The sequence below is a fragment of the Aegilops tauschii genome, chromosome 6, assembly GCF_002575655.3.
Source record: "Aegilops tauschii subsp. strangulata cultivar AL8/78 chromosome 6, Aet v6.0, whole genome shotgun sequence".
Lineage (NCBI taxonomy): Eukaryota > Viridiplantae > Streptophyta > Magnoliopsida > Poales > Poaceae > Aegilops > Aegilops tauschii.
This window is the reverse complement of record NC_053040.3, coordinates 69,230,276-69,302,364: the sequence shown is the minus strand read 5'-3', so window position 1 is coordinate 69,302,364 and position 72,089 is coordinate 69,230,276. Positions and strand designations below refer to the sequence as shown.

General features: G+C 46.9%; 1 protein-coding gene across 4 annotated transcripts; it reads right to left on the bottom strand.

The window, feature by feature from the left end:
- Positions 1–38,296: 38,296 nt before the first annotated feature.
- LOC109737702 (xanthine dehydrogenase) lies at positions 38,297–52,988 on the bottom strand. Of its 4 annotated transcripts, none has more exons than XM_020296831.4 (15): positions 52,747–52,988; positions 51,949–52,048; positions 49,135–49,243; positions 46,757–48,256; positions 45,467–45,742; positions 45,037–45,351; positions 43,987–44,226; positions 43,021–43,305; positions 42,725–42,946; positions 42,325–42,486; positions 42,055–42,189; positions 40,676–40,912; positions 40,429–40,602; positions 39,528–39,786; positions 38,297–38,610 (listed from the first exon to the last, which is right to left on the bottom strand). In XM_020296831.4, the coding sequence occupies exons 1-14, from the start codon at positions 52,865–52,867 to the stop codon at positions 39,544–39,546; spliced, it is 4,119 nt and encodes a 1,372-aa protein (XP_020152420.1). In that variant the 5' UTR covers positions 52,868–52,988; the 3' UTR covers positions 38,297–38,610; positions 39,528–39,543. The 4 variants fall into 4 exon arrangements, with proteins under 4 accessions (XP_020152420.1, XP_020152421.1, XP_045085614.1 ...); XM_020296832.4 differs by having other exon boundaries at positions 51,949–52,061; positions 52,747–52,939; XM_045229679.2 differs by lacking the exons at positions 51,949–52,048; positions 52,747–52,988 and adding an exon at positions 51,695–51,789.
- Positions 52,989–72,089: the final 19,101 nt, after the last annotated feature.

Sequence of the window (72,089 nt, the reverse complement as noted above, 5' to 3'; positions counted from 1 at the left end):
GTGTCCTGATATATCAGATGAAGACTACTGCCGCCGTCCATGAGGACTTGGGTGAGATGGTATCCATCGATAATTGGGTCTAGCACCAAGGCAGCCAATCCTCCGTACTGGATACTTGTCAGGTGATCCCTGCGATCAAAGGTGATTGGGCGGGCTGACCAAGGGTTGAACTTAGGGGTGACGAGCTCTACGGCGCATGTGTCTCAGAGTGCATGTTTGCTCCTTCTTTTTGTTACGTGAATCATGTTCACTGTTTTGACCTCTGGTGGGAATTTTTTCTGTCACCCAGTGCTTTGCTGGCGAGGCTCATCCTCGTCTTCACTTAGTGTCTCCCTCCCCTTGTGTTCGGCGTTTAGCTTGCCGGCCTGCTTGAAGACGCAACATTCTCTGTAGGTGTGATTTGCAGGTTTATCGGAGGTGCCGTGAATCTGACATAATTTGTCTAGAATCTTGTTGAGGCTGGACGGTCCATCTCGGTTGCCTTTGAAAGGCTTTTTCCGTTGACCGGGTCGAGAGCTCCTGAATCCGGCGTTTACCGCCGTGTTGTCTGGGATGTCTTCATTATTTCGACGCTTGCTTTTATTGCGTCGTGGTTTTCCATTACCATCCCTGACTTCAGATGTGCCTGGGTCGCTGGTGCTACTACGGGCCAGCCAGCTATCTTCGCCCGCGCAAAAGCAGGTCATAAGGCTTGTTAGGGCTGCCATTGTCCTTGGTTTTTCTTGGCCGAGGTGTCTGGCGAGCCATTCGTCGCGGACGCTGTGTTTGAAAGCTGCTAAGGCTTCGGCGTCCAGGCAGTCGACGATTTGGTTCTTCTTAGTGAGAAATCTGTTCCAAAGCTTTCGGGCTGACTCTCCGGGCTGTTGAATTATATGACTTAAATCGTCTGCATCCGGAGGTCGGACATAGGTCCCTTGAAAGTTGGCCCTAAAAGCATCCTCAAGCTCCTCCCAACTTCCAATTGAATTTTCGGGGAGGCTCTTCAGCCAGTGCCGAGCTGGTCCTTTTAGCTTGAGGGGCAAGTATTTGATGGCGTGGAGATCGTCTCCGCGAGCCATATGGATGTGGAGGATGAAGTCCTCAATCCAGACCCCAGGGTCCGTCGTTCCGTCGTACGCCTCTATGTTCACGGATTTGAATCCTTCTGGAAATTCGTGATCCAGCAACTCATCGGTGAAACATAGGGGGTGCGCGGCACCCCTGTATTTGGATTTGGCATGGCGTTCTAACGGTTGTAGTGTTCGGTTTTGATTATGCGCTGGAGCGCACTTCCTAGATCCGTAGATGGATCTGGTCACGCCGGCCTTTTGATGCAAGTCCTTGCTTGGATCGTGTGCTAACTTATGTGCGGCCTCGTCAGCCGCCCTATCGCGGCCACGAGGTGGTCGATCCGACCGGTCGGTCGTTTTATTTTTCGGCTGTGTGGGCTCTAAGGCCTCATCATCGAATTCAGGCAACAGCTTGCGCTTTGGATAGCTCTTTGTGTGGCGACTGCCACCATACTTTTCTTCAGTGTCAAGCACTTTATTCCGTTTACTGTTGAGCGTATTCTGTTCGGCCTTAAGCCTTTGCTTCTGCTTCTTCAGGCTCCTCGCGGTGGCAATAAGCCTTCTACGGAGGTTCTCTTGTTCCAAGTGCCTTTCAGGGATGATGTGTGCATCGTCGTCCGGACTGTTTTCCTCTCCGGAGAGAGGTTGATGAGCTTTATCCTCGGCGTCGCCGTGATCGGACAGCGGCTCCGTACTATGTTCGCCGTCCGCTGGTTCATCCTGTTCTGTTGCTGGGTCAATGTGGTCGTCATTTCCTCTGGAGTCGACTGGGGTGTTATTTTTTCTTACGCTGTTATCGCTGTTTTTGCCGAGGCGGGATTTGGTGCTGTGCCTACGCCATCGCTTTGGTTGCTTCTCGAGGGAGCTATCCTTCGCTGTCTCCTTCCGTTCCTCGTCATTGTTTTCTTTGGGTGTATCCACCATATATATATATCGTGTGATGAAGTGGTTGTCCAACGCCCTGTGGGCGGTGGTTCCTGTTCCTCTCCTGCATCGTCGTCCATACCGTCGATGTCTTCGAAGTCGAAATCGAGCACGTCGGTTAAATCGTTGACAGTGGCTATTAAGTGGGTGGTGGGTGGGGAATGAATTTCTTCGTCGTCCGCTTCCCATTCTAGCCGGACATAGTTCGGCCAAGGGTCTCCTGACAAGGAGAGAGACCTCAATGAGTCTAGCACATCGCCAAAGGGCGAGTGCTGAAAGACATCCGCGGAGGTAAACTCCATGATCGGTGCCCAATCGGATTTGCTAGGCACGGACGCAGGCGGCTCGGATCCCATGGCCGGGGACGAATTCAATGGTCCGGCAACACGGGTCTCGTGGGAGGTGAAGTCAGTATTCGGCTCTATCGCCACTGAGAGTGCGGCCTCCGTGGCGGGTTCCATCCACCCGTCCTCAGATGGCGCAATTTGTTCTAGATTAAGGGCCGGAGTTGATGCATGTGTGATCTCCCGAACACTGTCTGACGGTAGAGCTAAGTCATGCTCGTCGTGATTGTGCAGCGCACCTGACATGGGCTCGAATCCGTCGAAGATCAAGTCTCCGTGAATGTCGGCAGTGTAGTTCAAGTTTCCAAACCTGACCTGATGGCCAGGGGCGTAGCTCTCGATTGCTCCAGATGGCCAAGCGAGTTGGCCCGCAGTACGAAGCCACCGAATACGAAGATCTGTCCGGGGAGGAAAACCTCACCCCGGATCGCATCATTGCCGATGATCGAAGGAGCCATCTAGCCTTACAGTGACGGCACAGTGGAACTCTCAATGAAAGCACCAATGTCGGTGTCAAAACCGGCGGATCTCGGGTAGGGGGTCCCGAACTGTGCGTATAAGGCGGATGGTAACAGGAGGCGGGCGACACGATGTTTACCCAGGTTCGGGCCCTCTTGATGGAGGTAATACCCTACTTCCTGCTTGATTGATCTTGATGATATGAGTATTACAAGAGTTGATCTACCACGAGATCGTAGAGGCTAAACCCTAGAAGCTAGCCTATGGTATGATTGTTCTTGTCCTACGGACTAAACCCTCCGGTTTATATAGACACCGGAGGGGGCTAGGGTTACACAGAGTCGGTTACAAAGGAGGAGATCTAGATATCCGTATTGCCAAGCTTACCTTCCACGCCAAGGAGAGTCCCATCCGGACACGGGTCGAAGTCTTCAATCTTGTATCTTCATAGTCCAACAGTCCGGCCAAAGGATATAGTCCGGCTGTCCGAGGACCTCCTAATCCAGGACTCCCTCACCCCCGGCGGCTCTTGTAGTGATAGGGAGTGTGTTGCTGCGCTCAGCGCCTATGTATCCTGCCTTGGGTGTGTGTGCGTATGTTGTGGGTGAATGCGGTTGTACCAGGCACTGTTGGTCGATGCTTTATATATAAAGCAGGGCGAAAGCCTTTTTTGGTAAAAAGTGTAGTTTATTGTGCAAAAAAGAATCATCTATTCACAATTTATTCTTCACACATGTCCATTCATCGCTATTGAGACCTCGCTGCTACTCCCGCAACTCCAGTCTCCGTGACTCCACCTGCAATAGTGCTCCCTTGCAACTTGTAAAGATGCGAAGCTGTCCTCTCTTCAACAATCACGATTACCTCATCTTTCATGATTCTCATGGTCTTCTTATCCCAATGACAACGGAATACCATACCACCCTCATGAAGAACTCCAAGCGAAATTAGATTCCTCCTTGCCCCCGGCACATGTTTGACTCCTGAAGCATCCGCTTGACACATCTTGATTTTGATATCACCTATTCTAGCAACACGATAACATGTGTCATCGCCCACATAGGCTAAACCAAACTCGCCACACTTGTATGAAGATAACCACTCTCTGTTGGGTGCCGCATGGAAAGAGCAAGCTGAATCCAACATCCACACTTCACCTTTGGTTGACCGCCTGCCTGATACTACGAGGACATCACTACTGCTGTCTGAGTCATCACCATGAGTTGCCACATTAGCACTTGCCACACCATTGAGATCTCGACAGTCCTTTCTCATATGTCCCCACTGCTTACACTTGTGACACTGTATTTTTTTTCTTTTTCTTGTTCTTCCAGCCCCATATCCCTTCCCCACTCCTCACCCTTGACTAGCAAATCTTCACCATGAGAGACTTTCACCGCGTTCATCTTTCTCATATTATAAGATAGCAATGCCGCGGTAATATCCTCATTCTTGGCGGTCTCCTTGCCGTGCGTCAAAGTAGTGATCAAATGATCATAGAACGGTGGCAATGAACAAAGAAGCAGAATTGTCCTATCCTCGCCGTCAATGTCGCACTCAAGCGTGCTAGATCCGTCATGACTTGATAAAGGCGTTCATCTACTCCACATGATCGGATCCCTCCTGCATCTTCAGCCCATACAACTTTTGCTTCAGATAAACCTTGGTCATTGCAGTTTTGGACATAAACTGACTTTCCAGCTTCTCCTAGATCTTTTTTGGCGAATACTCATCCATCACATGATAAATAACTTGGTCCGACAAACACAACCGTATAGTCCCGGCTGCTTTCAACTATAACTCCTCCCAGTCCTCAGCCTCCATCTTATCTGGCTTGGCTTCCTGCAAAACGCCTTCAAGCATTCCTCGACACTGGCCACCCCGACTCGACATCGACATCGACCACGACGTTCTTCGCACGGCTACCTCGACCATAGCTACACCACCCACGCTCTTGGCTACCTCGACAATGGTACAAAGGGCTATCACCTCGCATGAGCAACTCGTCGGCTTCCTCTACAGTCAACGCGTCCATGCATGACATGACATCGTCCACGATACTCCCGCTACGACTACGCGCGGGAGGGGGGTCATCCCGTTGGTTTCTATTCTCTCCAGTCTGACCGTCCGCGACGCTTCTGTTGTTCGCAACGCTACCCGCTACGACTGCAGGGGGATATTAGAGATATATTTGGATTACATGTATTTGGTAGTCTACGATTTGTAATCGGTCTTCTACCTTATCTCTAGGAGAGGCGTCTTGCCTTACAAGTCTTGTACTCCATATATGCTCGCCCTCGAGACTCAAAAATATATCCATCATATTCCGCCAATCTTCCTCTCTATTCCCTTCTAACAGTATGTGTGGCATTTATCCTTTTCACCATGTTGGAATATCTCGAATATGTTTGGAAACTACTCCCTTCGTTCCATAATGTAAGACGTTTTTTGACACTACATTATGGAACGGAGGGAGTAGCTCTCAGGGCTTACGTGTCAAATTCTTATGCAAGTGTGTACTAAACAGTTGGGAGTTTGCAAAAAATGTATAGGTTATCCATATCACTAAACATTGGATATGAAAATGGTTCTTACTGCAACATGCAAAATCATGAGATACTTTGGATTCTGAGGGCAACCAGTAATAGGTGGTAGCACGACAATATAGTCATTCTGGATGGCAGTTTATACTAGTGATATAATATAAGATACATGAATTATTGCTTTTTTCTTGAAAGGAGGATCACCCCAGCCTCTGTATCATTGTTCTTGGGTTTTCTTCTTCTGAATAGTTCCATTTGATACTAATATAAGAGGCCAGCGATTCACAGCCACTGCACCCTTAACTCATCGGGTTCTGTAGAGTTAGAGCGGCCAAACTTTTGTGTTTCTTTAATTATCAAAAAAGATTTTCTCCCTGCTTTATATATAAAGCAACGACCAGAATACTAACCCGGATACAACATGCCATCAACACACACAACACACACCAAGACAAGATATAAGTGTGTCGATGCACCGCAACACTACCCAATCGACCACCAACACACTAGAGAAGAGCCAAAAAGAACCACTTGGGCTGACGAGGACCTCCCGAGAACTAGCCATCGAGAAGAAGTGAAGTGGGACAATGACGGAGTATGGACTCCAAGGCGGTGCGTTCAAGAAGGGCACGACACCGAATTGTCACCACTGCCTGATTCAGACAAGTTTTTACCCGGAGCAACGTGAAGAGAAGGGACCACCACGATAGAGCCATCATGAAGGAAACAACGCCCGCGGCCGCCGTCACCGTCGACCGGGAAAAAAGGGCAAGTTATGCACTCCGGTGTTAACCCTCCCTCCGCCAAAGCCCCGCGCTACGTCAGACATCACCAACCATGCCATTTGGGTGACCATGGCTGCCCGACCGCACCCAAGACGCGTGCTCTAACCCACGAACACCGTGTTTCCCGCCGTCGGGGCCGCCGCCCTGCATTCAAGCAACTCCTTGAACACCCAAAGGCATTGGCTTTGGCATGACTGGCAGGCCCCAACTGATGGAGCAGCCAGCAACCGCCCTGCCTCAAACATCGCCAGAACCTCGCCATAAGGCACACGACCCAAGAAAGGGGGAGGCGGAGCAGACGCATCTGGACCGGTGCACCCCCGCACCAGCGACGGGTGGCCGGACATCGGAGCCTCCCATGCCTCCTGAGAACTCCCCGTCAGATACACCCCTTGTTGCCTCACCGTGGACCCAATGCAGCTCGACGCGAGGCCACCAATGACTGCCCGCCCATCGACAAGGAGAGCCAAGCCACCCCTCGCCCGTAGCCAAGAGAGCTCCACCGGAGGGCCACCCTGTGTCGCGAGTGTCGTACAGAGCCGAACCAGGGAGGTCCTCACTAGTAGAAAACAGGGCTTTGGTTGGGGCCTGGCCAGCCCATTAGTCCCGGTTCTTACATGAACCGGGACCCATGGCGGCATACGTCCCGGTTCGTGCGCCCAGGGGGGCGGCCGGGCCTCGGCAGGCATTTGTCCCGGTTCATGTGGACCCATTTGTCCCGGTTCTAGGTACGAACCAGGACCAATGGTCCTCGCTCCTGGCCCACAGCCATTGGTCCCGGTTCGTGTCTAGAACCAGGACAGAAGGGTAGCCTTTAGACCCGGTTCGAGCCACGAACCGGGACCAATGAGGTGGCTATATATACCCCCTCGCCGGCGAGCAGAACACTCCACACTGCTCTGTTTTTTGTGGCCGGCGAGGGGAGAGCTTTGTGGTGCTCTAGCTCACCTCCTATGCACATGAGGTGTTCGATGAAATGCCCTAGCCACTAGTTAAGCTCTCTCCTCTCGAAACTCGACCTCCGAGCTCCATTTTCCCCGAGATTTGTCTAGGTTTAGCGGTCCGTCACGTCCCGTCCCCGTCTTCACTGCCGTCGATCGCCCGCGCCGATCTCGTCGCCGGCACCACCGTGGTGAGCCTCTTGTTCTTATCTTCTTTCTGAAAGAAAAAATATTCATACTTTAGATAGATACTTGTCTAATTTTCTTACTTTTATTATTGCTTGTTATTATATAGTGCGATGGTTTTGGTATCCGCCCCCGTCGGCCCTCGTCCTGTCTATGATTCGGATGTGGTATATATTATCTTTTTATAACTATTTGGTTCATTTATTGTTTATGACAATTATGCCGACCAATGTGACATAGATTTTATTTATGTAGGAGGTAGTTGGACCGGAAATTCCAACCGACCCTATTGTCGAGAGGTTAAATTTAGTTGAAGAAGAAAACAATTACTTGAAGGAAAAATTAAAAAATTGAGGAGGAGAAGATGATATTGGAGTTGCATGTTGCGGATGTCGTCGATAATCACGAGATCAAGATGGATGCAATGCGGTTGAAGATTATAAAGATTAGAAAATATGCCATTCATACCGAGGCTTGGTATCATTATGCCGTTGGATCAATTGTTACCTTGGTTGTGATTATGATCGTATTTTTTGTTGCATTGAAAGGTTTTACATAGTTTCAAATGTATGGTTTAACTAGATGCTCTGGAGAGCTATATGTTGTTCAATGAGAACTATGTATGTACTTTGTTTTTAATGTGATGATGAACTTCTATTAATTTGGTCACTTATCTATCCATGTGAATCTGTAATGGTTTTTGACACACATAATTATATATAACGCATGCAGTGCATCAAGTTTTTTCCGTAACCCTCTTAACTTTTTACCACATGCTATGTGGGTGAAATGATGATACCATGCCAACTTTCAACCTTTTCAGAGTTCATTTGTAGTGCTTTTCAATTTCAGGGTCGTTTAGCTCAAAAAAATCAGTAAATGCATGAAAAATAACAAATGAAGTCAGAAAGGGTTGAAAATTGATGATGTGGCTTTGAATGGTGCATTTTGAACACACAAAAAGTCTGGAGTTCAAATAAGTTCAAAAAAATGAAATCCCTTTGTAACAGACGAGTTTCCGTACGAAACCGTGATACTTCGAAAGAGATTGTCCATTTTGTACACCAAGTGCATCCAGTTTTTTCCGTAACTCTCTCAACTTTTTTGCACATGCTATGTGAGTGAAATGATGATACCATGCCAACTTTCAACCTTTTCAGAGTTCATTTGAAATGCTTTTGAATTTCAGGGTCTTATAGCTCAAAAAAATCAGTAAATGCATGAAAGATAACAAATGAAGTCAGAAATGGTTGAAAATTGATGATGTGGCTTTGAATGGTGCATTTTGAACACACACAAAGTCTGGAGTTCAAATAAGTTCAAAAAAATGAAATCCCTTTGTAACATATGAGTTTCCGTATGAAACCCTGATACTTCGAAAGAGATTGTCCGTTTTGTACACGAAGTGCATCTAGTTTTTGCCGTAACCCTTTCAACTTTTTTGCACATGCTATGTGGGTGAAATGATGATACCATGCCGACTTTGAACCTTTTCAGAGTTCATTCTCATAAAATAATTATCAAAGTATTTTCTGTTCAAAACATTAAAAGCAAAAAGAACTTTTAGAAAAGAGCTTTTTTTGTTAGAACTTTAATAGCAAAAAGAATTGTCATGAAATAAAATAAATAAGTAGAAACAAAAAAACTTTAATAAATAAGTAGAAATAAAATAAAATAAACTTTAATCAAATAAGTAGGTAGAAACAAAATAAAACAAAATAAACTTTAATAAAATAAATAAGTAGAAACAAAATAAAATAAAATAAAATAAGTAAACTTTAATAAAATAAATAAAAATAGCAACAGTAAGTATTTTGTTGTAAGTAGAAACAAAATAAAAAATAAAGCAACAAAGAAAACAAAAAACTGGAATAAAATAAAAAAAATGCCACCTACTGGGCCACCACGACCTGAATACGACTAGAAACCCAGCTAGTTGGGCCAGGATTCAGGCCCGCGGAAGGCCCAGTAGGCCCACAGGCATAGCAGTGTCATATTAGGCCCATAGGCCTGCAGTTCAGAGGAGTTCGAGAGGGAAGAGGCAGCGGGCTTATAAACAGGTGCGGGGCGCTCTTAACAAGCAAGGTGGGACTAAACTCCCACCACCACGCCGCTGTGCAAGGCCATTGATCCCGGTTGGTGGCACGAACCGGGACCAATGCCACCCTTTGGTCCCTGTTGGTGGCACCAACTGGGACCAATGCCCACCTTCAGTCCCGGTTGGTGCCACCAACCGGGACCAAAGGCCTCTGCTTCCCGCCCTTTGCGCTGCTGAAAAGAGACCTTTGGTCCCGGTTGGTGGCACCAACCGGGACTAAAGGGGGGCAATGGTCCCAGTTGCTGCCACGAACCGGGACTAAAGCCTTTGTTATATAAGCCAACACTTGTGAAAATTTCGTTTTAGTTCTTCGATCCCTCCGACGACGACGCCAGGCTGCCCGAGCTCGCCCCGTCGACGCCGTCGCCGCCCTCTGCCCCGTCGACGACGCCGCCCCTGCCCGACCACGCCGCCGTCGGCCCGCCCCGACCACGCCGCCGTTGCCCCGCCCCGACCACGCCGTCGTCGCCCCTGCCCCCCGACCACTCCACGCGCCCTCGCCGTGCCTCTGCCTCGCCCTGCCCGGCCTGATCGACCACGCCGCCGTCGCCCCTGTCCCGACCACACCGCCGTCGCCACCCTCTACACCAATGACGTGCCTCTGCCCCTACCCCGACCACGCCGCACCTCTCCTTGGTCAGGTCGGCGCCGCCCCCTTCCCCTATCCTCTCCTCCCTGTTTTTTCCCACATATATATGATTTTTTTTCCAGATTATATGTATATGTGTGAGTATATGTATGTGTGTATATCTGATTATATGTCCATTTTTTAGATTTTTTGTTCATATATATGATGATTTGTTTTTTGCATTTTTATAAAACTGTATATATGTATGTATGTTCTCTGTGTATATATGTTCATGTATGCAAAAGATAGATTTTTAGAAAAGTTTTATCTATGTATGTTCTCTGATTTAGTGCATTTTAGGTTAGTTTCATTTTTATAAAAGTTATATATATTTAGGAAGAAGGAAGAGAAGGAAGGAAGAAGAAGAAAAGGTTTTATAAATGCAAAAGTTACATTTTTAGAAAAAAAAATTATATATCTAGCTAGGAAGAAAGAAGAAGGAAGAAAAAGAAAAACTTTTATATATGCAAAAGTTACATTTTTAGAAAAGTTTTATCTAGGAAGAATGAAGAAGGAAGAAGAAGAAAAAGAAGAGGAGAGGAAAAAGGAAAATTAGAAGAGGAAGAAAGAGAAGAAGAAGAAGAAGGCGAAGAAGAGGAGAGGAAGAAGAGGAGAAAAAAATAAGAAGAGGAAAAAAGAAGAAAAAAAAGAGGAGAAGAAGAAAGGAATAGAGGAGGAAAAGAAAAAATAGAATAATTCTATTTTTTCTTCTCCTCCTCTATTCCTTTCTTCTTCTCCTCTTTTTTTTTGTTCGATCTCCTCCTCTATTCCTTTCTTCTTCTCTTTTTTTTCTTCTTCTTCCCCTCCCCGATAACTTCGACATGAGGGGGGAGTCGATATACCCCCTCCTCGATAACTTCGACATGAGGGGGGGGGGCTTGAGGGTCGCCGAGGGTTCGAGGGGCGAGGGTCGGGAACTAGGGTAGAGGTCACCGAGGGTCGAGGGCGAGGGCTCGAGGGGCCGAGGGTTCGAGGGTCGTCGAGGGGTCGAGGATCGCCGAGCGGTCTAGGGTCGAGGGTCGAGGATCGCCGAGCGGTCTAGGGTCGAGGGTCGTCCAGGGGTCACCCGGTCCAAACCCTAGAAGCGCTGCCAAGGCCACCCAAATTTACCAAGTTGAACGAGCGTTGTCGTCGAGGCCACCCCGAACCCTTGAAGCGTTGCCGAGGCCACTCCAAACCCTAGAGAAGCGTCGAGGCCACTAATATGATTCCTTGTTGTAATTACCTAGCAAGGTCTACGTTTGCCACTAATATATCCACCTGCTGTCATGTTTGTATAATAATTGCCATGTTGTAATATTTGCAGAAACAATGGAGCACGGACGAGACGAGGCAGCAGAAGAGGTGTTGGGGGACATAATCTTAGCCGGAGCTGATGTCTTGTCGTATCTTAACGACAATGATGGTCTGGAAGGACAGGGTGAAGAAGCAGGCTACGGTGATCGAACAATGGAGGAGGAAAGACATGACTATGATGGCTCCGGCGTCCGAATGCCGATGCAAGAAGGAGACCGTGATAACGCCTCCGGTGACCGAATAGAGTCTGGCCAGGTATATATATTAATTAAGCATGTGCTGACTAGCTAATTGATGCATTCATTGTTTTGGTATGTACACATATTAATTAACTCTCGTCTTTCTTCTTTTTCTAGCCCTCCGGATCGAGCACAACTTCGGTAAAGAAACGAGGCCCGAAGAAAAAGTTGCGCTCGGATGAAAGGTTTGAGATCACAGCAATCGCGCGCGATGGCCAACCGATTGAACCCATCCGGACCAAGGAAGCATTTTCTGCTCAGTGCGGGGTTCTTGTTAGGGACAAGATCCCGATCAGCATCCACCAATGCACTAGTAGGAAAAGGGGCTTTTACCCCGGTTGGTAAGGGCCTTTTGTCCCAGTTTTCGAACCGGGACTAAAGGGTCGTTACTAAAGCCCTAACCCTTTAGTCCCGGTTCTTACACGAACCGGGACAGAAGGTCCTCCACGTGGCCGCTGCTGCCAGCCCAGGCAGGGGGCCTTTGGTCCTAGTTGGTGCCACCAACCGGGACCAATAGGCAGGGCCTTTTGTCCCGGTTGGTGTCACCAACCGGGACCAATAGGCATCCACGCGTCAGCATTTCAGGGGCTGGGGTTTTTGTTTTTTTTAAGGGGGGAGGGGTTGGGGGGTTTTGGGGGGTTAATTTAGGTGTTTCATATATTGTGTTAGCTAGCTAATTAATAGAGAGAAGTGTCCTCTCTTATCTCCGTGCTTGGTCGACGCTATGTACTATATACGTATGGAGAGGACTAGACACGCTAGCTAGTAAGCAAATGAAGGAAACAGAAGATCGTCATGAACATATGCATACAAAGAGAAGTGATATCGACCACCTCTCCTTCTCCGAGAGATTGGTCGAACAACAAGTTCTCGTATATCTATCTGACACTACCGGCTACATATATACAATAATTATATCTTACAATATAATCTCCTAATTAAATTGTAAGAACACAGGGTCCACATAGTATTCTCCGTTTTCAGCGATCACATGGTCAAGGAAGAATGCCGCCAATTCCTCTTGAATTGCTCGCATACGATCTTCTGCTAGGAGTTCATCCCGCATCCGAAACATCTAATTTGAAGAAGGGGGTCAATACATATATATATGAATAAATGAAACTCGACACAAATGATGGTAATAAAATAAAATTGTGAATATTATTGCTTATGCACTTCATATTGTTCGTCAGAGTAGCCCCGCTCACAGGTCGTGTGGCGAATAGACTCGCAAACGTAGTATCCACAGAAATCATTCCCTTGTTCCTGCCACAACCACTTTACAAGAAATAGAGGTCAATCTAACTGATAAGCAAGCATGCTAAATGGTATTGATGAAACTAGTGCTTGAATCACTAGGAGATGTGCGGAACATGCTACTATAGTACTTACTTTCGGGTGTCTAAATTGCAGCTTCTTCGGCAGTCCCGGAGCTTTTGTGGTGAATTTTCTCCAAACCCTGCCAGACAAACAAAACAATTACTTGATATCAGGAAATGAACAAAGTTGCTGATATGGTGGATAATGATCGATTTAACTTACTTCTCGAGCATTTGAGTCATGTCCGCATAGTCCTGGGGATCTTTTCATCTCGAGTCTAAGACGGTTACTACTCCCCGCTCAAGCTTAATCTCTAGGAGAATATAGTGGAAGCTGCGCATGCATGCATAAGTCATCAATTACATTACCATAACCTGGACTAATAAGGGAAACCGAATATGCACAAGACAGTAACACTCACTTGAAGTTGTAAGGAAAGAGTATTATATCTTTGTTTTGATTTAATACCAACGATCGTAGAAGGTTGGCCTCGGCTTCTTTGGCATGTTTTTCAACCATATATGCATCTATGAGATTTGTGTTAATGAACCCAATATCACCGATTTGTCTTTTCTTCAATTCGGCGATCTTCAATCTGCATAATATAGTGAGGATAATTATAAATACATGCAATGAAAGAGCTGACCTATATAGAGAGACTTAATGACAGAAGTAGTACTACTTACAGACAGTAGCAAGTGATCGTTGATTTATCGAGGGCCTTTTGATTCAAAAACTGGAAGAACTCAAATGGAACATTCAGCAGTTCAATTCCAACGAGTTCATGCTCCGGTTTAACTCTCAGCGTCAAAGTATTCATCCCATCAGACTCTCTGCAGGTTTTCATGTACCAATCATGTAATCTTCGCATCATCGTTATTAGAGATCTTTCATCTTTGATGAGAGGCTTCCCATAATGGTATTTGTGTTCGTCCACCTCCATGATTGTACCATGGTGCCACCGACCGGGACCAAAGGCCGCCGCTTCCCGCCCTTTGGGCTGCTGAAAAGAGGCCTTTGGTCCCGGTTGGTGGCACCAAGCGGGACTAAAGGGGGGGCATTGGTCCCGATTGGTGCCACGAACCGAGACCAAAGGGGGGCATTGGTCCCGGTTCGTGCCACCAACCGGGACCAATGGCCTTGCACAGCGGCGTGGTGGTGGGAGTTTAGTCCCACCTCGCTAGCTGAGAGAGAGCCGCACCTGTTTATAAGGTGCGGTGCGCCTGAGCTGTCGTGCTCCTCTCTAAAGCAGGCTTACGGGCCTAACCTCTCTGTACATGCCTGTGGGCCTACTGGGCCTTCTGCGGGCCTGAATCCTGGCCCATGGATGGGTTTCTAGTCGTATTCAGGCCGTGGTGGCCCAGTAGGTGGCATAATTTTTATTTTTTGCCTGTTTTTCTGTTTTCTTTTTTGCTTTATTTTTTCTACTTACAACAAAAAACTTATTTATTTTATTTTATTTTGTTTCTAATTACTTATTTATTTTACTTTATGATAATTCTTTTTGCTATTAAAGTTTCTAACAAAAAAGTTCTTTATGAAAATTATTTTTGCTTTCAATGATTTTGAACAGAAAATACTTCGATAATTTTAGTTGCATCAATTTTATATAATTTTAGTTTCAATAATATTAGAGGTTGCTTATAATGTTTTGAACAGAAAATACTTTGATAATTTTAGCTTCATAAATTTTGTTTATGTTATTAAAGTTTATTTTATTTTGTTTCTACTTATATATTTTATTAAAGTTTATATTATTTTGTTTCTAATTACTTATTTATTTTATTTGTTATTTTTCATGCACCATTTTTCATGCATTTACTGATTATTTTGAGCTATAAGACCCTAAAATTGAAAAGCATTTCAAATGAACTCTGAAAAGGTTGAAAGTTGGCATGGTATCATCATTTCATCCACATAGCATGTGCAAGAAAGTTGAGAGGGTTACGGCAAAAACTGGATGCACTTCGTGTACAAAACAGACAATCTCTTTCGAAGTATCAGGATTTCGTACGAAAACTCGTCTGTTACAAAGGGATTTCATTTTTTAAACTTATTTGAACTCCTGACTTTTTGTGTGTTCAAAATGCACCATTCAAAGCCACATCATCAATTTTCAACCCTTTCTGACTTCATTTGTTATTTTTCATGCATTTACTAATTATTTTGAGCTATAAGACCCTAAAATTGAAAAGCATTTCAAATGAACTCTGAAAAGGTTGAAAGTTGGCATGGTATCATCATTTCAGCCACATAGCATGTGCAATAAAGTTGAGAGGGTTACGGCAAAAACTAGATGCACTTCGTGTACAAAACGGACAATGGTATCATACTCGTCTGTTACAAAGTTGGCATGGTATCATCATAATAGTTGCGGGAGAAAGTCTTCACTTTTTCTTCGCTTGTGTCATTTGCTTATTGCGCCGTAACCATGGATAATCTTCATCGTTTATCAGGATGCTTGGGTCAGCCTTGACTTTGAAGGGAGGAATTTCATGAAACTTTTCATAATCTTCAGACATGTCTGTCTTGCCCTCCACTCCCACAATGTCCCTTTTTCCTGAAAGAACTATGTGGCACTTTGGCTCATCGTATGATGTATTCGCTTCCTTATCTTTTCTTTTTCTCGGTCTGGTAGACATGTCCTTCACATAGATAACCTGTGCCACATCATTGGCTAGGACGAACGGTTCGTCAGTGTACCCAAGATTGTTCAGATCCACTGTTGTCATTCCGTACTGTGGGTCTACCTGTACCCCGCCTCCTGACAGATTGACCCATTTGCACTTAAACAAAGGGACCTTAAAATCATGTCCATAGTCAAGTTCCCATATGTCCATTATGTAACCATAATATGTGTCCTTTCCCCTCTCGGTTGCTGCATCAAAGCGGACACCGCTGTTTTGGTTGGTGCTCTTTTGATCTTGGGCGATCGTGTAAAATGTATTCCCATTTATCTCGTATCCTTTGTAAGTCAATACAGTCGAAGATGGTCCCCTGGACAACGAGTACAACTCATCACAAACAGTGGTGTCACCTCTGAGACGTGTTTCCAACCAACTGCTGAAAGTCCTGATGTGTTCTCATGTAATCCAGTCATCACACTACTCCGGGTGTTTGGAGCGCAGACTGTTCTTGTGTTCATCAACATACGGGGTCACCAAGGTAGAATTCTGTAGAACTGTGTAGTGTGCTTGAGACCAAGAATATCCGTCCCTGCATATTATTGAGTCCCCTCCAAGCGTGCCTTTTCCAGTCAGTCTCCCCTCATACTGCGATTTAGGGAGACCTATCTTCTTAAGGCCAGGAATGAAGTCAACACAAAACCCAATGACATCCTCTGTTTGATGGCCCATGGAGATGCTTCCTTCTGGCCTAGCGCGGTTACGGACATATTTCTTCAGGACTCCCATGAACCTCTCAAAGGGGAACATATTGTGTAGAAATATGGGCCCCAGAATGACAATCTCGTCGACTAGATGAACTAGGACGTGCGTCATGATATTGAAGAAGGATGGTGGGAACACCAGCTCGAAACTGACAAGACATTGCGCCACATCACTCCTTAGCCTTGGTATGATTTCTGGATCGATCACCTTCTGAGAGATTGCATTGAGGAATGCACATAGCTTCAAAATGGCTAATCGGACGGTTTCCGGTAGAAGCCCCCTCAATGCAACCGGAAGCAGTTGCGTCATAATCACGTGGTAGTCATGAGACTTTAGGTTCTGGAACTTTTTCTCTGGCATATTTATTATTCCCTTTATATTCAACGAGAAGCCAGTCGGGACCTTCATACTGAGCAGGCATTCAAAGAAGATTTCTTTCTCTTCTTTCGTAAGAGCGTAGCTGGCAGGACCTTCATACTGCTTCGGAGGCATGCCGTCTTTTTCGTGCAAACGTTGCAGGTCCTCCCATGCCTCAGGTGTATCTTTTGTCTTCCCATACATGCCCAAGAAGCCTAGCAGGTTCACGCAAAGGTTCTTCGTCACGTGCATCATGTCGATTGAAGAGCGGACCTCTAGCTCTTTCCAGTAGGGTAGGTCCCAAAATATAGATTTCTTCTTCCACATGGGTGCATGTCCCTCAGCGTCATTCGGAACAGCTAGTCCGCCAGGACCCTTTCCAAAGATTACGTGTAAATCATTGACCATAGCAAGTACGTGATCACCGGTACGCATGGCGGGCTTCTTCCGGTGATCTGCCTCGCCTTTGAAATGCTTGCCTTTCTTTCGACATTGATGGTTGGTCGGAAGAAATCGACGATGGCCCAGGTACACATTCTTCCTGCATTTGTCCAGTTATATACTTTCAGTGTCATCTAAACAGTGTGTGCATGCGTGGTATCCCTTGTTTGTCTGTCCTGAAAGGTTACTGAGAGCGGGCCAATCGTTGATGGTTACAAACAGCAACGCGTGCAGGTTAAATTCCTCCTGTTTGTGCTCATCCCACGTACGTACACCGTTTCCATTCCACAGCTGTAAAATTTCTTCAACTAATGGCCTTAGGTACACATCAATGTCGTTGTCGGGTTGCTTAGGGCCTTGGATGAGAACTGGCATCATAATGAACTTCCGCTTCATGCACATCCAAGGAGGAAGGTTATACATACATAGAGTCACGGGCCAGGTGATGTGATTGCTGCTCTGCTCCCCGAAAGGATTAATGCCATCCGTGCTTAAACCAACCCATACGTTCCTTGGGTCAGCTGCAAACTCAGCCCAGTACTTTCCCTCGATTTTTCTCCACTGCGACCCGTCAGCGGGTGCTCTCAACTTCCCGTCTTTCTTACGGTCCTCACTGTGCCATCGCATCAACTTGGCATGCTCTTCATTTCTGAACAGACGTTTCAACCGTGGTATTATAAGAGCATACCACATCACCTTCGCAGGAACCCTCTTCCTGGGGGGCTCGCCGTCAACATCACCAGGGTCATCTCGTCTGATCTTATACCGCAATGCACCGCATACCGGGCATGCGTTCAGATCCTTGTACGCACCGCGGTAGAGGATGCAGTCATTAGGGCATGCATGTATCTTCTGCACCTCCAATCCTAGAGGGCATACGACCTTCTTTGCTGCGTATGTACTGTCGGGCAATTCGTTATCCTTTGGAAGCTTCTTCTTCAATATTTTCAATAGCTTCTCAAATCCTTTGTCAGGCACAGCATTCTCTGCCTTCCACTGCAGCAATTCCAGTACGGTACCGAGCTTTGTGTTGCCATCTTCGCAATTGGGGTACAACCCTTTTTTGTGATCCTCTAACATGCGATCGAACTTCAGCTTCTCCTTTTGACTTTCGCATTGCGTCCTTGCATCAACAATGACCCGGCGGAGATCATCATCATCGGGCACTGGTTCCTCTTGATGTTCAGCAGCTTCCCCCCTTGCAGCATCATTGGGCACATCGTCTGGTTCCTCTTGATCTTCAGCAGCTTCCCCCATTGCAGCATCACCGTATTCAGGGGGCACATAGTTGTCATCGTCCTCTTCTTCTTCGCCGTCTTCCATCATAACCCCTATTTCTCCGTGCCTCGTCCAAACATTATAGTGTGGCATGAAACCCTTGTAAAGCAGGTGGGTGTGAAGGATTTTCCGGTCAGAGTAAGACTTCGTATTCCCACATATAGGGCATGGACAACACATAAAACCATTATGCTTGTTTGCCTCAGCCACTTCGAGAAAATCATGCACGCCCTTAATGTACTCGGAGGTGTGTCTGTCACCGTACATCCATTGCCGGTTCATCTGCGTGCATTATATATAATTAAGTGTGTCAAAAACCATTACAGAACATCATGAATAGATAATTAAGTGACCAAATTAATAGAAGTTCATCATCACATTAAAACCAAAGTACATACATAGTTCTCATCTAACAACATATATATAGCTCTCCAGAGCATCTAATTAATTAAACCATACATTGAAACTATGTAAAACATTTCAATGCGAAAACAAATGCGATCATAATCGCAACCAAGGTAACAATTGATCCAACGGCATAATGATACCAAGCCTCGGTATGAATGACATATTTTCTAATCTTTCTAATCTTCAAGCGCATTGCATCCATCTTGATCTTGTGATCATCGACGACATCCGCAACATGCAACTCCAATATCATCTTCTCCTCCTCAATTGTTTTTATTTTTTCCTTCAAGTAATTGTTTTCTTCTTCAATTAAATTTAACCTCTCGACAATAGGGTCGGTTGGAATTTCCGGTTCAACCACCTCCTAGATAAATAAAATCTATGTCACGTTGGTCGGCATATTTGTCATAAACAATAAATGAACCAAATAGTTATAAAAAGATAATATATACCACATCCGAATCATAGACAGGACGAGGGCCGACGGGGGCGGATACCAAAACCATCGCACTATGTAATAAGAAGGAATAATAAAAGTAACAAAATTAGACAAGTATCTATCTAAAGTAAGAATTTTTTTTCTTTCAGAAAGAAGATAAGAACAAGAGGCTCACCATGGTGGTGCTGGCGACGAGATCGGCGCGGGCGATCGACGGCGGTGAAGACGGGGACGGGACGTGACTGACCGCTAAACCTAGACAAATCTCGGGGAAAATGGAGCTCGGAGGTCGAGTTTCGAGAGGAGAAAGATTAACTAGTGTGGCTCAGACATTTCATCGAACACCTCATGTGCATAGGAGGTGAGCTAGAGCACCCAAATGCCCTCCCCTTGCCGGCCAGAAAAAACAGAGCACTATGGAGTGCTCTGCTGTGGCGATGGGGTATATATAGGCAACTCATTGGTCCCGGTTCGTGGCACCAACCGGGACTAAAGGCCTTTGGTCCCGGTTGGTGCCACGAACCGGAACCAATGCCCCCATTTAGTCCCGGTGGTGGCACCAACCGGGACCAAAGGCCTTGTGCTGCCCCGCGTCAAAAGTTTAGTCCCACCTCGCTAGTTGAGAGAGCTCGAGAGTGGTTTATAAGCGCTGCTGCGCCCACCCTCTCGAGCTCCTCTCAACTGCAGGCTTTCGGGCCTAACCGTTCTCTTTGCCTGTGGGGCCTACTGGGCCTTTTGCGGGTCTGAATCCTGGCCCATGGATGGGTTTCAAGTCGTATTCAGGCCGTGGTGGCCCAGTAGGTGGCACAATTTTTTTCCCTGTTTTTGTTTTCTCTTTTGCTTTATTTATTTTGTTTTGTTTCTACTTACAAACAAAAAACTTATTTATTTTATTCCATTTTGTTTCTAATTACTTATGTATTTTACTTTATTTATTTTACTGCTGCTATTTTTATTTATTTTACTGCTGCTATTTTTATTTATTTTATTAAGGTTTATTTAATTTATTTACTATAGTTTATTTTATTTTATTTTATTAAGGTTTATTTATTTTTATTTATTTTATTAAGGTTTATTTATTTTATTTACTATAAAAAAATGAACATAGATGCGCCTATAGAGAAAATTCAACCTAAATTCATAATAAATTTCTATGAAATTCAAAGAAATTTACTGTGAATTTAGGTCAAATTCCCTGTATAAGGGCATCTATTTTCACTTTGAGAGGAGCTCAACAAGGCGGAGAGGGACGGGCTTATAAACCGGTGTGAGCGCCCTTCGGTTGGCGAGGTGGGACTAAACTCTAACCGCTACTAGGACCAACCCTTTAGTCCTGGTTTGTGGTATGAACCGGGACTAAAGGGTGAGCCTCTGGTCCCGGTTCAAGCCACCAACCGGGACCAATGGTGGTGGGCCAGGAGCGAGGCCCATTGGTCCCGGTTTGTCCCACCAACCGGGACCAAAGGGGCCGGACGAACCGGGACCAATGCCCCCACGAGGCCCGGCAGGCCCCTGGCCGCACGAACCGGGACCAATGCTCACATTAGTCCCGGTTCGTGACTGAACCGGGACTAATGTGAATATTGCCCTGTGACCAAAGCCCAGTTTTCTACTAGTGATGGTTTAAGCCTAAGAAGGAAGACCTTGAGGTGTCTTATGTCAACGATATGCAGAAAGATGATCTTTGGACCGCGCTGAAGGCAAATTTCATCCTACCGCCAGAGGAGGATCCGGAGAAGTCAGTTAAAGAGCAATTGATCAAGTCTCATGCTCTTAAGAAGATGGCAGATCTGTTCAGGAGATGGAAGAATGAGCTGAAAACAACGTTTGTCGACAACGAAAAGACACCAGAATTCACCGGCCGGTATGAGAAGATCAGAGATCACTGGCCCGCATTTGTGGCCCACAATACATCGGACAAGAGTAAGAAGATGTCAGCGAGAAACAAGAAAAATGCTGCGAAGAAGGAGCATCACCATCGCACGGGGTCAGGTGGCTACCTCAAAGCCCGGCCGTTGTGGGCCAAGGCTGAGAATGACCTGCTTGATAAAGGGGTCGAACCAGAGACATTGAACTGGTTAGATCGTTGCCGGACTTGGTTCTTCCGGGTTGGCGGAACCTTGGACCCTGTATCAAGGAAGTGCGTTTGGACGAACGAGCAAATGCGAATACTCGTCATGAAGCTTCAGGACTATATCGCCGCAGCGCAGCAAGGGACGTTCGTTCCAGACAGAGAGAACGACGAGCTCACAATGGCCCTCGGGAATCCTGAGCACCCTAGACGGACACGAGGCATGCCAGGCTCCGTTCCGTGGAAGGCTGGGTTTCCGAACGCAGGCGGTTACAAATGCCAGGAGAGGAGGAAGAAAGTGGAGCAGACCCAACTTCAGGCGCTACACGCAAGGGTACAAGCAATAGAGGAACGAGAAGCAGTTCGCAGCAAGCGACCTGCCGAAGCTACCCCGCCATCTCAGCGGAGAAGCAGCGTGGCTTCCACCGAGCTGCTTCAGCTGGAGCCTGTATTCACGGCTCCTGCTAGCTACCCCGTGGGTGCTATCACAGAGTCTCAACATTGCCACCTTATGACGCAATGGCAGAACTTCAAAGTCAAGGCGGCTGTCGGCTCTGTTCGACCTCCTGAACCCGACGCAACTTTTCACTGTCGTCCAATTCCAGAAGGATATGGTAGGGTGACGGTGGACGAAATAACGGAGGGATTTGAGGACCTCGAGCTTGACCACCCTACCGGTGAAGGGGAGACTCAGCTGGGTTCTGCTCTGAAGACTCCATGCCTATGCACTACTAGAAAAAGGGCTATAGATGGGATTGACACTAATAGCGCACCAGACAAGTGGTGCGCCATTAGTATATACTAATGGCGCACCACCTTCTGATACGCCATTAGAGTTGAAACTACTAATGGCGCACCTGGCGCAGGGTGCGCCATTAGTATCAAAAAAATAATTTAACTAGTGCGCCTGTCCAAACATACTAATGGCGCATCCAGACACAGTGCGCCATTACTAGTTGTAACTAGTAATGGCGCACCTGGCCCAGGGTGCGCCATTAGTATAAAAAAAATTTAACTCGTGCGCCTGTCCAAACATACTAATGGCGCATCCAGACACAGTGCGCCATTACTAGTTGTAACTAGTAATGGCGCACCTGCCGGAAAGTGCGCCACTAATGTTGTTTTTTCTATTATATTTTTTATTCCGTTTTTTGCAAAACTACTAATGGCGCACTTTTCCACCGTGCGCCATTACTAGTTTAAACTAGTAATGGCGCACTGTGGAACAGTGCGCCATTAGTATGTTTTTTTTTTGCAAAACTACTAATGGCGCACCACCAGAAGGTGCGCCATTAGTAACCTGGATTACTAATGGCGCATTTAGAGTTGGTGCACCATTAGTAAGTGGGCAGCAACAAGATATTTTGGACAGCCTCTCCTACCCACACTCACTTTCTCCCCACTTCATTCTCTCCACCTCCTCATTGTCTCGGGTGCCTCCTCTTTTTCACCTCATTTCCACCATAGATTCATTCAATTTAAGTGGTTAAATTACCTTGTTTTGATAGGTAAGTAAGGGGGGAAGCTATATTTATGTTGTTCTCCCTACAACAATGTGCACATGCACTTTTTATGGCCTAGCTAGATCTATGTATGTTCGTGGTGTTGCATATGTTTGTGGTGTTGCATATGTGTTTGTGTTTGGAGGTGTACCGGTATTTGAAATGCGATAGTTGCCAATATTTTGCCGGAATGTTGATTCATTTCCGTTTCGGCGAGAATTTTGGCATTAAGCATTCTTTTTGGTCCTATTTTTAGGGAAAGTCATGCCAAATTTTTTCTTGGTTCTAAAATATCGTTTTGCTCTACCCCGCAGGCGACCATGGTCCGCATGATGACCGAAGGCATCGTGAATAGGTTTTTGAGGTCCGCGAAGGCCGAGATGCTTCAAAAGAACGAGACGGAGATAAGATCTCCGTGTCGAAGATGCAAGCTGAAGAGCCTTATTGCGGACCCGGAATCCGGGCAGGTGCGGGACCACCTGCTCTTGCGTGGTTTCATGGATGGCTATCGGTGGCAAGGTGATGAAGATGACTACGAAGTCGTCCATGGGGGCCGGGCAAGAAATGAGGAAGGGCAGCAAGACAACCACCGCGGCTCGGGCGGGCGAGAAGACGAAGAATCCCCAGGAGATGATCACGACGGTGATGCTGTACACAGTCATCATGTAGAAGATGCAGGACATGATGATGAGGAAGATGCCAGAGCAGACGACGGGCATGATCATGAAGATGATGATGTCGGCGGAGCAGACGACGCTGGACCATCGATGGGCTGGGTGCAGGACCCTCATATTCAAGAGCTGCTTCTCAAGCAGACGGATAACACAAGAGCTGCCGCCCGAGAGAAAGCCAAGATGGATCAACTTGAGTTAGACGCGGTTACTCCATTGTATGAAGGATGCAGGCCCGAGGATACCCGCCTGAAAGTAACGTTCATGGCTCTGGAGATGAAGGTAAAACACAAAATGACCGACGCATGCTTCGACGAGAACATGTCATTCTGGAACGAACGTCTTCCCAAGGGGAACAAGTGCCCGACCAGTTTGGAGGAGGCGAAGAAAATCGTGTGTCCTCTGGATTTACCGCACGTGAAATACCATGTGTGCATGAACAATTGCATCATTTATCGGGACGAGCACGCGGAGTCTACCATATGTCCGGTGTGCGGCGTCACTCGATACAAGAAGAGGAAGAAAGCTCCTCGAAAAGTGGTGTGGTACTTTCCGATCACTCCTCGTCTGCAGCGGTATTTCGCGGACCCTAAGGTAGCAAAGCTCCTGCGTTGGCACACGGATAGGGAGGAGAAGAAGCGAGAAGATGACGCAAATGATCTGGAGATAGATAAAAAAGACAAGATGCTGAGTCACCCTAAGGATGCGAGCCAGTGGCAAGCGTTGAACTTCGAAGACCTAGAATTTGGGAACGATCCAAGGAACATCGTGCTGGGCGCGAGCACCGATGGAGTCAATCCGTTTGGCAGCCAGAGAAGCACACATAGCACCTGGCCTGTGTTTGTGTGGATGTACAACCTTCCCCCTGGTTGTGCATGAAGAGGAAGTACATTCACATGAGTATGCTAATTGAAGGACCGAAACAACCAGGGAACGACATCAATCTGTATCTGGGGCTGCTGAAAGAGGAGCTTGACACGCTGTGGAAAACGCCAGCCAATACGTGGGACGCCGCAGAGAAAGAATATTTCCCTATGAGAGCCGCGCTGCTCACGACGGTGCACGACTATCTCGGTTACGGATATGTCGCGGGGCAGGTGGTCCACGGATTTTCTGGATGCGTCAGGTGCATGGATGACACAACGTATCGCCAGCTAGATAGAGATCCCGGGTCTTCGAAAACCGTGTTCATGGGACATCGAAGGTGGCTTCGCGACGATGACCCGTGGAGAAAACGCAAGGATCTATTCGATGGTGAAACCGAACCCCGAGGATGCCCGCGTACGAGGAGCGGCGAGGAAATAGACGAGCTGTTGAAAAATTGGAAAGACTGCCCACTGCCGGGAAAGAAGCAAAAGGCGCCAGAGCCGGGAAAGAAGCGAAAGGCGCCAGAGCAGCTGCTGAAGGTATGGAAAACGAGGTCTGTTTTCTGGGACTTGCCGTACTGGAAGATCCACCGTGTGCCTCACAGCCTTGATGTCATGCATATCATGAAGAACGTGTGCGAGAGTCTGCTTGGTACCCTGCTCAACATGCCAGAGAGGACCAAAGATGGGCCGAAAGCAAGGGCAGACTTGAAATCAATGGGCATCAGGCAGGAGCTTCACGCTATATATGATGATGATGATGATGATGATGATGATGATGATGATGATGATGATGATGAGGCGAAGCAGGACACGGAAAGTCGTCGCAGAGGCAAAAAGGCCAAGAAGACCGGAAATTACTACCCTCCCGCGTGCTTCACTCTAAGTCAGGAGGAGATCGAGCAGTTTTTCACCTGCCTCGTAGGAGTAAAACTTCCTTACGGTTACGCGGGGAAGATAAGCAGATACCTAGACCTAGCGAAGCTGAAGTTCAGCGGGATGAAGTCTCACGACTGTCATGTGCTGATGACGCAGATACTTCCAGTTGCAATCCGTGGGATCATGGACGCGCACGTCCGTGAAACGCTATTTGGCCTATGCAACTTTTTCGACGTCATCTCTCGGAAGTCTGTTGGCGTGAGGCAACTCAGAAGGCTACAGGAAGAGATCATGGTGATACTATGCGAGCTTGAGATGTACTTCCCGCCCGCATTCTTCGACGTTATGGTGCATCTGCTGGTCCATATCGTGGACGATATCATCCAACTCGGGCCGACGTTCCTGGACAGCATGATGCCGTTCGAAAGGATGAATGGTGTCATCAAAGGATACGTTCGCAACATGTCACATCCAGAGGGAAGCATAGCCAGGGGCTTTCTGACCGAAGAGTGCATCTCCTACTGCACGAATTATCTAGGCATCGAGAACCCCGTTGGTCTGCCCGTCAACAGGCACCTCGGCAGGCTCGCTGGATGGGGTCACCGTGAGGGTCGCCACGAAATGCATGTCGACTTCGAGGGTCGACTCGCCGACTTTGAAAGAGCAAACCTAGTCGCGCTACAACACATAGACGTGGTCGATCCTTGGGTGGTAGAGCACAAAACCTTTATTAAGAAGACGTACAATGACCGAGGCCAACAGAGGACGGACGGAGATATACTCAAAGAGCACAACTCATGTTTCACGCGTTGGTTCAAGCAGAAGCTTCTGTCGTACCCTTTACATGAGGATTCTTCCGCGGAAGAACAACTCATATTCGCCTTGTCACAGGGCGCCGAGCACAACCTGATGACCTATGAGGCGTACGATATCAACGGCTACACATTCTACACCGAGGCCAAGGACATGAAGAGCGATGGTTATCAGAACTCCGGGGTAACGATGGAATCCTACACCGGTAACGACAAGGACAGATACTACGGAAGGATCGAGGAGATCTGGGAGCTGAGCTACGCTGGAGAGAAGGTCCCGATGTTCCGTGTCAGATGGGCCAAGAGCGTCCTAAAAGAAGACCGGTATTTCACCACCATGGTTATACCCGAAGCCAAATCCAAGACCGCAGGCGCAAACGTCACCGCGAAAAATGAGCCATGGGTACTGGCTTCCCAAGTGGACCAATGCTTCTTCATTACCGACCCGTCAAAGCCTAGTCGTGTTGTCGTGAGGAGAGGCAAAAGGAAGATCATCGGAATGGATGGAGTAGCCAATGAGCAAGACTTCGACAAGTACGGCGGCCCGAGAATCGAACATGACGACGATGATGAAGTAGCAGCATACACCACAAGAAGAAGCAGGACCACCCTACCTAAAGGACGTCCGTTCCACAGAAGAACTCCATTTGCGAAAAAGAAGGGCAAGAAGATTGTGAACAGATAGCTAGCTAAGATCGATTGTATTTAAATCGTAGCCTTCATTTCTCGATTGTATTTCATGGGCACTTTTTGAACTATCATGAATATTTTTAAATTTCATGGACACTCGATCTCGATCCCCCTCCATCTCGATCGCTATCCCACCTCGCCAGATCCGGTCCCCCTCGCCGCCGAGCACCCCCCGGTCCACCGGCCCCCCGCACCCCGCGCACCCTCCCCCGCTCCACCGGCATTACTGTTTGATGATATTTTTTAAAAAAATATTACTGTCTTATAAAAAAAATATTACTGTTATGATTTAAACAAGTTTGAACATATTTAAACACAAATAAATATCAAACAGCATTTTAAATGCATAAAAAAAATTGTGGAGCCTGGGAATCGAACCCAGGACCTCCTGGTGTGAGAACTGGCTGCTGACCAGTCGAGCTAGTAGAGGGAACTTGGTGTGGATCAGGTCAGGTGGAAGATAACCTGTTGGCTCGAGCAGAAATCAAAAAAAATACTAATGGCGCACCAGGGTGAGGTGCGCCATTAGTATGGATGTACCTGTTGGAAGATAACCTATCCCCTCTCTCTCCCTCGCCCTCGCCCTCGATCCCCTTCCCCTCTCCTCTCCCGACGCCGCTGCCCCGCCGCCTCGACGCCGCCCCGTCGTCCTCGTCTCCACCCCGACGCCCCGACGCCGCTGCCCCTTCCCCTCTCCTCTCCCGACGCCGCTGCCCCGACCTCCTCCTCGCCCCTCGACGTCGCCCTCGATCCCCTTCCCCTATCCTCTCCCGACGCTGCCGCCCCGTCGTCCTCGTCCTCGCCCTCCTCCTCGTCCGCGCCACTGCCGTGCCGCTCCGACCTCCTCCTTGTCCCCTCCGGCCTCCTCCGCCTCCTCAGGTACTGCCCCCACCTCTCCCTCCCCCTCCGGCCTCCTCCTTCCCCTTTGTAAATTTTAGGGTGTAGGGTTTGCAAATTTTAGGGTTAGGGCAGTAAATTTTAGGGCAAATCTAGCACAGTTAGCAAAGTTAGAAATCTTTTACGAAATTAGGGTAGTAGCAAAAACAGTAGCAATTTAAAAAAACAGTACCAAAAAAATTAGGTATAAAAACAGTAGCAAATAAAAAATATTAGCAAATATAGCTAGGGTAATTTTGTTTAGGTATAAAAAACAGTAGCAATTTTAAAAGAATAGTAGCAATTTTAAAAACAGTAGCAAAAAAATTAGGTATAAAAACAGTAGCAAATAAAAAAAGAGTAGCAAATATAGCTAGGGAAATTTTGTTTAGGTATAAAAATAGTAGCAAATAAAAAAAAGCAGTAGCAAATTAAAAAAATAGTAGCAAAAAATTAGGTATAAAAACAATAGCAAATATAGCTAGGGCAATTTTGTTTAGGTATAAAAAACAGTAGCTACAATTTGTAAAAAGCATGAGCAACTGAAAAATCATCCTAAAATATAGCTAGGACAAACTTCAGTCTTTTTTTTGTTTGTAACAGAAACTACAGTAGTAAATATTTCCTGAAGTAAATATTTTCAGTCATTACAAATATGATGATGCACCCTCAGGTTTGTCAGGTTCAGCTAAGAAAAACAAACACATGTAAAAGCGACAAGGATGGCTCTCAGCCAAACCAAAGCAAGCTATCCATGTAAGAGATCAGCTCACTCCAACAACTTTACTTAGTCTATTACAAAAACCAAACAATCTCTTTCTGAAAGCGACTGTCGTTTAAAAGAAGCTCATCACACAATCAACTTCCAGCGTAGCTCGAAACTTTTTCAATCTTCAATTCTTTGCATACATTGGCACACACCCGACGTTCGTGAAACATCTCGGATGCCACCAGCAGTAACCTGCGCGTCCCTGCTACTGCTACCTGCAGATTGCACAAGTCAATTCTCTGTTTTATTTGCTTTAACATAACGGAATAACTAATGGTGGCTGCCTAATGATGACAGACTAAGTTTCTGATTTATTTTGTTATAGAAGTGTAGATTCATTGGTAGCAATTGTTTTCAGTGTCTCATGTTGCTTGTAGTGTTTTGTCCAAAATGTTGAATGATACTGCTTGGAGATGCATATATTATTTCACCTCTTCACATGCCAATGTATTTTCCATGTTGTGATGGAGGCCTTTTTTGCCTTGTCCACCCGAGAGGCCCTTGAGTTTGCCGGAATGTCGATTAACTTCCGTTCCGGCAAATTCGGGTACTCCATATGTCCTATTTTCAGCAAAGGTCATGCTGAAATTTTCCGTGAATTTTAGCATGACTTTGCTAAAAATAGGACATATGGGGTACTTGTGACTAATGCATGGGCCGGGGTATCTTAGTAGTTAATTAAGTAGGATCAAGTGCCCCGGCGTACTTGTGACTAATGCATGGCTTTTAGGGTGCCTCGGTGTCGATAAAAACCGAAATGATGAAAGCTTAGGCTTTTAGGGTGCCTCGGCGTCGAAAAATCCTCAATGATAAAAGCTTAGCTTTTAGGATGCCTCGGTGTCGACAAACCCTAAATGATGAGACCATGATCTTGTTCCTTGACAATAACCAACTTTTTGACCAAACTTTGTTCCTATTTAGAGAGAAACATGGCCAACAATGATGAGGCCGGGGGTTCGGGCGTCAAGCCATTCTGGAAGCTGTCCCAGGAGATGGAGGAACAACCTCACTTGTATGAGGACGCCGCCTTCCCCACCGATCCTGAGACCACTGATGGTACCGCCGAGGATGACCCCACTGATGCCACCACTGATGGTGCCGCCGAGGATGCCACCACTGATGATGGCGGCGCACGCACAGATGGCAGCCAACCGAAGAGGCAACGGAAGGACCGGCGCCCGACCGTGCTCCGCACCCTCAAGGAGGAAGTTACTGAAGTGGACTCCGACGGGAATCCAACGGCGCCCGAACGAATAGTCAAGGGGTACTCGCTTCAGCTCGGGTGCATTCTCCGAAGCACCGTCTCGATCAACACCGAGAACCTGAGGCATCCTGACCGAGGGAATTTGCGCAACCTCCTCTTCACGAAGCTGCACGAACGATACAAGTTCCCCGCTGAATTTGAAAACACAAGCCTCAAAGGGAATAAAGTGAACAATGCTGCCCTCACGAAGATGAGCAAGGCCCTGTCTACTTGGAAAAGCAATGTGAAGAGAATGATCGAGAAAGGTGAGAGTTATGAGAAGATCAAGGAGAAAAATCCTTCGATCACCGAAGATGACTACAACGACTTCAAGATCAATTGCTCGAGCACCGCAAACTCCGAATCAAGTAAGTGGGGGAAAGAAATGCAGGAGCTGAACTTAGGGGAACACACACTCGGTCCCGGCGGTTACAGAGTGGCGGAGCCTATATGGGACAAGGAGGAGGCAGACCGTGCCGAGCAAGGCCTACCGCCCCTCTTCGGTAAATACGGTGACAAGCAGACCAGGAACTTTGTCAGGGCCCGGTACAAGAAGGACCCGAAAACAAAGGAGCTTACCACGGATCCGAAGACCAGGGCGCTTGAGCTTGTTCTGGTAAGGAATACACCCCCGCGTAATTAGCTCCATATGGTTGCATTCTAATTAATGAAGCCAAATTTCTAAATGGTTCACATTCCTTCCGCAGGCGACTGAAAGCAGTAGCGCGGGGTCGACTAAGAGCAACCCTTGGGACACCACTCTAAATAGGGCGTTGAATGTAATGAAGAACAAGGATAAGCTCAGTAAGCCGACGTCAGCTGGTCGTGTGGCCGGCAAAGGCTTGTCGACAAAATGGTCGTCATACTATAACACTGGTGGGCGAAAGGAGAAAAAGACCAGCTCGGAAAGCCAGGCGCGCGAGGTTCAAGAACTCAGGGCACAGGTGGCGCGGATTCCGGAGATTGTCCAAGAGAAAGTGCAACAACAACTCGGAGCGACGATCACCGCCATTGTGCCTACCTTGATCCAGGGGATTAGTGCGTGGATTGCGGGCGGCCAACAGGGGCCGCCCCCGATTCCTAGCTTCACGGCCAGCAACTCGCATAACGCGATGGCGGGGCCATTGGTGTCTCCGGCGGAGGCGGCATTGGTGTCTCCGACGCCGGCACGGGAGCTTAATGCACCCGGGTGTACGCCGGCCGGCACCTCTGCAGCAAGCGGCCCCTCCGTCAACTGCACGCCCGCCGTTGGTGGTGCCTCGACATTAGCCGAGCTCGACGCCATCATCACGGTAACTAATTAAGCCTCTCTCGGCCGAGGACTTCATCTCCTTGCCTTTGACTGGGCATCCCTAACGCCCTACATGTTTTCGCAGGGCGCCGCCGACGTTCCGTGCACTCTCCTGCACTTCGTGAACAACGAGTTGGTCGATGTCGCCAAGGGCAAAATCGTTCAACCGGGCAACCCCTTGTTCCACGGTACCCAGATGCCACCCAACTTGTTTAGGGTTCAATTGGTTCGGGTGCTGCCAGGCTGCGACGAGTTGTTACCTCCGATTCGACCCATCGGGGCCGACGATGATGACGTGATGACCCTCAGCGCCTGCCTGAGCTGGCCCCTGCTTTGGCCGAAGAGCCAGATTCGTTTGGGGGCGGGGGACACCACCCCAAAGACAACACCGCTAGTCGTGCCGGCGCCATGTCGGCCCCATGGCAAGACCGCCGCAATGGTGCCGGACATCCCTATGCCACTGGATCCAAACATGCATATGGCACAGGATCAGAACGACGACGACGACGATACATTTGCCAATGTCGATCAGTACTTTGCCGATCATGGGGACGGTGGCGACTTCATGGGGCCTCCTTCTCAAGAACCCAACCCAACAAAAGACGTGTGTGATCTAGCTGGTACCGCGGAGAAGCCAAGTTGCAACAGGCGTCGTCTGCAGTTCAGCTCTCAGGAGACGCCTCCAGCTGCCGACTTCACCGAGCCTCAGATAGGCGAGGTGCGAAATATGATCAGCCCCAACACACTCAAGAAGGCGGTCTGTGAGCAGAACTCGGTCCCATTACAGGAGAAGAAGAAGGCACGCAAAAGAAAGACTAACAAGGGTGCGGGCCAGCCGGCACCGAGTACGATCCGTGCTCAGGACGGGCCACCTTCAACTGCGGATATCTCGAGGAGGGTGCATGTGGCGGGTAGGCCGATGCTACCGAGAAATATGCTCGATGCTGCAACCGGTGCTATGCGGAGTCTGCATGACAGTGTTCTTTCTTTGGAGAAGCGGCGTCTCGGAGAGAAGGATGTGGCATACCCGGTTTTCGCGGCCAAGGTGCCAGAGGGCAAGGGCTTTGTGGATAACTCCATCGGGGGTACGATCGTCCTGCGGTTTGATGACATCCACGCTATGTTGAACCTTCATCCGCTGCACTACACCTTCGTTCGGCTATTTTCGCTGAGTATGGAGATGCGGATCATTCGCGACAAGACCCCGGACATCGTGATAGTCGACCCCTTCTACATGCGTGCCAAGATCTTGGGCAGCGCTGGGGACCGGCAAGTCGCGAGTTCTTACCTCGAAGGCGTCATTCTGGCAAACCAAGATAAGGATAACTTCCTCGTGCCTTACTTTCCCGAGTAAGTCCTCCCCTCAACCGCCCCGTAACATATGAATTCTTAGATTTCGATCGTTTTTCTTTTAACATTCCGTGTTTTCTGCAGTGACACACATTGCACGCTCATCCTCCTAAGCCCCAAATATTCTATGGCCACGTATTTCGACCCGGACCGTCAGTCGAACGTAGACTACACAAATGTCAAGAAGGTTCTTGATGATGTTCTCCCCGGCTACGTCAAATCTGGAGGCACCTTCACCAGGCCTATTCGTAAGTACGGCAAGCACGTGTTCTCCCACAATACGACGTTCTGCTGCGTCAAGCAGCCGCCTGGCGGTCAGAAGGGTGCCTACTACGCCATCCATCACATGCGGGCGATCGTACGGGACCATCATCAACTACTGCTACCGAGTAGACTCAAAGATTGGGCCGCGAGCGTGTCGGCAATCCAGGACGCGGACATCAGACAAGAATTCTTTCGCATCCAGTCGAAGTTTGCGGAAATCATCCATCAAGATGTCCTTCGTACCTCGGGGCAGTTCTACCTCAGAAATCAACCGTCCAACAGTGACATCGACACAAGCCTACAAATGCAGGCTGACAACGCCCGTTGTTTCATGACTCCCACGATAGACGGCGGCTTCATCCACGCTCCGGTCCCTTGAGTCGAGTCGAAAGCAGTGATGCTGTGTCTAGTTCTGAAACATCGATTGGCTCATGTTGTAATTAAACTTTAATGAACTTGTAGTATGTCTCTTTGGTTTCGAGAGTCCTTCAACTTAGATGTAATCGATGCTATTAATGTCTTGCTTTTCTCTTCCGATCGTTCTGTTGCATACTTATATATTGCTTATGTATTGTCTGTGAATTGGTACTAACGTTTCGTTTGGCTACTGCATAGCGATGCCGTGGTATGTCGTGTACAAGGGTAAGGTTCCCGGAGTCTACGACGAGTGGGAGGAGTGTCGGAGACAGGTTCACCGATTCAGCGGTAACAGTTACAAAGGGTACGCCACTAGGGCCGAGGCCGAATCTAGATACGCCCGCTATCTAGCGGGAGAGGGGAGGGAGCGTTGGAGGAACCGGATGAAGACGAGTTTCATCGTGATGATGCTCATCGTGATGACCGCAACTCTCTTCTATGTGATGGTAGTTTAGATGATCGATATCGACTTGTAATGTGAAGACAAACTCGCGGTCTCGAGACTTGTAATATAATGTTCTATCTTTGTTCGGTCTTTTCAATTCGGAGACTAATATGATGAATTGTATTCGGAGACTAAAATGATGAATTGTATTCAGAGACTAATCTTCTATTGTATTCGATGAATCTGTTGTTGATGTGTGCTGTCTATATTTTGTCCAATTATACATTTTGTAACCTGTGCAAAAAACAGAAAATAAAAAAATAAAAAAAACCTAATATTCATACTAATGGCGCATCACATCATAGTGCGCCATTAGTATGCCAAAGGATACTAATGGCGCATCACTAAACAGTGCGCCATTAGTATGCCGAAGTTACTAATGGCGCATCCTGTTGTTGTGCGCCATTAGTATGCCAAAGCACCTGGGTATACATGGCCCCCTGGGAAGCATACTAATGGCGCACTGTTGTATATACTAATGGCGCACCAGTGGTGCGCCATTAGTAAAATATACTAATGGCGTGCTACTAATGGCGCACCACTAATGCGCCATTAATGGCCAAATTAGGTGCGCCATTAGTAGGCCTTTTCCTAGTAGTGATGGCGGAAGGAGCTCATAAACCTTCCGAACTGGACGCCTCCGCCTCCTCCTCCTCCTCCGGCGAGTCAGGGCACTCCGCCTCCTCCTCCGGCGAGTGATCAGGGCACTCAGCCTCCTTCTCCGGCGCGTGGCGACACTCCGCCTCCTTCTCCGCCTGCGCCGGCACGCCCGAGCAGCCAGCCTCCTCCTTCTCCGCCTCGTCAGCAAGGGCGGAAGAGACCCGCCGCCGCTCCGGCTGCTCCGGCGTGTCGTAGTCCTTCTCCTCCGCCTCATAAGCAAGGAAAGAAGACAGTCGCAGCCGCTCCGTCTGCTCCCGCGTCTAGCAGTACAGCCAGAGGCGGGAGGCAATACAGATTCAGTCCATCTCTCAAGCCTCTAGAGAAGTTACCATACGAGATGACCGAACAGGAAAATGCGGAGATCGTGAAAGCTGAAGTGAGGGACTTCTTTGCAGCGGTGAAAGCAAAGAAACATCCACCTCTGGAGGAGAAGATAGATCCGGTAAAAGCGAAGCGCACTATGGATGCCCTGAACCGACCACCACCTTCTCCACTGCAATCCAACTATGATCGCACTATTGAAAGGTCATTTATCGAAGCGGATCGGTCGGGAAGTACTATCAGTGATCGAAGGTTAGCAGAACGACGAGCTGGGAAAAAAATTGCCCAGCTCGGCGAACAAGCGAACCAATCGTGCCCCCCGCTCAAGGTGTCTAGCGATATCGTCGCTAATCATCCGAAGATTTTGCCCAATACCAATCTTGGAGATTACCTGCCGATGATGTACATTATGATTTCTTGGAGGTGGACGAACACAAATACCATTACGGGAAGCCTCTCGTCAAAGATGAAAGATCTCTAACAACAATGATGCGAAGATTCCATGATTGGTACATGAAAACCTGCAGAGAGTCTGGGGGGAAGGATACTTTGACGCTGAGAGTTAAAGAGGAGCATGACCTCGTTGGAATTGAACTGTTGTCTGTTTCATTTGAGGAGTTCTTTCAGTTTTTCAATCAAAAGGCCCTCGATAAATTAACGGTCACTTGCTACTGTCTGTAAGTACTACTTCTGTCATTAAGTCTCTATATATAGGTCAGCTCTTTCATTGCATGTATATATAATTATCCTCACTATATTATGCAGATTGAAGATCGCCGAATTGAAGAAAATACAAATCGGTGATATTTGGTTCATTAACACAAATCTCATAGATGCATATACGGTTGAATTTCATGCGAAAGATACCGAGGCCAACTTGCTACGATCGCTGGTATTAAATCAAAACAAAGTTATAATACTCTTTCCTTACAACTTCAAGTGTTACTGTCTTGTGCATATTCGGTTTCCCTTATTAGTCGAGGTTATAGTAATGTAATTGATGAGTTATGCATGCGTGCGCAGGTTCCACTATATTCTCCTAGAGATTAAGCTTGAGCAGGGACTAATAACTGTCTTAGACTCGAGACAAAAAGATCCCCAAGAGGATGCGGACATGGCTGAAATGCTCGAGAAGTAAGTTAAATCGATCATTATCGCACCATATCGGCGACTTTGTCCATTTCCTGATATCAAGTAATTGTTTTCTTTGTCTGGCAGGGTTTGGAAAAAATTCACCTCAAAAGTTCCGAGACTGCCGAGGAAGCTGCGATTTACACACCCAAAAATAAGGACTACTAGCTAGTTCCGCGCATCTCCTAGTGATTCAAGCGCTAGTTTCATCAATACCATTTAGCATGCTTGCTTATCAGATTGATTGACCTCTATTTCTTGTAAAGTGGTTGTGGCAGGAAGCCGGGAATAATTATTGTGGATACTACGTTTGCGAGTCCATCCGCCACATGACCTGTGAGTGGGGCTACTCTAACAAACAATATGAAGTGCGTAAGTAATAATATTCACAATTTTATTTTATTACCATCATTTGTGTTGAGTTTCATTCATTCATATATATGTATTGGCCCCCTACTTTAAATTAGATGTTTCGGATGCGGGATGAACTCCTAGCACCAGATCGCATGCGAGCAATTCAAGAGGAATTGGCGGCATTCTTTCTTGACCACGTGGTTGATAAAGACGGAGAATATCATGTGGACCCTTAGTTCATACATAATTAGGGGATTATATTGTAAGAGATCTTATATTGTATGTATGTAGCCAGTAGCGTCGGATAGATATACGAAAACTTGTTGTTCGACCAATCTCTCGGAGAAGGAGAGGTCGATATCACTTCTCTCTGTATGCATATGTTCATGACGATCTTCTGTTTCCTTCATTTTCTTACTAGCTAGCTAGCGTGTCGAGTCCGCTCTATACGTATAGTACGTAGCGTCGACCACGGAGATAAGAGAGGACACTTCTCTCTATTAATTAGCTAGCTAACACAATATATGAAACACCTAAATTAACCCCCCTAAACCCACCCCTTTGCAAAAAAAACCTCAGCTCCTGCCAACTGCTGACGCGTGGATGCCTTTTGGTCCCGGTTGGTGCTACCAACCGGGACCGAAGGCCCTCCTGCCTGGGCTCGCCGCAACGGCCACGTGGAGGCCCATCTGTCCCGGTTGGTGTAAGAATCGGGACTAAAGGTGTAGGGCTTTAGTACCGACCCTTTAGTCCCGGTTCCCCAATCAGGACAAATGGGCCTTACGAACCAGGACAAATGACCCTTTTTCTACTAGTGCCTGGCTGGATCTCGGCCAACACGCACCGCCAGATCACGATCTTGCACACCCGTCGCTGCCGCCACGCCCCTGTCTAGGGTTCGCCCAACACCGCTTGCGAGAGCGACACGAGGCGAGCAACTTTAGCGTTTGTAATCTGCAGATGTTTTTAGGAGTTTTTGACATTTGTAGTGTGATCTGTGATGTCATGGGCACATATGTGGATGGAGCTGAGGTCATTGCATTGTGTCGTTTTGTGATATCCATCTATTTATCATTGTTTGTTCTGGTGTTTCATTGTAATTATCCTGTAATGGATGGAAATACACTCTCAATCCAAAAAAAATGCATCAAACAATGGAGAATTGCATTTTACTTCCATTTCCAGTGCCTGAAATTATCATGAAAGCGAGAAATAACATGTAACAGGAAGACGATATTCAGAAATCATCTCAGGATCGGACTAAACAAAACTTTAGGATTACTTAGTTCAGAGTTGAATTAAATCATTTTCTCATCACATCTAATCATTCATCATTTGGACAAATTAGCGTGCACTAAAATATCACATCACGTGAGCAGCAATTGAGCGGCTCCAATTTCAGAAAAAGGTGAAAATGCTTATGGATGTAATCGGCGTACATACAGAGTCACGTATTAAGATAGCCTCCTTTAAAAACTACCTGTATCTTTTTTCTCTTATGATTTCTTTTCCTTCAATGTGTACGGTGTGTGTGTGTGTGTGTGTGTGTGTGTGTGTGTGTGTGTGTACTGACAGTGGCACACATCTTCCTATAAGTACAGGCCACATCTTGTCAGCAAAAATTCAGAAATGTTAATAAATCAGTAACTCACATATATGCAGCACGCTAACATCTAGTAATGGCATGTATGCAAGTATATATATGCAACCGTTAGCTTATGTTGGTGAGCACAAGAGCTGCATTGAGCGCTCTATATTCAATAGAATCACGACTTTAACATCCCTGAATGCCATTGCAGGTGCTTCATAAGTGCAAGATGTCGATCTCTCCATTTATGAGAGTAATAATGTGGAAATGAAGACAAAAGATTGAAGGCATGAAAACTCATGAATTTTTTGTGGCCCAGAAAATATTGGTTAACTCCAAAATACTCAATTGGCCATGGTTTGGCTATAAATAGGTGTCATATACTAGGGAACTTGCTATACAAGGCACACAATGCTGCCATGTGTGCTAAATATTCCTCTTTTCTCATCCTAGATCAAAAATGGTCCGCCTATTTGCAGTCACGAGTTTAGGCATGGGAGTCACTGAGAATGTATGAGACTGACAAATTCAAGAAAATTGTATGTAGATGTTGCTTTCCTTGCTGCCTGGAGGTGTAAGAATCAATTGCAATGGTTTAGTTTTAGGCTTTTAAATCACTCGTTTTCTATCAATGCACAACAGGGGATGCCTGGAAAATACTCATTGCACGTTTTTGAATAAAAAAAAGCTTCCTTATTAAGCTTCTCGTTTCTACGGAAACACAAGGATGTCATCTGTATATAGTAGCTAATTATGTGATGCCAATGTGGATAGGATATTGCAATTCTAAGCTTATATACATTTGGTAAGGTTCTTTAATCTCCTTTAAGTGTTCCAACTAGAATGCATTTTCTGTTTTTTACGGTAACACAATAAGCATACCCTTTTTTACAATTACGTGAAGTGATGCAGAATTATTAAGAGGCAGACCTAACAGGAGCCACATATTAATTTACCGCGAGAGGACTGGGGTTGACATGAAGTGTTTTTTTAGATGTGGTACCGTTGAGCTAGGTTCAACCACATAGCATCTGTAATTTTAAAAAAAACTTAAAAACATATATGCATCTAAATTCTCAGCATGACAAGTTGTCGATGAATTTTGCAGTTCCCACGTCTAGCTCACTCTGTTCAATGTAGATCTCTTTAATATATATCACCGCAGTCCTGTGTACTTAACTTTGCTTCAGATCGATGCATCTTGAGTCTAGCATGATCTTATCTCAGTTACATTTTGTTGTCTGAGGTAAGTAGGTGTAGCTTGTCAGAAGTTGGCTGGTTTCCCCCTTATAAACAGAAAAATATAATTGGATTATGATCATTCAAATATGTATATGACAATCAAGCAGATTGATCAGTGTAACTTCTGAAAAAGGGTATGTAAAACATCAACGGTATACGCAGTATTTATTGGAAATTCAAAGTTGCACAGCACAAACAAACGGTTGCAAAAAAACAGATATTCTGATTTCCAAACTCTTCAAGCAAATCACAAATGTCAACTCTTGAGTCTTCCAAGTGCATGTAAATTGCTCAAAGATTAGTCTTCAGAGAACTCAATTTTGTTCTGCTTATTCCAAGACACAATAATGTTCTTTTTTACATGAAAAATACAGATATGTTAAGGACTTAAACAAATAGTAAGTTTTTTTACTAAGTGGGCTCATATTATGGTGCATGGTTTTTCGCTACAGAATTGTCAGCTTAGGAGGCACGAGGATATCGGGTTTGCACATATTCAAGATCTAACTAATACGACCCACTGCCAATGCGTGTATTTGTTAACGTTCTGTTCTAAAAGCTGACAATCTTGCATACATGTCTGACATACTCCCATTATTGCTAACATGGATCAATAGAGTAACCATGGAGTATCTTTCTTTCTTCACATTCTCTGCCATCGTTACTCTATTGATCCATGTTAACAATAATCTTGATTAGATTAGTAATAGTTGAAGTTTTATCGTCGTGCCCAAGATGGGTTGCAGTCAAGTCCCGAATCCAACAAGTTAGCATGGTTAGCAGGTTAAGAGTCCTAGTTCTAGTCAGAGTCTAGCTACGTGTTAATCTAATCAAGTACTAGAAGATCGCAAGAGTTTATACATGTACGTTGTTGATGGTCCTGATGGGAAGGTCAAAACAGAGCCTCCCCTGCTGCTCGCAACAAGATAAATTCAATGGGAATATGTAGACATTTATTTACCTTATAGGTGTTGCCACTATACACTAAGCTTGGGACGGTAATATACACTGGCAAATTTCTTGGTAATGGAGTCAACACACGCCATCCTTATTCTTTCAGGTGTTGCCGGGTTGTCAAGGGGGAACCAGTCGAGATGACCCTCCTCTGCCCTGGCCGCTGTGATCGCGTCTTTTATCGCAAACAAGACGGAGGAAGCAAGGAAGAACGGCGGCTCTCCTACAGCCTTGGACGAGTGGATGGCCTTTGGGTTTGGAACGCCCTGCAGTCAAGAGAATAAAGTGACAGGTTAACCAAGAGGACACCGAGCAAATGGAAATGAATACATGCCTTCCAAAACAACACAATTCAGCTATGAAGTTTATGTAGAAGATATTCAGTTTTATAAGATTCCACGTTGGCACTTGATTCTGTGCATAAAATGCATGTGGGAAATACCATCCGCCATACTGGTTCTTGCTTTAAAGATCAAGCATCTGTGGAAAACCTACATCTACACTTCACATTATTTCTTCCATATATGTCTATGGCCGCTGGAGTAGCAGAAAAGCCATCCTGTCAAGTTATCAATTGCATTTTTGACAAAAGAAAACACTAGCAGAATAGCCCACAATTAGCTGTTACGGTTAATACAGAGACAAAGGTTTAACTGTTAACAGGATAACAAATAAATGGATGAAAGGATCATATGTCTGGTTTCATTTTAAGTTGTTTTTGCAGTAGTTTTAGTGAACATTTTAGGCGAGATCCACACTATGTGTAAAATAATTCTCAGGCATTTCGAACCAACTATTGCAGTAGAAACACCCCTGATGTTTGTAGTCTCACTTCTACTGTTGCGGTACAAAACAACACCTTTTTCTATTGTAATATTTGAAATCAAACTGCAAAAATGGGAACTTACCTTCAACAGTGAAACCTTGAAATTGAGAGGTATATCATTTACAGAGGGTATTTTGTAAGAGCAAGGACCACGAGTGAAAAGGTGTCCAGGTCGGATCCACTTGTGGTTATCATCCCCCCATTTTAGCTCTTCCATGGCAGCCCAACCCAAACCTTGGATGAAAGCTCCTTCAATCTGGAATAAGCAATCGAAGTTAACAGAGGAATTCAAAAGGGAATATACGAGAGAAGGTATCATGTAAACATACCTGGCCAATATCAATTGCTGGATTAATCGAATAGCCGAGATCCATAACAATATCAGCTTTCCTTGTGTGGAAATCCCCAGTTAGGGTGTCAATCTCAACTTCTGCAAATGCGGCTCCATAGGTGAAATAATTAAATGGAGTTCCCTTGCCAGCATTCCAGTCAAACCCAATATCAGGGGTAATATAAAACCCATGAGCAGAAAGATCGACCCACTCCATGTAGCATGCTTCAGCTAACTGGAAAAAACAGAAGGTCACACCAAAATTAATCGGACTGCTAACTTTTTACAGCTGGAATAAAATGTATTTTCAATTCATTTAATTTTGACATCTTGTAAACGCATGAGCAGAAAGATCGACCCATTCCATGAGATTAAGCCTTTATCAAACGCTATATTTTTCATTTAAGTTAACATTATTCTTTCAATGGCACACTCTGTCGAGGTTTTACCAAGCAGTCTCAAAAGGGGCGAACTCGACTCGTTGTCAGCCCTAGTGATGAGATGTCAATCTCAAATGTTAGTGGAGGGCAAAGCTGACATTGCCGCCACTTCTCCGGATGAGTTGTATACTGCAATCCTGGAGGTGGCAACTTCATGGTAGTACATGTTACGTACAAAATGCAGACACAGTGTGCTAGGGAAGCACAAAGCTTTCTCCACCAATGACCAATCGTACATATGTGGTGAGACAAAACATATTTGCGTTTCTTGGAAATCAGCAGTAGTTGGCGCTTGGGGATCAAGGTGAGCTACTGAGGGTTTCAGGGCATTTTGCGGAGGGAAGGATGATTTTAATTGGCCAGATGGAGTTAAAACGTCTAGCACACTTTGCAACTCCCCTTTACAATTCTATTTCAGAGTTAAAAATAAATAGATGTCAAGAGAAAGGCGAGTTTTGATGAAGGGACAGAGGAAAACCAGCCAATATAGTTTCCAACCTGTTTCTTACTAATTTTAATCCCCTTTGTTGGCTAGTGGCTACTGTGGGCCTTGTGCGTACATTATATGTCAAGACAAATGAGTGATAACACACAGAGTATGAACATTAGCCATTTATCTGTATCCAGTTTGGTGCTAAACTTGAAGAGCCCCCAAGGGATATCAAGCTTTTTCATACTGTCTTAGAATAGTCCAATGCTTGAACTGGTTACCCTGTTGTTGGTCTCAACACTAGATCTATCAACCGCAGTATCATAAAAAGATGGCAACTAGCATAACCAGTAAAGTGTTGATATACGTAATGCAAGTATTGATCATATTTCGTTGTCATGGAAATACAATAACGATTTTCTACAGTTCACCGAGATTCTTCTGATGAGAATAAATAATGTTGTCCAACTACTCAAGAGTCAAGACAGAGAACATGATATTGATTACCTCAGCAAAGGACTTGTGGTTCCCCCTACTAGCAATGGGTTCCATCCGAGCCTTTATTTGCTGACAAGCATTCAAAACTGCAGCACCATACAAATCTGAACTGGCGGAAGCTGCTGTTGGTGAAGCACTTGGAACCTAAGCATATGAAATGCGTGATAACCCCATCGTTCTTTACAGAAATAGTACAACATACAAATAAGTACAAAAGTAAATATATCTTGTGTATACGGGGACTTGTGGCCCCTATGAGCAATGGGTTCAAAATCGTACCTTGTCCGTACTTGTCTCTGCGATAAATACACAGCTTAGGGGGATATCTAGTGACGAAGCAGCAACTTGGGCTATCTTTGTGTGTAAACCCTGTCCCATCTCAACCCCACCGTGTGTTACCAGGACAGTACCATCAGTATAAACTTGCACAAGGGCACCAGCCTGCAATTTTTCATCCATCAAAACTTGTGTTAGATTGAATAACGATGTAAATTAACATAATGTAAGCCATAGCTAAGGTTATACATAACCATTGTTCAGGAAATCGGTAACTGATAGCTGCTCGGCCTGCTTGGGAGTAGCCATTAATCGGTGAATCGGCCTACTAACTAGGGTGGGGGCATGGCCAAATTTGAGTGCGCAAAGCTAGCAGAGCTTTCTATGTGGGGAAGCTACTCACCTGATTCATAAATTTTGTAGTGAAGGATATGCCAAATTTTGTGGGAACCATAGCAATGCCTCGCTTTCGCCAACGATTATTACTGTTAAACACATTCACAGCTTTGCGAGCCTCCACAAAATTAGAAGATGCCTTTAGTTCATCCCAAACCGAATGTATCATACAATTCTGGAGCAACTGGCCATAATAAAGCACGGTTCCATCGCTGTGCAAATTAAGTTCCTGTAAACAGTATATCATTTACCAAAAAAATGATGTGACAAGGATCATCATCAACAAAAGATGTTCATGCTTACTTTTATCTCCTCGGGACTACGCCTGAGTTCCGTAGCCATGTGGTGAATCCAATTCTCTGCAATCAACATACCTTGTGGACCACCAAAACCTCTAAAAGCAGTATTGCTTGGGAAATTTGTAAAGCATACTTTCCCACTGGCTCTGATGTTGGGTATATCATAGACATTTTCCGACTCAAGCATAGCATGTTCCAAGACTGCAAGGGACAGATCTAACGTGTTGCCGCCATTGTTATAAATTTCGAGGTCTAAGGCCAGTATCTTCCCATCATTGGTAAATCCAACCTAAAAGATCAATTATAGTTAGGTAAAATACAGAAAAGTAGAGAGAAATTCGGTACTACTCGTATTTGAGCTAAGCTTCCACCTGTTATCATACGCAATTGATTTCAACATTACATGACAGTGGTCCAGTGTATTCACTGATTATCACTGAAAAATTCACATCTATCTTTCAAATCTCAAAACATGGCGCATATGGAGATGTTAGTCTTCCATAACCAATCAACCAAGTTGCTGAAATTATTTGCTACGAACTCAGCAGAGTAGAGCCATCAGACTCACATGTTAGCTTTCCCAAGGATCCAACACACGATCTGACAGCTCCATATGCACCAGGAACAGAAGTCCAAAACGCACAGACACAAAAGCAACAATTTGAAATTGGCCAGAGGCACATATCGTGCCTCGTATTTCTTCTACTGTTCTTGTATTTTTCTGATACGACTTGATGACTACCGCTGCTTATGTAGGAGCAACCAACACTCAATAACTCTACCCAGTCATACTCTATTTGAATCTACACGTACTCACAGTCTCATACTAGACTAGCGGCATGCAAGCTTACAACACACTCAGATGGACACGGACAACAGGTCCTGTGCGACTCAGTGGCCAGTTTGGATTAATGCAACATCACACTACTAACGATTTGGCTGAAAAGAATATACTGTTTGAACACCATACCTTATATTTCCCCAAGAAACTGTGCCTTTGTCCAGTTGTCATCATGTCAACATCCCTATCCAAAACAATCTTTACTGGCCTTCTTAGACAATAGGAAGCTACGGAAGCTGCCGCAGCAAATATTACTGATCTGGTTTCTTTTCCACCAAATCCGCCACCAATACGCTTAGTCTTGCAAACAACTTTTGATAGTGGAAGACCAAGAACATTAGCAACATACTTCTGATGTGTATGGGGAGCCTTAAGATAAAGAACATTTAGTCAAATAAGAGAATATATAAGACTGAGTGCATATGCAATGTTAAACAAACATGACACAAGACACTGGTAACAATAGACAAGTGAACTCACAAAAATAAGGGCAGGAAAGACAATACTACAATTTGTACAGGAAAAATATTTAGCTGAAAACTGCCAAGGCCTGAACAAACTGAACCAAGACAGGCACTCAACTTTGACGCACTTCTCATCGAAGAAAGAACTCTTTGATGAACCTTTGGTACATTTAATACACATGAGGCTTAATTTGTACTCCCTCTGTAAACTAATATAAGACCTTTTAGGTCTATATTAGTTTACAGAGGGAGCACTGAAGAATAAAAATTTCTGGCACTGAGTCATTAGGTGACTAGGTACTATGTAATATACAAATCCTTAGAAGTGAAGCCTCCTGAAAAAAAATGGACTGCTCCAGATGCTGGGCTATAGCCTATAATAAGCAGAAGCACTAGTTACAGTGGGTCCCGCCCCCTCTACCCCTGCCTCTTAACCTGACACTTAGAAGAGAAGGTATTGCTTTGCAGTATCTCTAGGTGAGCCTGAGTTTCATACTCCTTTTTCTAGATTACTTATTTCAGAAGAAGCTATTACTTTTTTACGAGCAAGCACCAAAGAACGCAAAGAAGGCACAAAATGTACATTTCTCGTTAGATTTGTGGTTCGTTTCTAAATTGGTTTTTCGTTCATAAAGCTATTGCTTTGGGAGCATCAAACATATTATCGACATATGAAATTCACATTATAAATTCAAACTTAAAGAACAGAGCATACTTGAGTAGATGAGATCATATGAATTTCATTTCCAGAATCAACTGGCCAGACAAGAGTGCATTGAGGTTCCATGTAGAAGTGCTCTTGACCTCCGACTTGAACTTCTCCTTCTATAACTTTATCGCATGTATTGGACGCAAAACATAGTTCAACATCCCCTTTCGAAAGGCATCTCGTGGTATGTGGATGAAAACTACCAGCTTTGATAGCTTCCTCTATTGAGAGGATTGCTGGCAGCTCAGAATACTTGACATTTACTTTATTTGCAGCAGCTTTTGCATTATCATGGGTGTCTGCCACAACGATTCCAATGATCTGCCAATGAGAAGAGAAAGGTGTAATTTGACAAAATAACAAGGATGGGGGACATCCCACCTCCCAAGTCATATCAAAACCTGTACGACTAAAATATCAGATCCAACAGATATACCTGGCCAACACAAGTAACGACATCAGATGCAAAAACCTCCCCATCATGGATAATTGGCCCAATATTCTTTTTTTGGAGGAATCTAATTGGCCCAATATTGTTAGCACCGGGCACATCTTTTGAGAGGAAGAGACCAGCGAACCCAGGGGAAAATTTGGCAACTGAATCATCAATAGACAAAATGCGAGCGTGAGCCTCCTTACTCAGTACCAGAGCAGCATGCAAGGTATTCGGGGGTGTCGGTGTGTCACCAACATATTCTGCCTCACCAGTCACCTATCATATTGGATGATCTAGCAAGTCACGAAATAAAATATAACAAAACAACCCCCCACTTTTATAGTTAGTTAGTTAATTAAGTCGTTAATTGTTAAAAATGTTTGTTGTTTCTTTTTTGTTTTTATTTTTTGTTTCTTCTATCTGGAGGTTGGTTGTATTTTGCATCATTTTGGCATGCTTCTGAATAAAAATGGCATACATTTGAATGTGTGGTCCAGAAAGAAATATTTTATAAAAGAACATTATAGTAACAGAAAACAAGACGAAAACTAGCTGAGAAAGCAGAACCAACTGGGTTCCAGTTTGTGTTAACCAGCTTCGGATTGTCCGATTCACACACCTAGCCCACTTTGAATTCAACTTCCATATACATAGGTTTGTAATTGGTTTGGATCTGATTCCAGATTTCTAATTAACAAAACCCTGGCCTCAGGTATAAAACATTGAGTTTGGCAGAAAAATAGAACACGGAGGAAAGACAGGATTATTTGGCTAGCATGGTGTGGTCAAAGATGCTGCCTTGGTATCAATGCCATCAAAAAGCAAGAGATTTACGGCATCGCTGAATTGGAGATCTAATAAAGCAGAAAAGAAAATGTCAGGAGAGATCTGATATTAAGTTAAGCCAAGGTCCAAAGTGAACTTTATATTTTCACAAGCTCCCAGCAGTGGCTAATGAAAACGAAGTTTACATGTGGAACTGAAAGGTGCCCAGGGGATTAGACAGAGACCAGGTCCCCAAAGTACGTTTTGTCCAAAAGAATCCCAAACACAACAAATGTAAGCAAAAAAGGAGGCAGATGATATTTTCCAAGCAGCAAGTTGTAGAGGTGACGAAGATGGGAGAAATATTGTACATCCGACACCAGGAACTACAAGATGCCTAAAAGTACAGGTACTCCTCATGGAAGTGGTTTGGCCAGGAAAAGTTCCATGTATTCTGATTTTGATGAAAGGATGACACAACTTAAAACTTAGATTCTGTATAAAATGCTAAAACATTAATAATACCTGAAGCATAGCTGACAAATGAACCATTGGTTGACCCACGGCAGTTCCTTGTCGCACTAATTCATAACCTTGAGTTCCAGTTGTAACAGGCCTAGTGTAAGACTGTATAGCTGACATATTAGCTACATCCAGCCCCTCCGACAATCCTTTAGTGTTCATCTCATGTGTCACATAAAGGAAAAATTTGAAAAAGAAACTCAAAGTAAGTGAACTGCGAAATTCAACCATTCCACCTGGTGCATTCTCTGCTAGTGGAATGTCCTCTTTTAACAAATTAAAGGCCTCATCCAACAATCCATAGTCCAACTTCTTTCCAACAAGGAAACTTTCAGTTTTTCCAGCTGTGAGTGGAACCGCAGCTACTCCTCCATAGACGATAGAGACATCAGATACTATCCAGTTTCCTTCAGCTTCTGTTATATGCACACGCATTCCAGCATTCACCAAAGCAATGTCATCCTGCCTCCTATGAGCCTGTTTAAATTCTTTGACATACTCAAATGGCCTTGTCCATGGTAGTATAACAGATAGCAATACTTCATCATCCTTTAAATCAACTTTACGGTAACCAAGAAAGAAATCTTTTGCAACGGTGGTCCTAACATTGTTGTTAACATCAATTATCTGGAATGTTGCACCTGTAGACATCCAAAGTGGATTTAGGTCTGATATTGGACTAGCAGTACAAATGTTACCACCAACAGAAGCAACATTCCTGATTTGCGTTCCCGCAAACCATTTTAGCTGTCGTAGTATTGCTTGGCAAGACGAAGTTTGAAGAGAACCACGCTCTGCAATAACCTTCTTTAGGAAATCCTGGAGCTGTGCAAGTCTAACTGCAGAACCGATTCTTAAGCCATCCTCTTCCACTTTAAGGGTGTGGAGTTCTGGAACATGGGTAACTGAGATCATGACCCCATATTGAGCATTCTTGAACTCTGTTTCAACTCCCACTTCGGAGTTACCAATGATAAGTTTCGCCTCTGGGTAGCATGATTTCAACTGCAGTAGCTGGTCTAGTTTAAGAGGTCTATACCACCTGACCCCGTTGAACCCATTCAGTCTAAGTGGCATAATTTTTCTCAACTGAAGTTCAGGAGGAAAAATGAGTTCCTTCTCATTGTATGCATTTCCATCAATTTCGTTATATGAACTAGGCAAGTAGGTTTTCACCGAAGACAATAATGAAGATTCATTGCCATTGACATCTGTCTCATTTCTGCACAAACATGGCTTCCCAGTTGAAGGGCAGATAGCTTTCCCATTGGCACTTTCTGAAGGTGAAGCAGTGTACAAGGAATCATCCGTTTTCGCAAAAACACCGAAGGCATCTATTATTGGTCTGTAGCCAGTACAGCGACACAAATTTCCTGCAAGGCTATCTTCAATCTGCTCTTTAGTAGGAGGTTGTTTACTTGATCGCAGCAGCGCATACATGGACATCACAAAACCAGGGGTGCAAAATCCACATTGTGAACCATGTGCCTCGGCTAAACGTTCCTGTTATAGATGTAGAGTCATAGACCATCACGCGGAAAATAGGTATGAAATAGATGTCGGGAACTGATGAAAGAATTTTGCTAAGAATTCCACTTTTTGTTCTCAGCATACAGTAGACTGTCAAAAATTAACACAAAATGGACATGTAACAGCTTCATACATGTCCACATTTTCAAGAAATAGATTTTAAGTAATCAACTCTGAGACAGTAAACAAGCTTAATGAATGGGTAGGGTTTCTATGACGACTTCACATATTTCGAGACAGTTGACCTAATTACATCATATGGCGTATTCAATCAAAATATAAACTGTCAAGTAAAAAGTTATACAGTTGAAATGCATTTTTCCTATACTGAACAAAATTGCTTTTAATCATGTTCATCAGTTTCTGCTATTTTTGCCAGTCATAGTTGACCTGTGTACTACTACTCTTATGGTAAATTTGGTGCCTCTATTAGCTAGATAGGTTAACACCACATGTCAGAATCAGACATACTGCAAATCCACACACCCCACCTACTGCGTATGCATGGGTAGGCTTTACAGCTAAAAAGTCTTAACATTTAACCTATGAGGAAATATGTAACTTGTATTTTCATGAAGTCATATTCCAATATATATGCACGTGCAGGTGTGTAAATATGTAGAAACCCATTACAATTGGGATATCACGTGGCCATATATAACACTCTAACATAACCGACATAATACCATATTATCATATAAGAGTTTAATAGATTCCATATCCACCATTTCACCAGCCAGTATGGAAATAAATTAAAAACAATAATATTGTTTACCTTAGTTAGGATCATATTAGTAACAGAAGTAGCTGCTACATGGATACCAACAAGTCAATCAAAAACAGTGCATCACCTGGACTGGGTGCAAACCACGTCGGCAATTTCCAATTCCCTCGACTGTGATTATGTGCATTCCTTCCAAAGAATAAAGTGGAGCCAAGCATGCATTTATTGCAAAGTGCCTAAATAATGTAATTATTTGGGTCAAAATGGAGCTCAGATTCAAGAAATGGGCAATAACCACAAAACATGCATAACAGTTAATATATAGACATTGAAAATATTGACTGAGCCTCCCGGGTCGCTCTCTCGGGCGACTCCGGAGGTCCCCGCCGCCACTCTCCGGCCGGCCTCCTCTAGCCCACCCCTCCCCTCGCCGTCGCCGGAGGAGGCCGCCGGGCGAAGCCCCGCGGCGGACGGCGGCGGCGAGGCTGCGTGCAGCCTCCTCTCCAGCCTGCTGCGTTCTCTCCTTCTCCCTCAGATCCAAAATCCCCCCCACGCCTCCTGCTTCCATGCTTGCTTGGCTACGGCTGCCGGCAGTCTAAATGCTTCGGCTGCCCCTGCTCTGGCCCCATGGCTGCCGGATGTGGCTGCTGGTCCTTGTGGACGGGGTGCTGTCCGGTAAAAATTTGAGCTGACGGCTTGTGTGGACGACTGCTCGGCGCGGCGGCTGAGTGGCCGGCGGTGGCCGCCGCGGTGGGCCTGCGGGTTCGATGGCGGGGGGTTGCGGGCACGGGCGTGCTAGCGCGGGGCGTCCCCGTCCTGGGTGCGCGCGGCCCTGGGCGTGTGGCGCGGTCGTGGTGGCGCCCGGTGCTGGTGCGGGCGGCCACGGGCGCGCGTCGAGTCGGGGGAGCTGCGGGGCGAGGTGGAACTGGAGCGGCCGGCGCGCCGGCTCCAGATCTGGCAGTGGTCGGAGCTTGCTGAGTTCCCCGTCCCCGATCTGGCGATCTTCGAGGCGGTCGGTCATGGGATGGTGCTCGGCGGCTCGGTTGGCGCTGCCGGCAGTGCTGGTGGATACGTGGCTTGCTTCTGGCTCGGGGCATGCCGGTCGTGATGGCAGGTGGCCTGGCGGCGATCTCGGGCTGGATCTGAACTGCAGTGGTCCAAATAGGGTCCTGTACGGCGGTGCTCTGGGAGAAATCCCTGCTCACCCATTGTGTGAGCCGACCACGACGGCACCTCCCCGGCGTCGCATACCTTCCTAGAGGCGTGGTCTTCGAGCTGTTCCGTGTGGATCTGCTTCGGCGTGGTTCAGGCCGTCTTGCTGTAGGGATGTGCTCAAACTCCGGGTGGGAACCTATCATCGACTATGTCGATGTCAGCAGCAGCGGCGTCTATGGACGTCGTCTTCCTCGCAGGAGGTGCCGCTGTGGAGCTCCAGCACCTATGGTATTTTGCTTTGTGGTCTCCGGGTGAAAACCCAAGATCGGGCTTGCCGGATCGGATGATGGTGTTGTGTCTTCGACAGCACTAACTCCTTGGAGGCGTCATCTTGGAGGCCCAAACCACGGCCCCTGTTGCTGTTGTGTGGTTGAGGCTGGTGCGTTTGGTGGTGGTGATGCGGCCAGCTTGGGGCCGACGGTGGTGTGCTTCTTTTTCAGGTGTTTCTCTTGGCTGTCCTTCGCGTGGTCTCCGCCCTGTTGCTGTGCATGCTCAAGACCCTCCCATGGTTGCCGTTGTGCTGCGGCGAGCTTTGGGCTCTTGGTGTTGTCTTGGTTCACCTTTGCTCAATGACGACGCAATGATGCCTCCCCAACCTGCTAATCGTTCTGACCGCCCGTGGCGGATCTTCCAGTCAAGGTTCGTGTTATGGTTTGGCACTCGTTGATTATGGTTGATCCTCTGTTGTGCCGTGGGGCTCGGTACGCACGCCGGTGCGGTGCATTAGGTTGTTTGCAGAGTCTTGGTATTGTGATCCCTCGACAGAACCCCACATCTACTTGTGTCTCTCGTGGTGTTGGTCTTTCTGCCTGCTAGCTAGGTCATGCCCTCTCCTGGGTGGCACTTTTTTCTCATCTTTTGTAACCTTGTTACCTGTATGATTTTCGGCCCAGTTTCCCTCATAAACGGGGTCAACTTGTTTAGGTTTTTGATCCGGTTTCCCTTATAAACTGGATCAGCCAAAGCTTAAGGGGTGACTCTTGGCTTTGGCAGCTTTTTGAGCAATATATTCAGGTGGGGATCCTCTCCCCCCCGGTGACCGTTCAAAAAAAAACAGTTAATATATAGGATTTACATTTGCCCTTAAAATGGTTCATTAGCAACACACGCCACTATAACAGTTAAACACCACATGTTGTAAATGCAAGCAAACTAGAGTTCGCGAATGCATGCTGTGTTTCAGCTAGAACAAAGCTAGCTGTGAAAGAATACAGACTCAGTAAGGGTGAATGTATTGCAGAATCTGTTTCACATTGCTATGTGAACCTCAGATTTTTTAGGATGTGTTTGGCTGAGGGAACCAAGTATAATGGATTGGAATGGTTCCATCCCCTGGAGAATGGAACGAGATGGAATGAAACGGTTCCATCTAAGTGTTTGGTACAAAGAACTGAGCAGTTCCAGATTTGGATTGGAGGGATGGAATGGAACAGGATGATTCCATTATGTTTTTTCCCGAAAAGGAGGATTACCCCCGGCTTCTGCATCACGCGGTGCACACAGCCATAGATGATTCCATTGTGTGTTTGGTTGGAGGAATGAGATGGAATGAATATGGTAAGCCACCTCCTGTATAGAAAGGGTGAGGTTACTATAACTATAGGCGCATATGTGTAAATTTCATCAATAACTAATTTGTATTTTAAATAACATTTCATTCAGCAAGAATAACTCAAATTAGATAGAGTGAGAATGACATGACTTGTTGAAGGAATATGATGCTCACTGTGATTTCTTTGTACTTTGATCATAGCATGAGACCATGACAGTGCAGGCTCCACATCCACCTTCACCACATCCAAGTTTTGTTCCTCGAAGGCCGATATCTACAATAAGTAGCTAGACAGAAATTAGAGCATAGTTAGCAAACCAGCATATGTAGATGATTCAGGTGCTATGTGTTAACTGTTAGTAAGTTTTACTGTATCTTGAGGGCTTGAAGCTGACAAATGCAGCAGCCTACGACAGAGGATGCTGGTGAGACTGCTCGAAGAAGGCGGCCACTAACTACGATGATGCCATGACGTCCACTGAGGTTCAGTTTGATGTATGCAAGGACGCAGGAGGATGGATGTACTGTACCTCCACTATTTATCTCTGTTTGTCAGTTCAGTCTCATTTTTACAGTAAGAGCACACTTCCAAATTAACTGTCTTAAGATGATAACAAAAACTGATTCTATTGCTACAGTGTACCAATAGAACAATGCGGTTGCTTTAAAACAAGTATACCCCAGCAAGTTTTATATTGCCAGAATGTAGCCAAATTAACCCGCAATGTGCTGCTATTTTTGTACAACCTCCTCCCCAAAAAGATGTATAAACTGTCCCTCCACCATAATGTGGTTGCTCTACAACAGGCATACACCAGCAAGTTTTTCTACTGGTACGATGGCAGACTCCGAAACGAACTCAGCGAACAATTTTACGATTCAGAAGTAGGAAACGCGGTAGAGGTCCTACAGCATTGCTTACATACAAGTGTGTAGGGAGACTGGGGAGGGGGAAGGGGGAAGGGGAGCGACCTCTGAGGTACCGGAGGAGGGTGAGGTGGGCGAGGCCGTCCGGGAGCAGGCGGCGGACGCCATTGACGTAGATCAGCGCCTCGTCGGACCAGTCCGCCGCCGCATTGGTGGGCGACCCCATGGGCAAAATCACCTCGCCAGTCGCCACCGCGGGGCGGAGGCTTTCTGGACCGCACGTTAAGATGGGGGTGGATGATTACGATTTGGATCGAAGTGCTGTGAAGAGAAAGATCAGTTCGTGCACTCTATCGAAACGTTTGGAGGAAGAAACAGATCCAGGCATTCGTTTCCAATCCTATGGCTTGGAGCCGTTTGTTTCCAATTGACTAGAAGTGGAAACAAAAATCATTAGAGTAACAGAATTAACATAAAAATCCAGGCATTCGTTTCCAACACACTACTCGCGAATTTCTGTTCCAATTTACTCGCGAATTAACAGAAAAAACGCGAGTAGTGTGTTGTATTTAACATTAGACCACATCAGAATATGCCAAAAATGCTTGAAAATTGGTTGTCATGGAGCAAATTTACAACTTAAAGCTCAAATTCCAATGAAAATGTGTGTTGTTTGTTGAGCTATGTAGAATTACCATAATGAGAATTTACTTCCCTTTCTGCCGATTATCCGTTCACTACATATTGCATACATAGTCCTTGGTGCAACCTGTGAAAGTGCGGGGTACTCTGAATTCTGGGTGCAACCACTTATGGATGGTGGCATGGATTTTTATTCAGTCGGCATCTGTCGTGGAATTGTCACGGCAGATGTCCTCGAGTTAGGACTTAGTCGTGGAGCCATCGCAGCTAGGAAGCTTGAAGGGGTTAATGCGGGACAAGGAACACGAGGGTTTATACTGGTTCGGCCCCTTATGGTGAAGGTAAAAGCCTACGTCCAGTTGAGGTGGTATTGATTAGGGTTACGATCACCAGGGAGCTAAACTGCTATGCCCGGCTCTCGATGAGATTGTTCTTGTCCCTAAACCGCTGCCGGGTCGTCCCTTTATATAGGGAGGCTGACGCCCAGCAGCTCTCAGAGTCCCGGCCGGCTCATAAAAGTGTCCGGCTCGGACTCTCAACTATTCTTGCCTTACACTACAAGTTCTACCATAATAACGATTGTAACTACGGGCTTTAAGCCATATCCGGGTCTTAAGCCCATCTCTGGCCCATCGTCTTCCAGCTTGGCTCCGGGCTTCTGGCAACGACCATATGAGTAACCCGGCCCCTCCTGGCGGGTGACTCTAAGGTCTATATCCTCAACATTAGGCCCCAGATTGATTTGAGCCGGCTTATGTCAATCTTCCATTTCTTCGACAGAAAACCTCCGGCTTACAATTGTGTGAAGGCCATAACCCGGCGTGACGTCATCCTCTGGACTCCGGATAATCCGCCGTGACGTCATCTTCCATTAAGCCCGTTTTTTACTCCGCCAGATCCGCAACGGATCTTTTTCTTTACTGTCATCCCGAAAATCGAGGCGTTTCGTGGGGAGATAACCACGCCGTGGTCTCCTTGATTCTCGCGCCCACTTATGAACTTGCCTTATAAATAGGCCGGCCCGACGGGCTCTCAGCCACTTCTCTCTCCATCTTCTTCCTCGTGCCACTGCTCCTCTGCCCAAGCTCCGCTACTGCCGCCGCCGTCGCGCCCCCGGTCTTCGTCAACCTTGGCCGCTGCATCACCCTGACTCGGACCAGACAAACGGCGGCAACCTCCGCTCCTCTCCAGCGTCTGTTTCTAGGTGTAGAAACTTTTCTTTTGTCCGACTATTTTGATCCAAATTTTTTACTGCGATGTGTGAAACCTGTTTACCACACTTAGTAAAAATTGCAATCCTTGAATCTCGGCGGTTTACAGTTCCGGTTTAAAGAAACCCCGCGCCATAGAACTTTCCGGCTTAAAGAAAACCATGCGCCATAAAATTTCCGGTTTAGCTGTGATAAAGCCTGTAGACAATCAAATTACTCTCAATCCCTCGGCGGCTTAAATAGCCCGATGCACTTAAATGTATACCATTAGTCCCCTTCATAAGCCGCCACCTTGACCTTGAACCGTAGATTTCTTCCGGCTCATAATTAACCCGGACGTTTTTCTTTTTATCATAGACTGCCGACTTTCACCATGCCTCCCAAAGCTCCCATTACTTGAAACTGGATGAGGTCCAATGTCACCAATGAGACCCTAGCAGATTTTGTCAAGTCCGGATATCTGCCCAAGAAGGACGTCATGTCCTACCGTGCCCCTGACCCGTTGTCACGACCGGTTTTTCAATAAAATAATTATTGAGAAACCAATCCCTGTTACGGACCAGCGAGGAAGAATTCCTTCTCACTGATAGACAATACATTGGTCACAGAAGAAAAATACCAGGAGTACTAAATATAATACAAAGTTGAGCAGAGACTGCCCAACAATTTATTACATGCACGCCGATAAAACAATACGGCGGATAGGGTGGCAAACTACTAACTCACGATAAAAACGGTGGTGGAAATATCATCGCGAAGCGAGTGACTTGATTCCAGAATACTACAACTCTTCGAGCGTCGGAGGGAGGCTCGAGAAGACTTATTGCGGGTGGCGGAAGCGTAAACGATACAAGTGACCAATATCCGGGATCGCGCACGACTGACTGGGACTCCTCTAGGCGTCGGACGCGCTATCAAACTCTTCATCCAAGAGATCGCCTTCGTCAACATCTGGCCAAATCAACAAGCCAGGTGAGTACTATGAAAGTACTCGCAAGACAGTTCGGACATAAGGTATAACAAATGCAAACATGAAGCACATGAATAAGTTAACCAGTGCGATCAGACAGAGATAATAAATACTGGGTGCCAAGCGAGGGTCTGAATGACGCCTCGAGCGGAAACTGCAGAATAGTAATACTGGTGCCAAATGAGTGTCTGAAAGACTCCTCGAGAGGAAAATGCGGAATAATAATACAGGTGCCAAACGAGTGTCTGAAAGACTCCTCGAGCGGAAAATGCGGAATAATAATACAGGTGCCAAACGAGTGTCTGAAAGACTCCTCGAGCGGAAAATGCGGAATAATAATACAGGTGCCAAACGAGTGTCTGAAAGACTCCTCGAGCGGAAAATGCGGAATAATAATGCCACAGTCGGGCGTCGGGGCGACACCACATAAAGGGCTTATGACAGAAAGTAAAGATAGTGCATGCCGCAGTCGGACGTCTGAGCGACATCACATAAAGGGCTTATATCGAAAGTGAGAAACGAGTACACGCCACAGTCGGACGTCTGCGCGACGTCTCATAAAGGGCTTATATTGTAACAATACAATAGTTCGAGAATATAATTTATCACAAGCACGAGACAAATATAATGTTAGTCCATCCACAGGGATAACAATGAAATTGAATTTACCACTTGAGCTTGTTCACCGGGGGCAAGTTTTCACACGGATAGATTTGGATGTAAAGTCTACATTACTGATCATGGATACGATGATTTGGAAGGAATTGACTCTGCAGAGTTTGTACTTAACCACAGCCAACGGATTTCAGTAGTCACGGGGACTAGTTCCGTCTACGGTGTTCTGGAAGGAACACGTCTAACCAGTACACACCCAATTTAACCATCCGAAGCCAGGGATCACCCTCGGCAACATTCAGGAAAAACCCTGAGTCGGGGAGGCTACAACCTCGCGTAGCATGGGATCAAATTTCTATACGCGCGCTATAAGGGGGTGCCCCCCTCTCGGTCCCAACCGGAAACACCCATGCCCCCTGACCGAATGACTGGCTTTAATCCTGGGCCAAGGTACCATCATCCCGGCCTCTCTGCTTGGTGTGTACACGGAAAGAGGTTACCAACTTACTAAACCGTATCCTGGCAATGAGGCATGTGGTGGCACGGAAAGGGGAAGGGACGATAACACGGCTCCAACCATGTTAACGTCGGAAAAGTCGGATGACACAAGGCTGGCATGCTACAACAGTACCACCTTGCTGCCCTTCATGTCACCACATGATTAGGCCACCTCCCATCAGAGGTCATCGCAACTTTGGAACATGCGGGAAAAGATCGATAACGTGGCTCCAACCACGTTAACGTCGAAAAGAGTCGGATGACGCAAGGCTGGCATGCTACAACAGTACCACCTTGCTGCCCTTCATGTCACTACATGATTAGTCCACCTCTCATCAGAGGTCATCGCAACTTCGGAACAACCGGGTCGTTGCCTTACGAGCAACGAGATATTTATCGACACTCACATGCCACGCACAAACTTTCACATGAACATGCAAAACATCTGCCATATCAAATGTTCAAACATGCTTGCCTGGTTCGGAGAAGTCGGAGTCTAGCTCGGCGAAGTTCGCGGCTCTGTCCCCTCTCCCGGAACCTACGGCAATCACGAAACGGGGTACTAACGTGAAAACCAACACATGCACAGAAACTTTGCTAAATATTTTTTCAAATAAATCCCATAAAAAACTATACAAAATTTGGAGATTGACAGAAAAAGAATCACTCAAAAATACCTTTTCATTAAAAAGTTATAAAGGTTTCTGTCCAGGGACTTATCTGTAATGAAACAGAAAAGTTCCAGGGTTTTAACTGAGAAAACAGAAAACGCTTCGGCTGGGAATGCGCAAGCGCAAGGAGAAAATGTATTTTGCCCGAAGGCGCCAACAGAAAACGGTTCGGGGAAATAAAACAGAGGCTGACACGCGGGGCCCGCATGTCAGGTTTGAAAGCTCGCCGGCGCCCGAAGACGGCGATGGACGCCGGCGTCGAACCACGGCGAGTTAGGAGAAACGGAGGGTACCAAGAGCTTCAGTGTCTTCTTCCGCGTGGGTGGGTGGTGGACTCGTCCAACGGGGAGCACCACGTCGACGGCGACACTATCTCCGGCGGACGGCGTCTCGGGTGAGGTTGGGGAACTCCGGTGGAGGGCTGCAAAGTACGAATTGAGGCGCGGGTCAGAACGGGTGATGCAAGGTGAAGCTGCTGGCAAGAGAATGGGGGCTGTGGAGCACACACGGGGGCGAATCGGGCTGGATCCCGTGGCGGGTCGCGGCGGCCGGAGTCGAGGAAGGAGACCTCCTTGCGGCTCTTCCAGTGGCTGGGCGTGCTCTAGGGGAAGTGTAGGGCTGGTGTGTGCTCGAGTTGAAGCTCGGGGCCCCTATTTATAGGCAGATCGACGGGGTGGCCGTGAACGGAGAATCTCCGGCGAGCGATTACGGCGGAGCAGTGGGTTGGCAGGGGGTTTGAGCGGTTGAGCAGCATCAGTGGATGTTACGGGACTCGTTTTGCAGCTAAACGGAGCTGGCCCTGGCGTAATGGCGTCTGCCCACGGTGAGGTGACCGCACGGGCTCAACGGCGGCAGAGAGCGCGCTCCGCGCCCTGGGGTTCACGACGAGAGCGGCAGCGCATTCGGGGGAGTGGACGGCCACGCGGCGGGCTCCGGTGGTTTGGGCGGCGCTGGGTGGAGTCGGCGGCGCCGTGTCTCCCGCTGGCGTCCGCAAAGCCGCCGCCGGCGTCGGTCACGGGGCGGCGCACCTTCTGCTGCTCGTCGCCGACGCCCGCAAGATGCCAGGCACTCGTGCGGTGCAGGAACGAGAGGGCGAGGACGAGGAGCAAGGCGACGCGAGGGTACTGGCGAGATCGATGCCCGTCTCTGAAGAAAACGACAGTGAGCACTGAATGAACTCTGAAGTTAACTGAACTTGACAGTGACCATGCACTGCAGGTGTTCGACAGTAGGTTTTGGTAAAGAGATAAAATTTTCTGGGGCTGTAACTTGGTGAGATGATCACTCAAAGCACCCATGGGCTGCATGAATTTACTTGGAATTTTTGGAGAAAGTTTTGAATGAATTTCACCAAATTTGCCAAATCTGGTCCAAACTTGCAGCTGATGTAGTTTGAAAATTTTGAACTGGAGACCAGTGGATCTTCATGGTTCTAGGTTGAGGGTTCAAAGGACTAGGAGGGGAAAGAAGTTTGGTGGTAAAAGTCCAAACAGAAAATGGAGTTCCTTTGTAAATCTCCAAGTGCTATAAGAGAAGACAGAAATTTTTTTGAATAGAATTTGAATGGAAATGATCACATGAGGAGGTTCAACTTGCTGGATTTGATGCAAATCATGATCCAAAGGTGAGTGAAGGGTTAGGAGAGAGGATTTGCACTAATGCCATGGCAAGAAGGAATAGTTGAAAGTGGCAAAGTACTTTCCAAAAGCCATAGTGCAAATTCAAGAAAAGGTTTTCAAAAGTTATTCTCTCAAATGAAAAACATTTTGTCTTGAGCCCAAATGAAGAGCAAGAACCTCCAAGACCAAAGGAGGATCTTGGGTGAATTCAAATAAAATTTTTGCCATAAAGAAAAATATTTGAGAGTGAGAGTTCTCTTGAAGAAAAAATTTTAAATCACTCCCTTCAAGTCAAATAATTTTTTTTGAAAAATCCAAAAGAAACTTGGGTGTCACAACACCTACCCCCTTAGGAAAAATCTCGTCCTCAAGATTTCTGCTGATCCTCAAATAGATATGGATACTCTGCTCGGAGGAAATCTTCTCTTTCCCATGTGGCTTCATCCTCAGTGTGGTTGCTCCACTGGACCCTGAAAAACTTCGTCGTTTTCTGACGGGTCCTCCGTTCAGACTCTTCTAAAATCTTTACTGGCCTTTCTCTGTAGGTGAGATCTGGTTGCATATCAATGTCCTCATGAGGTACATGTTTCTCCGGGTTACTCACACATTTCCTCAACTGCGAGACGTGGAATACGTCATGGACGTCTGACAGCTCCTTGGGTAGGTCTAGCTGGTAGGCTACCGTGCCTCTTCGTGCCTTCACACAAAATGGTCCAATAAATCTTGGGGCTAGCTTCCCCTTAATTTTGAACCGTTGCAGACCCCTCATAGGAGATACTCGGAGGTATACGGAATCACCAGGTTCAAAGCTGACCTCACGATGCTTCTGATCATAGTAGCTCTTTTGTCGGCTCTGTGCTGTCTTGAGTCTGTCCCTGATTTGTTTAACTTTTTCCTCGGCCTCCTTAAGCATATCTGGGCCGAAGATACGGCTGTCACCTGTTTCTGACCAATTCAATGGGGTACGACACCTCCGTCCGTACAATGCTTCAAAGGGTGCCATTTGCAAACTGGTTTGGTAACTGTTGTTGTACGCAAATTCGGCATACGGCAAACTCTCTTCCCAACTGGATCCATAGGTGAGCACACAGGCTCTTAGCATATCCTCTAGGATTTGGTTTACATGTTCTGTTTGTCCATCTGTCTGAGGGTGGTATGCTGTACTGAAAGCTAGTTGCGTGCCCAGAGCTTGTTGTAGGTGATCCCAAAATTTGGAGACGAATTGGGTGCTTCGGTCTGATATTATAGTCTTTGGGACTCCATGCAAGCAAACTATACGGGAGAGATAGAGTTTTGCCAGTCTTTGTGTGGAGTAGGTAGTCTTCACGGGAATGAAGTGAGCAACCTTGGTTAGTCGGTCTGTGATGACCCAGATGGCGTCATTTCCACGCTGTGATCGGGGTAATCCGACAATGAAGTCCATTCCGATTTCATCCCATTTCCACTCCGGTATCCTGTTAGGCTGGAGTAGCCCTGCTGGCTTTTGGTGCTCGGCCTTGATGCGCTGACATGAATCGCAACAAGCAACGAATGTGGCTATATCTCTTTTCATACCGTGCCACCAAAATCTTTCCTGAATGTCCTTGTACATTTTGGTTCCTCCAGGATGGATCGAATATGGAGCGGTGTGGCTCTCCGTCAAGATCTGTTGCTTGAGTTCCTCAATGTTAGGTACGCAAAGTCTGTCCCGGTACCATAATGTTCCTTCACTGTCCGTGACGAATTCTGAAGTCTTACTACGGTTCATTTTCTTCTTTATGCCTTCGATACTGGGATGTCCCTGTTGGGCCTTCTTGATTTGTTCCACTAGGGTGGGTTGTATCTCCAGGTTCGATATGGTGCCCTCAGAGACTAACATCATGTTGAGCCGAGTGAACTCTCGCTGAAACTCAGGCCTCAAGTTTTGCTGACCGTCACTGTCCGGGCTGGGGTTTCGACTAAGGGCATCGGCCACTACATTTGCTTTCCCTGGGTGGTAGTGAATACCGACGTCATAGTCCTTGACCAGTTCCAACCAGCGTCGTTGGCGTAAATTCAGCTCTGGCTGTGTGAAAATATATTTGAGGCTCTTATGGTCCGTATATATTTCACAACGATTTCCCAACAGAAAGTGCCTCCACTCCTTGAGTGCATGTATGACTGCTGCTAGCTCCAAGTCATGTGTTGGGTAATTTTCCTCATGCTTTCGCAGTTGCCTGGAGGCATATGCGACAACTTTGCCATCCTGCATTAGTACACATCCGAGACCTTTTCGGGACGCATCACAAAACACCTCAAAGCTCTTGTGTATGTCTGGTACGGTTAAGACTGGTGCGGTTGTCAGCTTTTTCTTGAGTTCTTGGAAGCTCTGCTCACATGCTTCCGTCCATACGAATTTCTTGTCTTTCTTGAGTAGTTGGGTCATAGGCTTTGCCACAGTGGAGAATCCTTCAATAAATCTCCTGTAATATCCGGCCATTCCTAGGAAACTCCGCACATCTGTAACATTGGCGGGCGGTTTCCAGCCCAGTATGGCCTTGACCTTTTCTGGGTCTACGGCTATGCCTTCTTGGTTCAAAATATGGCCCAAGAAACCAACTTGTCTTAGCCAAAATTCGCATTTGCTAAATTTGGCGTACAACTGATGTTTCCTCAATTCTCCCAAAACCATCCTGAGGTGCTCAGCATGCTCTTCGCGTGTCCTCGAGTAAACCAGAATATCGTCAATGAATACCACCACAAATTTGTCCATGAATTTCATGAATACTTTGTTCATGAGGTGGACGAAGTATGCGGGGGCGTTTGTTAGTCCAAACGGCATCACCGTAAACTCGTATAACCCATATCTGGAAGTGAAAGCTGTCTTGGGAATATCTTCCGTCCGTACCTTCAATTGGTGATATCCCGATCTCAAATCAATCTTTGAAAATACTTTAGCTTGTGCGAGCTGGTCAAACAAATCATTTATCCGTGGCATCGGGTATTTGTTTTTGATGGTGACCATATTGAGGGCTCGATAGTCTATGCATAGTCTCAGTGTCCCATCCTTCTTCTTGGCGAACAATACGGGCGAACCCCATGGTGAGGAGCTGGCTCGTATAAACCCCTTGTCCAGTAATTCCTTTATCTGTTTCTTCAACTCCACCAGTTCTGAGGGTGCCATTCTATACGGCTTCTTATAAATGGGAGCGGTGCCAGGTGCTAATTCAATGCTGAATTCGATCTCTCGGTCTGGTGGCATACCTGGTAGTTCTTCTGGGAACACATCAGGGAACTCGCATACCACTGGCACCTTTCTTAATTCTGCGATGTCCATCTTGTTCAGTTTTGGTTTCTGTGATCGGGGCCTTACTTGAGCGGAAACTCTTATAGTCTTGCCGTGATGGTGAGTGAGAATCACTGTCCGATTGAAACAGTCGATGAATCCTTTGTTGGTGGTCAACCAGTCCATTCCTAAAATGACATCCAGTCCTTTACTTTCCAACACGATGAGATTCGCGTGGAATGGTAGTCCTTCGAACTCAATGACCACTCCCTGGCAGTAACCCTAAGCAATTTGCTTATTTCCGGGGGACTTGATGATCATAGATTTTTCCAAGGGGAGTATCGGAAAACTATGTTGCGAAACAAAACTCTTCGAAACGAACGAATGGGAAGCTCCAGAATCAAACAAAACCGTGGCAGGTACTGTGTTGACAGGGAACGTACCGAGCACGATGTCTGGGGCATTCTGCGCTTCTTCCCTGGTCACGTGGTTCAAGTGACCCTTCCTGTGGTTGTTGCTGGGATTGAAGTTGTTGCGCTTGGGGGCTGGATTGTTTCCACCATTGTTCGGCTTGGGTGCCGAGTCTCTTGGCTTCGGGCACTGTTTAGCATAATGCCCTTGTTGACCACAAGCATAGCAGGTGACCCCTGGACGGTATGTGAACTCCTTGTCTCTGGCATGAAATTGTCCGACGGGTCTTGGCTCAGTAGCCGTGGATCTCCTCGTGTCTGTCCTTGGGACCTCAGTCTTGCCTCGGTTGCTACGAGCAAGAGTCGTCTTGTCCCTCTTCCGCTTGCGGATATCTTCCAGACTACGGCGCTCATTCTCCAGGGTGATGGCCTTGTCCACCAGCGTCTTAAAATCCGGAAAGGTGTGTACAATCAGTTGGCATCTTAATGCTGGTGCCAGGCCGTCCAGGAATTTTTCCATCTTCTTGTTTTCTGTCATGTGCTCGTCGTAGGCATAACGAGACAGTTGGGTAAACTGGCCGTTGTATTCTGTGACGGTCATGCCTCTTTGCTTCAGGTCATCAAACTCTCTCTTCTTGATCTTTAGGATGCTCCTGGGAATGTGTGCCCCACGGAAGCCTTCCTTGAATTCTTCCCAGGTGATGTTGTGTTCCCTGGGGTGCATGTGTAGGAAGTTCTCCCACCATGCTGCGGCTGCTCCAGTAAGGTAGTGTGGTGCATAAAGCACCTTCTCATGATCTGAGCATTGAGCGATAATCAGTTTCCTTTCAATCTCACGAAGCCAATCATCGGCTTCCAGTGGCCTGTCGGTGTGAGCAAAAGTTGAGGGGCGAGTCTTCTGTAACTCAGATAACTTGGAATGTGGTTGATAGGGTTCACAGTGGTTTCCCATATTGATGACATGGTTCATCTTCTCCTGGTGCTGTTGCTGGCTTTGCTCGAAGAGACGGCATACTTGAGATAGTGCCGCTTCGCTGTCCTGTTGGCTGGACTGACCCCGAGTGAAATTGTTGCTGGTCTGTGTTCCGTAAACCTCTTCTGGCTGATTGGGCATAGAGCGAGTCCAAGGGCGAGACATTTTTCCAGTCTGGGGTATCATTTGCAAAACCCATGAGAAAAACCGTGTGGCGCAGGAAAACCCTTGCAAAGGCAATAATCCAAAAAGGCTTCAAGGTTTTCAAGAAACACAAATGATTTTCACGGAGAAGAAGTGCTTAACACAAATCTTACATGCGAAAGCAAACACAAGATACATCACTCAGGTTGTGCGTACTCAATCCTGACATGTTATTAAAAACTAGCGTACTACTCCGGAAGGCAGCAAACACACCAATACAAACTAGCGTACAGATAGAAACAACACATCATACAAGCAGGCATAACACGCGGCTACTCGGTGCTCTCAGTCGGAGATGGTGAAGATCTCCTTCCCCTTGCCGAGGGCAAGGCTCAGCAGTCCAGGAGAATCAACCTCCTCCTCTCTAGCTGGCTCCTGGCGTGCGACGCTGCGCTGCAGTGATGGTGCGGGGGCGACTGGCGGTAGAGCGCGTGCGACAGGCGGTGCGGCTCTGACTGGAGTAGGAGCGATGACTCGGTCGAACTCCTCAGTGGTAGGCAGACGGCAAGCAGTGGCCAAAACGGCCGGTGCATACGAGGCTGAAGACGAGACGAATGTCAGAGGCGGCGCCGTGTGGAGAAGCTCCTTCCTGCTGGCAGGACCGCCCCGGACTAAGTCCATGCGGGCAGCCACAAGATCATTTACGAGGTTGTCGAAAGACTCCTCCAGAGCCTTGAGATACTCCACAACCATCTCGATGGCTTCATCTCGCTCTCCCCGATGGCAGGTGAACGCATAGTGGCTGGTGTAAGGCACATGGCATGGGAGGTAGCGGTAGCGATGAGTCTTCATCGTAGGAAGGATATCCCGAAGGCGAGCTATCGCCTCACGGGCAGCCATCTGCATGGCATGCCTCTCCGTAGGCATGGCCCTTCCCGTAAAACGGAAATGGCGAGCAGCAGATCGTCCTCCCCTGAATTGCACCACAGCCTGGTGCATAGACACGTCGTCACTGAGCTTGTGCTGATAGAGTGTGAACTCCGGGCGAGCTGCTGGCCCGATCGCGAGCTTGGTGATGGAGACGAGGAGCTTGACAAACCCCTCGGGCACGTTGGTGAACACTCGATTCTCACAGCCGCTGCCAGCCATCTACAAAAGTAGGCAAAAATTCTGAGTAGCCATGTCATAAATTTTATGATGACCAACAGAAAATAGCTACAATTGCAAAATGCTGAAGAAGCATTAAAGACGCTAATAACCGATTAGCGATCGCACCTAGTGGCTTCCTACAGTCAGCCTGGCTCTGATACCAAGCTTGTCACGACCGGTTTTTCAATAAAATAATTATTGAGAAACCAATCCCTGTTACGGACCAGCGAGGAAGAATTCCTTCTCACTGATAGACAATACATTGGTCACAGAAGAAAAATACCAGGAGTACTAAATATAATACAAAGTTGAGCAGAGACTGCCCAACAATTTATTACATGCACGCCGATAAAACAATACGGCGGATAGGGTGGCAAACTACTAACTCACGATAAAAACGGTGGTGGAAATATCATCGCGAAGCGAGTGACTTGATTCCAGAATACTACAACTCTTCGAGCGTCGGAGGGAGGCTCGAGAAGACTTATTGCGGGTGGCGGAAGCGTAAATGATACAAGTGACCAATATCCGGGATCGCGCAGGACTGACTGGGACTCCTCTAGGCGTCGGACGCGCTATCAAACTCTTCATCCAAGAGATCGCCTTCGTCAACATCTGGCCAAATCAACAAGCCAGGTGAGTACTATGAAAGTACTCGCAAGACAGTTCGGACATAAGGTATAACAAATGCAAACATGAAGCACATGAATAAGTTAACCAGTGCGATCAGACAGAGATAATAAATACTGGGTGCCAAGCGAGGGTCTGAATGACGCCTCGAGCGGAAACTGCAGAATAGTAATACTGGTGCCAAACGAGTGTCTGAAAGACTCCTCGAGAGGAAAATGCGGAATAATAATACAGGTGCCAAACGAGTGTCTGAAAGACTCCTCGAGCGGAAAATGCGGAATAATAATACAGGTGCCAAATGAGTGTCTGAAAGACTCCTCGAGCGGAAAATGCGGAATAATAATACAGGTGCCAAACGAGTGTCTGAAAGACTCCTCGAGCGGAAAATGCGGAATAATAATGCCACAGTCGGGCGTCGGGGCGACACCACATAAAGGGCTTATGTCAGAAAGTAAAGATAGTGCATGCCGCAGTCGGACGTCTGAGCGACATCACATAAAGGGCTTATATCGAAAGTGAGAAACGAGTACACGCCACAGTCGGACGTCTGCGCGACGTCTCATAAAGGGCTTATATTGTAACAATACAATAGTTCGGGAATATAATTTATCACAAGCACGAGACAAATATAATGTTAGTCCATCCACAGGGATAACAATGAAATTGAATTTACCACTTGAGCTTGTTCACCGGGGGCAAGTTTTCACACGGATAGATTTGGATGTAAAGTCTACATTACTGATCATGGATACGATGATTTGGAAGGAATTGACTCTGCAGAGTTTGTACTTAACCACAGCCAACGGATTTCAGTAGTCACGGGGACTAGTTCCGTCTACGGTGTTCTGGAAGGAACACGTCTAACCAGTACACACCCAATTTAACCATCCGAAGCCAGGGATCACCCTCGGCAACATTCAGGAAAAACCCTGAGTCGGGGAGGCTACAACCTCGCGTAGCATGGGATCAAATTTCTATACGCGCGCTATAAGGGGGTGCCCCCCTCTCGGTCCCAACCGGAAACACCCATGCCCCCTGACCGAATGACTGGCTTTAATCCTGGGCCAAGGTACCATCATCCCGGCCTCTCTGCTTGGTGTGTACACGGAAAGAGGTTACCAACTTACTAAACCGTATCCTGGCAATGAGACATGTGGTGGCACGGAAAGGGGAAGGGACGATAACACGGCTCTAACCATGTTAACGTCGGAAAAGTCGGATGACACAAGGCTGGCATGCTACAACAGTACCACCTTGCTGCCCTTCATGTCACCACATGATTAGGCCACCTCCCATCAGAGGTCATCGCAACTTTGGAACATGCGGGAAAAGATCGATAACGTGGCTCCAACCACGTTAACGTCGAAAAGAGTCGGATGACGCAAGGCTGGCATGCTACAACAGTACCACCTTGCTGCCCTTCATGTCACTACATGATTAGGCCACCTCTCATCAGAGGTCATCGCAACTTCGGAACAACCGGGTCGTTGCCTTACGAGCAACGAGATATTTATCGACACTCACATGCCACGCACAAACTTTCACATGAACATGCAAAACATCTGCCATATCAAATGTTCAAACATGCTTGCCTGGTTCGGAGAAGTCGGAGTCTAGCTCGGCGAAGTTCGCGGCTCCGTCCCCTCTCCCGGAACCTACGGCAATCACGAAACGGGGTACTAACGTGAAAACCAACACATGCACAGAAACTTTGCCAAATATTTTTTCAAATAAATCCCATAAAAAACTAGACAAAAGTTGGATATTGACAGAAAAAGAATCACTCAAAAATACCTTTTCATTAAAAAGTTATAAAGGTTTCTGTCCAGGGACTTATCTGTAATGAAACAGAAAAGTTCCAGGGTTTTAACTGAGAAAACAGAAAACGCTTCGGCTGGGAATGCGCAAGCGCAAGGAGAAAACGTATTTTGCCCGAAGGCGCCAACAGAAAACGGTTCGGGGAAATAAAACAGAGGCTGACACGCGGGGCCCGCATGTCAGGTTTGAAAGCTCGCCGGCGCCCGAAGACGGCGATGGACGCCGGCGTCGAACCACGGCGAGTTAGGAGAAACGGAGGGTACCAAGAGCTTCAGTGTCTTCTTCCGCGTCGGTGGGTGGTGGACTCGTCCAACGGGGAGCACCACGTCGACGGCGACACTATCTCCGGCGGACGGCGGTTCGGGTGAGGTTGGGGAACTCCGGTGGAGGGCTGCAAAGTACGAATTGAGGCGCGGGTCAGAACGGGTGATGCAAGGTGAAGCTGCTGGCAAGAGAATGGGGGCTGTGGAGCACACACGGGGGCGAATCAGGCTGGATCCCGTGGCGGGTCGCGGCGGCCGGAGTCGAGGAAGGAGACCTCCTCGCGGCTCTTCCAGTGGCTGGGCGTGCTCTAGGGGAAGTGTAGGGCTGGTGTGTGCTCGAGTTGAAGCTCGGGGCCCCTATTTATAGGCAGATCGACGGGGTGGCCGTGAACGGAGAATCTCCGGCGAGCGATTACGGCGGAGCAGTGGGTTGGCAGGGGGTTTGAGCGGTCGAGCAGCATCAGTGGATGTTACGGGACTCATTTTGCAGCTAAACGGAGCTGGCCCTGGCGTAATGGCGTCTGCCCACGGTGAGGTGACCACACGGGCTCAACGGCGGCAGAGAGCGCGCTCCGCGCCCTGGGGTTCACGACGAGAGCGGCAGCGCATTCGGGGGAGTGGACGGCCACGCGGCGGGCTCCGGTGGTTTGGGCGGCGCTGGGTGGAGTCGGCGGCGCCGTGTCTCCCGCTGGCGTCCGCAAAGCCGCCGCCGGTGTCGGTCACGGGGCGGCGCACCTTCTGCTGCTCGTCGCCGACGCCCGCAAGATGCCAGGCACTCGTGCGGTGCAGGAACGAGAGGGCGAGGACGAGGAGCAAGGCGACGCGAGGGTACTGGCGAGATCGATGCCCGTCTCTGAAGAAAACGACAGTGAGCACTGACTGAACTCTGAAGTTAACTGAACTTGACAGTGACCATGCACTGCAGGTGTTCGACAGTAGGTTTTGGTAAAGAGATAAAATTTTCTGGGGCTGTAACTTGGTGAGATGATCACTCAAAGCACCCATGGGCTGCATGAATTTACTTGGAATTTTTGGAGAAAGTTTTGAATGAATTTCACCAAATTTGCCAAATCTGGTCCAAACTTGCAGCTGATGTAGTTTGAAAATTTTGAACTGGAGACCAGTGGATCTTCATGGTTCTAGGTTGAGGGTTCAAAGGACTAGGAGGGGAAAGAAGTTTGGTGGTAAAAGTCCAAACAGAAAATGGAGTTCCTTTGTAAATCTCCAAGTGCTATAAGAGAAGACAGAAATTTTTTTGAATAGAATTTGAATGGAAATGATCACATGAGGAGGTTCAACTTGCTGGATTTGATGCAAATCATGATCCAAAGGTGAGTGAAGGGTTAGGAGAGAGGATTTGCACTAATGCCATGGCAAGAAGGAATAGTTGAAAGTGGCAAAGTACTTTCCAAAAGCCATAGTGCAAATTCAAGAAAAGGTTTTCAAAAGTTATTCTCTCAAATGAAAAACATTTTGTCTTGAGCCCAAATGAAGAGCAAGAACCTCCAAGACCAAAGCAGGATCTTGGGTGAATTCAAATAAAATTTTTGCCATAAAGAAAAATATTTGAGAGTGAGAGTTCTCTTGAAGAAAAAATTTTAAATCACTCCCTTCAAGTCAAATAAATTTTTTTGAAAAATCCAAAAGAAACTTGGGTGTCACACCCGTCAGAAGAGAGACCACAGCCAAAGGACGGGGAGGTAGTGATTTTTGCGGATCATATGAGCCGGGGCTTCGCACCGCCCGGCTCAAAGTTTTTTAGGGACGTTCTAAACTTCTTCGACTTGCGGCCTCAAGACATAGGACCCAACTCAGTGTCCAACATCTGCAACTTCCAATTCTTCTGCGAGGTTTACCTTGGAGATGAACCTAGTCTGCTGCTCTTCCGAGAGCTTTTTTACTTGAACCGTCAGAATGAGTGCGCCAATGGGCCAAGTCTGGAATTAGGTGGCATCTCCATCCAGCGGCGTAGGGACTGCCTTTTCCCTTACGCAGAGCCGCCGAGCCACCCAAAGGACTGGAACATGACTTGGTTCTATTGCCAAGACACGTCACCGGCTGATGAAAGTCCGCTGCCCGGCTTTCGCCCATCGCGTCTGGAGTCAACACACCCATTGTCAGACAAATTGACTCCGGCGGAGCGCCAGCCTCTGCTCCCCACTATCAACAAGATCAAGGCTCTCCTGGGCAATGGTCTGAATGGAATCGATCTGGTCCGGGTCTGGATCTCGTGGCGGGTGATCCCATTGAGCCGCCGCCCCGGCTTAATGTGTGAGTACACGGGCCGAAAGGACGACCCTCAGAGACACAGCCGCAATGATCTTCCGGAAGACGTTGCAGAGGAGATGACCAAGGCTCTTTTAAACGAGAGCCTGGCAGACTGCGGAAGGACCGGGTTAGCCCCCTTCTGCAAGACCAACCCAGCCCCAGCGGTAAGCCGCCAATCTGATCATCCTATCTTCTTCTGTATATAACTTTTATCTGAATCGTTTGAAGAAATCATCATTGTATTTTTCAGGCTGACGACAAGTTCTGGCGGGTCAAATATGACCATGAGGCGGCCAAGAAGGCCAGAAAGGTGAAGAAAGCCGCCAAGAAAGCCGCCCCTCGCAAGAAAGGAAGCAGGCCTACTGCTTCAGAGCTGATGCAACTAAGCGACAGCTCCGAGTCAGAGGTAACCCCTGAGCCTTTAAGTCCTTGCTGTATTCACTGTTTGTTGCTGTCCGCCTTATCAATACTTGCTCATTGACAGGATGACACCGGCGCAAGTAACCCGGTGGTTGAAGAGGTAATGTCACTTTCCTCCGACTCGGAGCCCTTGCCAAAGCTGAAAGTCCGAAGGGTAACCCGGAAAGTAAGCTTTTCACATCCTTTAGCTTATCAAGATCCTCAATTTATTTTGAAGCGACAGGTTCATGAGAGCCGGCGTCACACCCGGACCAGCAAGGACACCGATCTCTCCTCCGGGTTACCTGACGCATCAAGGAAGCGCCGAACTGAAGTTATTTCCCACTTGTACCCTTTTCATCCGTTGGCGGGCGTTATCCGTCAGCCACTCAATTCTTCTGACTCAAATTATCAGGAGACCTCCCCCTCTTCGGGCGACTCTATGCAGTCGAGTCTTCCGGCTTTCAAGACCGTGCCCGGGTAATGACAACCATCTCATATTATACTTGTCTGTACTTACCCTTTTTGTGCTTAACGTTTTTGTCCTTTCAGTGCCCAGGAAAAGCTCACCAAGAGAGCGAAGAAGACCAAGTCAGCCGGAGTGCCGGATTTACCTGACCCGGAGGTGACGGCTCAAGAACCGCCAGCTGCCTCCGCCCCCGAAGCCACCATTCCAACCGACAAGGCACCTGAGGCCGCTGCCCCAACTACCAAGGAAACTACAGAAGCTTCTGTTAACCCGGAGGCCTCCAGCTCGGCTCCACCAGCAGACGACCCGGACGTGGTAATCACCCGGACGGAGTTCGTTGAGCCGGGGAGACCTACCGTGCTGGCCAAGTGCTCCGCTAAGGGGGAGTTGCTGCAGCCCCACCGGGTGAACCTGGACCTCTCCGACTACACCAACCTGAGCATTGGAGAGCTCGTCTCTGGCTACATCAGCCAAGTGCACAAGAGCCAGGACGCAGAGGTCGCCATGGTGAACCAGATCCAGCAGAAATCTGAGGTATCATTCTGCTATCCTCTTTACTTACCGCATAGTTACCTTTACCATGCTAGCCCCCAAGTCAACGACTTATGATTGAATATGTTGTAGACTTAGTTTCCGGCTTACTCAATTGAGCCGGCAGTTTGTAGATAGATACATTCAATATGCATTAGCCCCCAAGTGCCAAGTGTCTTTGCTTGGAAAACGCTTGGGACTTATATAGTAACTGTTCATGCCATAACCCAGAAATTTATACAGGCTGCTGGCAAAAAGCTTGAGGCTGACCTTGCTGATGTCAAGAGCCGGCTGAAGATGCAAGAGATGGAGACCCGGAAGGCAAACGCCAAGTTCGTGTCCAGCATCGCCGCGCAAGAAAAGCTGAAGACGGAGTTCGACGCTGAGCGGAAGGCGTGGGCCGAAGAAAAGGCCGTATTGGTGAACCGGGCTGAACAGGCGGAGAAGGCTCTCTCCGAGAAGACGGCCGAGCTCTCCGGCCTAAAGCGCCAAGTGTCCCAGATGGTGGCCGCAATCTTCGGTAAGTCGTCGCGCCGGCTTTCATCAAGTTTAAAATGTTTATATCTCATAATTTCATCCTTGTCGGCGGCTTATCTGACTCTGTTAAACAGGTCCCAGAAGTGCCAACCTCAACCAGAGCGTGGTAACCAAGCTGAAGGCCGTGTATACCCTAGTGGAGCAGCTCTACACCGGGTCACAGCGTGCCTTAGCTGTGGTGGCCCTATCCAACGAGGTGCCGACTCACCTGGCAGAAGTCCTTCGCCGGCTCGCTGTACTGCCTCAACGGATCCAAGAGCTGCGACGGGCCTCTGCAAGAGCCGGAGCGATCGCCGCGCTGAGCCGGGCCAAGGCATTCCTGCCGGAGTTAGACCCGGCGGACATCGCCCTTGGCTATCCAAGCCTGAAGGAAGACGGCTCAGCTTT

What these genes read in the sequence shown, in the direction of transcription:
- LOC109737702 (XM_020296831.4), bottom strand. Translation starts at nt 52,867, where the DNA reads ATGGGGTCGCCCACCAATGCGGCGGCGGACTGGTCCGACGAGGCGCTG. An exon ending in GTGGTTTGCACCCAGTCCAG is followed by an intron (nt 48,257 to 49,134) that starts GTGATGCACTGT and finishes CATCTATAACAG; the next exon opens with GAACGTTTAGCCGAGGCACA. An exon ending in ATATGATCTCATCTACTCAA is followed by an intron (nt 44,227 to 45,036) that starts GTATGCTCTGTT and finishes CTTTATCTTAAG; the next exon opens with GCTCCCCATACACATCAGAA.